Source organism: Gymnodraco acuticeps, unplaced genomic scaffold, assembly GCF_902827175.1.
Source record: "Gymnodraco acuticeps unplaced genomic scaffold, fGymAcu1.1, whole genome shotgun sequence".
Taxonomy (NCBI): domain Eukaryota; kingdom Metazoa; phylum Chordata; class Actinopteri; order Perciformes; family Bathydraconidae; genus Gymnodraco; species Gymnodraco acuticeps.
Window position 1 is genome coordinate 1 of NW_022990735.1, and position 72089 is coordinate 72089.

Below are 72089 nucleotides of genomic sequence, written 5' to 3' on the forward strand. Positions count from 1 at the left end.
TTGGCGAGGTAGACGTCCGTTTCCCTGGCAACATTGGCTTCTTTCAGCCCTTCCACCAGCCGCCTGTACTCCATGTTCAGTTTATTAGCGTCTGTCTCCTTTATACTGTCAGACAGAAAGGGGCAGGGTTCAAATGAAAGACATTTGTTTTACCTGTAGGTGTGATTACCAGGGGGAAAGTATACGTTCCTTATTTATCAGGAGGATATTGCCTTTTAGGACATTTCTATTTAAAACCTGCTTTATTGCTGGCATCACTTTCGGGAAGGCTCTGTGACACAAGAGTTTCTTCGGCATAACTACACTGCAGCTATGTTCGTACGACTAAATAAAGAACCTTGAACCTTTGTAATTATTTGTGTTTTTCAGTCATAAGGACACAACCATAGATAGAAATTATATTTTGAGGTGATACATATTCATACAATCATTCTGTGAGATAAAAGCCAACAAAGAGCTGTGAAAGTGGGCTGACGTCTCTCCACATGACAGTTGAGAAAGATGGTTGTTTCCTGAGGGGACTAGCAGACTCCGACATGAGGAAAGATGGCAGTAACAGGACGGTGGATGCCGCCCTCCATGAGGTCAGGGCGTCAGTGCACTGCCGACTGCATCAGGGTCTTACTTCTGGATGGTGTTCTGCAGAGTGTCCACATTGGCCTGGCAGCGGTCCAGAGTCCGTCTGGAGATGTTCACACTCATGGAGTCTATGCACACATTGTCTGAGGAGAAAGGAAAGAAGAATATTGTTATATTATCATGTTAACGATATCAAATCCCTATGATATTGCTAGATTCACACAAACAACTCAATATGGTATAATGTAAATATTTATCTATTTATTATTTTCTAGGATAATATTTTAGCTTTTTTTTTTTTAATTAGTAGTATAGTAGTATTCGTTTATTAGTCCCCAAGGGGAAAATGGGTTGCAGCACATCACAGAGGCATTTCAAAAAGTTAAGACAATACATCACTGACAACAACATAGACACAGATAAAAACAAACAGACATAAGAAAACCAGATATCGGCAGACATGACAAGGGGCCTATAGGCCCTCATTTGCGAAATAGGGGGGACAGGGCCAGACCAGCTGGGTAAACAGTGCGTCCTAGCCATCATTTGTTCAGGAGTTTGATGGCTTGTGGGACGAAAGACAGCCTAGATCTGTTCTTTTTGAAATAAGGGGCACGATATCTCCGCCCGGATGGCAACAATTCAAAGTAAGAGGCAAGAGGGTGCCTCAGGTCACTCACAATATTGTGTGCCAGTTTTAAAACTCTGTCCTTATATAAGCATTCTATATTAGCCAATGAGATTCCTGTCAATTTACTGGACAATGTTATGGCCCTCCTGACTGACTTTTTTTAATTAAGCACTATTTCCACCTCTATAGCATGATAACAAGCTCAAATGTTGTTTAAAATAACACATGTGAGAATATTCACGATTATAACGGAAATACACCAATCACCTTATTGTAAGTGTTTGTTTATAGCAATACAATTATATATTGTTCCAACACTACAGACAACACTAAGTATCATTAATAATCACATTACATATTTTTCTGGTGTAAGCCTTTTTCCTCCTAACGTTGTCTTTGGATGCTCTTAGACATTATTATAATTCTAGTCGCATGTACCTAACATTTTATCTGTACTCATTTGAGCCTTTATGATGCTACAACCCTCTTGTAATCAATAATGGCTTATCTTATTTCTTTAGTTGTTTACATGATTACAATAGATATCTTGAATTGATCCATCCATGTTCTCACATGTAATGGTTTAGGAGCCGAATACAGAATAAATGTATTGGATGGCTCGAAATGGGACTGTGACACTGACCTATGTTGTGAGCCTCATCAAACACCACCACAGAGTTCTTGGACAGCTCTTTGGACACCAGGTCAGCGATCTTTGGGTCCAGCAGGTAGTGGTAGCTGTACACCACGATGTTAGCGTGCAGGAGCTGAGAGGAGACACAGTCAGGGGAGGGTTACTTCAGTAAAGAGTAACTGTGACAGATTCTTTGCAGATAAGTGTGTCAACAGCAGCCAGCAAACATTGCTGGAGAGAAACATCTGTACACTTTATTTGTGCACAACAAGGGTTTTCAATAAAAGAAACATTCAATGAAAACTATTTGCTCGTTGGATAGTCGCTTTAAGCTTAGTCCCCTATCAAACCCATTAGTAATGGCTTTCCTTTTTCATACTACGATACATGTTTCCTGTTTTCAGAATTCTGAAGTGCAATATACCGAGTAGCGTGCCAGATAATAAGGACACCATCCTTTCCTCCTCCCAAAGTCCTTCAGGTCGTCCAGGTTGTAGATGCCTGCAGGAAGAGGCACCTGTCGGCCGACGGCATCAAAGTCCTGCACACAGCAGGAGGAGAGGGGTGTCATTTATGATTTTGTACACCAACATTAACCTGCCTCGTTTACTTCCACTTTAGTTCAAAAATACCAGCTGGTCTAAACTGGGTGGATCCGGTGAATGTTTACCTCGTAGAAGCGGCACACAGGCACGCTGGAGTCGCTGTGGCGTTGGGCACGGATGTACGAGGCTGTCAGGGTGTGGCACTTCCCATCAACCTCTTTGCCGAAGCGCAGAGCACTCACCTGGATAGAAGCAGACACGACAATTATTGGCATATGAGCTGAGGTCCAATCACTCAAATGATTCCCAGTAAAGGTCAAACCTCAAGAATGCATCTTGTAAGTAACCCTATACTGAACAACACGCATTTTGATATGATTCCAACAACATTGATTGTCCCTTGAAACACTGGGAAATGACTGGAAGATCAGTCGGAGCATACTGAATATAAGGCCTACATTTCAAGGGAGAAAAACTAGACCAAATCTTTAAAGAGTTTTGAACATGTCTTTGTGAGGGGAATGGCCCGTGTCGCCCTGCTGTGTCCGGAGCAGCAGCTGTTACCTCAGGGTGGATGCACAGGTTCTTTCTGGAGGAGAGGGCCAGAGCCAGGAAGTTGTTGCTTTCACCAGTTTGCTTGGAATAATACTCCATCAACTTCCGCAGCTCCTCCACGACCTGAAGATACAGCAGATCAAATATACAATACAAGTTCTGTTTTTAACATCTTGGAAATAGTGTTTTTCATGTTTGATTTCAAAGGGGTAGGACAAGACAAATTGTTGTTGCTGGGATTACACTTCAACATATCCTTGGAAATATCAATTTGACTTTCTGATGTGTGATTTTCTTTTGACATTGACTCACCTTTTCAATCTCTGGAACAGTCCTGGAGCAGTATATCAGCTTGGTCACTTCCAAAGGAAATGCCTGAGAGAGAGAAAGTAACATATGTCATTCTGTTCATGTGGCACTGGCTGCTGGGAAGCAAGAGTGGAGCACAGGAAGTCACTTGAACACAGCTAAACTCACCTTTTGGTAGGCAACAATGAGAGACAGCAGAGAGATAGTCTTCCCTGTCCCTGAAGGCATCTCCAGGACTCCATGACCCTGAACATAAAGAGCATGGGATGACAAACAAACAGACAAAGTGAACACTGTGTAGCTTTCCTCTGAATGATGTCGTAGAAAACAATCCCTGACAACTATTGTAACTCCACCCTTTACACAAGTTTCATCAATCGCTGAAAGACAAACTGTGTACCCCTTGTTTTGTTTTCCAAATGGCCTTGCAGATTTGATCTATAGTAGTTAGACAAGTGGTGCAAGATGTATTTAGATCATTTACGTGAGGAAGGTAATAATACAAGATTGTTAAAATACTTAATTACAAGTTAAAGTCCTCAATTCAAAACCTTACCAAGTATGCAGCTGTTATTAGCTAAATGTACTAAATGTGAGAGAAGAGAAAGTGTTTATTGTGTAGTAGAATGTTCTGCTTTACTTTGATGTTGATGCTTGATTACATTACATCACATGTCACTCGTTAGACGCTTTTATCCACAGCGACTTACAAACTCAATACTCTGGACAATCCCCACAGGAGCCATTTAGGGTGAAGTGTCTCAGGGACACAACAACATGCTGACTGCAGTGGGGTTTGAACCTGAGACCCCCTGATCCCAACACCAACGCACAATCCACTGTTAGTCAGTACTTGAATTGGGCCGGTACTCACCGGTACGCAGTACCGGGACTTCTGATTTTTACCCATCTGGTACCGTTACTTCTTACTGAGTACCGGCAGGTGCTGGTACGGCGGTACGCTGGTACTCAGTACTCAGTAGATGCCGACGCCGCTTTGCCCGCCTCGCCCCCGGAGCAGCAGTCTTCGTCGCCCCAAACACTGCCACCCCTCGGCGGCCCGCAAGTGCCAGAGGACCTCGGCAAAACAGAGCCTGCCCAGGTATATTTAAACAAGTACCCCAACTCGCCTGTACAGTGGGGTAAGGCGCTCATTTAGCAGCTCATGGTTTCAAAACAGAGATTGGCTGGAATCTCCTGTAAAAAAGATGCCATCTTCTGCTAGGCCTGTAGACATTTCGGTTCAAATACATCTAACTCAGATGCCTAACTCAAACGCTGTCTCCTGGTAGCTACTCATCTGAGTAAATCACTAAAAATGAAATACTATAGGACAGTAAAACAAGAATAGAGTTAAAAGGGGAGTGATTTGTAAAATATCCATAAAGAAAAAGAAAATCTGTTTACAGTTCTGTTTCATATGGGTGTTGAGAGATGTATCCATAGCTCTCTTAATGTTGCTCTCAAAGTGCACCAGATTGATGCTTTTAACTTCCATATTTAATTTCTTTTTTTAATTATTTAGCCTTTATTTATACAGATGTAAAATCTCATTGAGACACAAGGTCTCATTTTCAAGAGAGACCTGTTCAGTGGTAACACTACCACACAAAGTTACAGACAGACAGGACACTAAACACAGAGGCAACACTCAAATACAACATCGTAAAAAAAGTAGTCAAAAATAAATCTTGTGTTAGATCCACTTATAAAAATAGCACTTTATCCCTGCACCCCCTCTAATCTCAGATGCACCCTGAGTCACTTTGTTTAAGTACAGTGAGCCTTTCTAAAATATACAGTAAAGACACAAAGCCACCAGCATTATAGGATATACTATGACTTTGAGCCAAATGCTTGTTTTTGGGCTGTATAAATAAATTGACTTGAAACAGTTGCTGATTTAGAGTACTGGCACCTTTTTGATTCCAATTCAAGCACTGCTGTTGCGCAGTTTAACCTACAGTAATATATCATATTCTATCAAATCACTTTAGTTTCAAGTGTCGCTATTCTGTGAGAACCACGTATCTCTAAAAATAGTTTTTTAGAAAAACAGCTCTACAGTACATTTGAAAAGAGACTCAAAGCTGTCATATGTATTACAGTATTTCATTAAATGTATTATGTTGCAACACTGTGACATTAAAGATACTATTTGTGTCACAAGCTATATGTAAACTACATGCTATCATTGTTAGCTTGGCGATGTTTTCTCATATGTGTGTATATTGCACTTGCCCGCGCGCACAGCTACAATGTCAATTGTATTGAATGTACTGTAGATAGAATAACCCAACAGCAGCACCCACCTTAGCATCCAAAGTCCTCTTCAGCTCCAGCATGTAAGAGTACTGCTCAGGATATATGTAGTCATATGGAAAATACACCAACAGACCATCGATGTTGAGCCTGGAATCAAACAATAGAGAAGAACATGCTGCAGACTCAGAGCAGAGACACACACATCTGGATATGTAAAGCTCAGTAAAGCAGCTACAAGGGAATAACTAGATATGTGTATGAAGCTAAGCTAACATGGACGTTAGCTCTCAAATGTATTGCATATTACACAAACATACCAGGCCAACTTTGATGCGATAACCTGAAAACACTGCATCTGTGAGTGCCATGTGTTGTGTTCACTTAGCCAAATGATGTCAGACAATTTAGCTAGGTATAGTCTAACTTGATGCTATCAAGCTAGCCCGAACAGTCCTGCAGGAATGTGTTTCTTTTCAGTCCTAATAAACACTCACTTCATGTTTGTAAAGCGTGTATAAGCCTCTCCTCTTCAGTCTCTATGGCTGTTTTGAAATGATCATGTATAACTTGAAAAAACAACAAATGATGGCAGTGATGGGCCGAAGCAAACCGGAAGGAAACCGGAAGCAAACTATTCTTCTTCCGGTGTTCTTGTTCTTTCTGGCAGTTTTAATGGTTGACGGCCACTGGTTGCTGAATAAATGACTTTATTATTTGTGCAGTTAAACCTTTATCAGATCGTCTTCTTCGAGCATGACAAATAACTCCTCACCTGGACTCATTAATATTTTAACATGCTTTTACTTTATTGTTGTATTAGCATTTTCTTGCATTTTGCACTACTTGGCTTGTCAATATGTATAATTTTACATCACAAAAAATATTTTATTTTAATGTAAGTATTGAATATTTTTGATAAGTAATGTATCATTTATTTTTGCTCTGTATTAAGTAATGTGTTTGCTGTTAACCTCTTTTTGTTAATGTTCCTTGATAAGAGTAACATATCTAAACCTCATAGCAGCTGACCTGTATTGGACAACTAACACGATTATTTCATGTTTATTTCGTTCATTTCTAAACGTATGTGCGTCACTGTATTTTGAAAGGGTTCGCCGGAAGTGGCAGTCTATGGGTAGAAGCTGTTCTTATTATACATCCATGGTACGCTAGCTTTACTAATTTACCTGTGCAGTTTCACACTATCGCCACAGGGAGGCGCCGTCAGACCGAAATACGAAAGGTGATCATGAGTGGAGTGGAGGATAAACTTCCTCTAGAGGTCAAGGTCGAAAACGACATCTTATTAAATATAAAAGCATTGTCAGACATTAAAGTAAATTTAGCATTTGTTGTGGAATCAGACATCAAAATGGCTAGATCTCTACTTAGAACATACTACTACTGTTTTTAAATGCCTTTGTCTGAATGTCTTTCATTTTTGTAAAGCACCTTGAATTGCCTTGTGTTGAAAGGTGCTATATAAATAAACTTGCCTTGCCTTGCCTTGCCTTGCATTGCCTTACAGCGTCACATGTTTCTGTGGCAAAATAATGATACTGATATTTGTGTTATATTTGTTATTGGCAATTGCAGGCAGGGATGTTGCTGCATTCCATTTGCAAAAAAGCAGAAGAAATGATAAATGTTTCTAATACTTTTGGATAAAACACTTGGAATATCAAACGTTACTGTCAAGTGAGGATTGATAAAGTAGCATGTGGTGTTATCATTGGGACTTTTTTTAAACTAAAGCTAACCATTAACACCCATGCTGCGTCAGAATCTAGTTTTAATACTTTTAATTTTGAAGTGTGCATTTATTTTCACATAGTGCACATCACCACACTGATTTGTATTTATTCAGATCATTTGAAATGTATGCAGCAAACCTTTGGCAGGATCAATCCAGAACAGAAATACGTGTGATATCTCATGTCATTTTTTGTTGTCTTCATCCTTAATTGTGCATGACTTCAGACACACCCAATGACCTGCTATCATCTTCACATTCAGCCCAAAGTGCATGTTTGACCAAGGGGGTGTGGCTCACACTGACCCTGGTGCTTTGAAATAACGTCTTCATAACTATGACCACCTCTACAATCATTTAGAAGCTTAAAGTACTCAAATGTTGTACTTGTGCTGCAGTTTGAATGTTAGCGGTGATGCCCCTGTGGGTGCATCAGTAGAGAGGGTGTGGCTGTTCTGTCTGTGCTGCATTGGCTCCAGTGATTACCTTGATTGCAGTGACTCAGGGCACCTGGGTCTGGTGTCCTGCAGCTATTTAGAGCCTCTCTGCTCCTCTCTGTGCTCTCTCTCTGCTTTTCTCCTGCAGGCACCCGGCTCTGATGAGTATACACAGTATTTCATTTGACTTGTTTGTGCAAATAAACACCTTTTTCTACCCGTTGACATGTTGTGTCTCCTTTTTGTTGTGGCCTTCTGAGCCAGGTCGCAACATTAACTAAGTCGAAGTACAAAGGCATTTGGATGGAAATATAGCCTTAAGTACAATTACCTAAGAATTTCACAGTACTTGGTTACATTTCTCTAGTACACTTTACAAATATAGAATAAAGGGAGTGGCTGCCAACCATTGTTTTCACAATGAAGAAACAAAATACTGTTTTAAATTTAAATCAATTATCGATTATTATCAGGAGACAGAGAGAAGTACTCAGACCTTGTACTTAAGTACCAGAGTGTAGGAATTATGTTACAAGTAAAAGTACTGCATTCAAAATGTTCCTCAAGTGAAAGTAGAAAAGTATTATCATCAAATATAGTGAATTCAATTCAATTCAAAACTTTTATTTATCCAGGTAAAATCCCACTGAGATCAATGATCTCTTTTTCAAGGGAAAAAGTAGCGACAGTAAAAGTAGTCGTTGTTTGATTGGTCCATTTCAGAATAATATATATGATATGTTTTATAATGATTGATCATGAAAGTGTTCTCAAAGCTGGTGAAGGTGCAGCTAGTTAAGTAAATGTACTTACTTCCCACCTCTATCAAGCACAATAAGGTCTGTGTTTATGTTTGTGGTTGTGTGAAAATAATTGTCCATGAATCCTCAGTATATAACAATTTATTCTTACATTTACAGTCATATAGATATAAACAGCATAAATGACATGTGAGTGATACTGTGATATCCAGACGGTGGTGCTGGAGGCCGACAGGGAGCCACAACGTGGAGGAGGAGTGTTTTGAAAGACCAAGGTTTGAAAAGCTCTAATAACATTTGATGAGTTGAACTACAATAACACGCTCTGTCTGTTTCCCTCTGATCAAGAGAAAGAAAGAAATGTTAGCGCTGCTGTTCTCACATGTCACTTTAGAAACCATTTGAACTTGCATCTTCATCTTTTACAAGAGGAGAGGCAAATCAGGAGTTCTTCACATTTCTTCTGGCATTGAAGCGTTACAGTAAACCAGTAAAGATATCAATATGAATGATTCTGAAACAGGCAGCCAGGATGAATAAGGACAGAATATGGACAGAGCATAATGATGTTTGCACTTCAGCTTAGTATGACTTTAAATGTATTATTTGAGCATCTGTAGTTGTAAGACATTAGTGGCTGTGGATGAGTCCTGAGCTGCTGATTCGTCCCCACACATCTACACAGTCAGCAATTTGTTAACCATTACCAAGCAGAACATGCTCAGCATTAATCAGAGTGATAGACAATGCAATGTCGGTGGAGGCCAGTATTCCGTCCACAGAATGTGTTTGAGATGGAAGTGGACTATTATCTTCAAATGTGAATGGTTAGGAGTTTCAGCTTTGTTAAAGGCTCTTAAGGACCAGCCTTCTGCCTTGTCTGTTGTCCATCGGGCAGACACGTCCCAACACAACAAAGTCCACCTGCTTCTCACCTTTATCAAAGAGGTCATATGCTCACTTTCAGGTTCATACATTGGGTCTCTACTAAAACATATTTACAAGCTTTAATGTTCTCAAAACACATCATTGTTCTCATACTGCCTGTCTGAATAAACCTGTATTCACACTGTCTGAAACGCTCTGCTGTAGCGCTTTAGCCCCCCCTCCTGAGAAGTGCAGGGAGCCTGCATGTGACATGAGAAGAGGGGGACACATCTGAATAGCCTGTGTAATCCCATGTTTTCTGATGGACAACCCGTACAAAACACAGACCGGGTTTCAATACTTCAGTTTGTGGGATGGCAGGCACTCCATATACCCAGATACATGTTCAAAAGCACTGTGAAGCAGTCTTCTCTCAACCCTCCGTCCAGTCTCCTTTGTTAGCATCTGTATGAAGTCTTTCAGGATGTATGTATCTGTACACAGAGTGTTCACAGCTCACAGCGGTTGTCCTCAGTCTTGTAGCGGTCCATGATGCTCAGGACATCCTCCATGATAGAGGGGCCCAGATCCAGATTCAACCCCATCAGAGAGTCTGACCTGGACACCCCCCCTGAGACGGTGAGAGGGGCCGGGCGGCAGGGGGGACTGGGCGAGTCACTGCGCTCACTCCTCAGGTCCTCATTGCTCAGGCCGGCATCAAAGTCCAGGCTGAGGCCCCGGCGACTGTCCAGGGGCCCGCAGGTCTCTGACATGGAGTCCTCAGAGGAGCCCTCCGAGAAGGACCCGGAGGAGGGGACGAGCCGGCGGACGGCAGGGGGGAGGGAGACGTCTCTGCAGGGCTCTGACGCCAGGCGGCCCACCAACCCATTCTCAAACATCTGGCTGCGGCTGTCCGAGCGGCTGTGGCCGTTAGCCTGTCTGTGGCTGGAGTCTGTGGGGGTCTGGTGGGGGTGGAAGTGGTTCTGTTGGGAAGGAGGGGAGGGGTCGTCGAGGTGGAGGCGTGGGGGTTTGGGTGGGGCCTGCTCGTGGGCGATGAACACGGGCATGGAGATGGTGGTCTTCAGCAGGCCGCTGGAGGAGTGCTGGTAGTGGAAGCCGTTGTAGGCGTAGCTGTGGGGGTCCGGGCCGTGGTCCAGGCGCTGCTCCACGCTGTGGGACCGCCCGTCCGGCCCCCCGCTCAGCCCCGACAGCATGCCCATCTTCCCCTGCAGGAAGCCCACGTCTCCAAACATGTCGCCCTCACCTTCCGGCCCCACGTGTGCGCTGTGACGCACGTCGCCCAGCGGGGGGCTGATCATGTCCCCTGAGAGCACATCCCGGAGCCTCAGCCTCTTACCCTTCTTGGGAGTTGTAGTTTTTAAGTACATTGGTGTCTTTGCTGGCATTTTGGTCAATTTGAGGTGATTCAGGGAAAACGTCTCTTTGTCTGAGAGGAGGGGAACACTGTGTGTATGTGGGTAGAGAGGAGGGGGGGGGGGGGGGGTAAATGAACAGTTTACAAAGCAAACTCACTTTGAAGCTCCTCTGGCTCGTTCCCCTCCCAATGAGAGATCCTGTCTGTGTTGCTTTTCCAAGTGAGTATACAAATATTTCAGTCGGTAGCTATAGCAACCCCGGGTTGTGCCTCGCGCTGTCATGTGACTCCGGGGGGGAGGGGAGGAGACGGAAGGTCTTGACCTCAGATCTGGTCCCAGTGTCTTTCTCTCAAACACAGAAAAGCCATATCCAGCAAACACAGGGGCCACTTCACTTGAAAACACACACTCCTGTCTTTATCCCTCCTCAGACTGAAGGGTCCTGGTGGTCTGCTGTCGGCCCGTCTGCTGAGCTCTTCAGAAACTTCAGGAATGTGATATGAAAATGCTGGAAATCTGAGGAGAAACAAGAGAAAAATGTGTCAGAGTGATGAAGAGAGGGAGGAAAGGCGAAGGGGAGATGGATGGGACGAAGGGGAAGGGAGGAGCAGGGTCTGGGGAAGAGGAGGAATGAAGGCGGGGGCAGATTTACAACCTCCCTTTCAGTGAAGACATATGACGGAAAACCCTCCGGAGTGTTTGCTGAGAGGGCTCCACCGCCCCAGAGTGTGTGACTCCAGGCCTACAGTGAGTCAGACCAGGCAGAACATCGGTCACGCATTCCCAGAGGAGCCCTCCGCTCAGTTAGTGGAAACGCAAATGACTGCATGGAAATGGTTGCTTTTAAAAGGTTTGGGCCTCTGCAACAACTCGCCTGTTATCAGTGAAACATCTCAAAGTCTCTTTCCTGAGACAAACACCGTGAATTATGGGATGCCATGGGTCAGGTCTCGCCTGGGGCTCTGTGATCTTATGATCCCATCACCATCCCAAACATTCCTTTGGTGTTTAACCCTTCAGACAAAAACAAGTGCTGGTGTTCAGAGGTTTGACATTTGAAATGTGCAGTGCTTTCCTTCACAACAAGAGAGCTAGATGTTTGATGATGATGATGATGATGATGATGATGATGATGATGATGATGATGATGATGATGATGATGATGATGATGATGATGATGATGGGGAAAAAACCGTTTAAAACACTTTTCCTGAGGTCTGGGTGGGAGGTGTTTGGTGTGTGTCTCTGTACTCATCATGTTTCCCCAAATACAATATTACTAAAAAAGTACAATGTCTTTCTTTTTGTAGCCTGAGGAAGCATTTTGTCTTGAGGAATGTTTGAACTACATTTCATAAAATAATTGTATGTATTTGTATTCTGACACAATGGTTGCTAGAATGAAGTGTGAATGCATTATCATGTGTTACTTGATGAATGCTCACCATTGTTTGAAAATGAAAGTTATATATCAGAGTGTTGTGACTGGGTTCACGGCCTCTCAGTTTATTGAGGAGATGATTATATGCACTGAGGAGTGTGTGGACTGTTTGTTAATAACAGTGTGGACCCTCACACCGTCAAACTACCACACACAGTGTCCTGTTTGTCTCTGGCAGCCTGTCTTATCTAAAAACAAAACAAAAAGTAACTTTTCAAACTGATACAACTTAGACTGCGGCAAAATGTCCTTGTTTCCATAGCGTTATCGTGTCAGTGGCATCTGAAGAGCTGCTGTGAAGTGCACGCAGATAAAGAACAACCTACTCACATCTGTTACTTAGGCACACCACTGAGAAATACTTCATTGTAAGTCAAAGTCCTGCAGTCAATATGTTTACTTGTAAAAATACAAAGGTTTTTTTTTTTTAGCATCCAAATAGTTTTCACACATCAACGGTAATATAACTCACGATGCAAAAGGGCTCATTTGAGAACATTTGACTAATATCGGATTATATTTACGGATGCTTTCATTTGTTCCTCAATGTAATGTTGCAGCGTGTAAAGGTGGGGCTTAAATCAATGTGTCCTGCTACTCTCTTTTATCTTATAATAATGCATAATCATTTATTTGTTTATATTTGGTGAATCTGCAAAGTAACTTCTGTAATCTAACACATGTAGCGAGTCAAAAAGGACAGTAGTAGTGTTGTAGTATAAAAGTACCGCCAAGTTGTGTTTTTTAAAGCACAAGGGAATGAAGTGTGAGATCATAACAGGGAACATGTCATCTTCTTCTCATTTCAAAACGTGTTTCAGACAGACGAAGGGAATTTGAGGTTGAGTCTCTAGAAGGACGACGAGGCTGTCTTCAGATGCTGCTATGTAGGGACACACTGCCTCCAGGACAACGTGGAATGATATAGTTCAGTCCAGGTGTTCATGCTGCTAAGCTTTTGCTTGCAATGGGACGGATTGAACATTAGTCTAATTTGCATGGGAAACACAAAAGTGTTCCTTAAGAAGACCACAAAAGTGAGCAGCACAGATTGCATCACAGCAGAGGATGATATTACACATACGTCGATACATCATTTCAAAGAAGACATGAAGGGAAGAGAAAAGAAAGATGGCCATGAAGTGTGGATTTACATTTCAGGTCCTTCTGATGCTTTTAAAGAAACAGACTTCACAGTAAAGGGGAACAATCGATCTGCTATTTACACAAAAGGTCAAACTACATTTGACCAAATGACTGCCAGAGACACACGTAAAGTCCTGAGGGTGTTCTGCAGCATTCAGGTGCTAAGTAACATTCCCAGCAGGAGGTCATTAGATGAGGCTCCGTGGGGGTGGCCATGGGGGGGAGCTCCTTTCACCTCCATCCTAGGATGCCTTGTATTCACTTAAACCTCAATTTTGGTTCATGGCAAAATATCTGCAAACGTTGAAGTCCCCAGCATCCTCAATGTTAGCTGCTGACACGCCTTACTATTGGTTAACATTGTAACTGCTTAGCCTCAGCATGTTAGCATAGTTACTCTCAGTGCAAGTTACCATGCTAGTGTTAGCATTTAGCTCAAAGAATCTCTAGCATGGTTGTAGACACTTCATCTTTTCCTTCAGATGGTCGAAGCTCACTGCAGCTGATTGATGATCATATGTTTAAGATGTGACATCTTAACATGCAAAGTAAACATTAACTCTAATTGTCTGAAAAAGAATAAAGAGTCACTATGAATTTCCCCCACTGAGCATAACATTCAAATGTTTGTGTTTTGGTATTAGCTTTTACATGCTTGAGACAGGGTGACATGTAGAACATGTTTTGGTGAAGATTATAAATGGATTGTATTAGGGGCTAAAACAGAAAAGCAGAAGGTAAAACTGGAAGAGACTCGTATCTGGTTGTATCCATTAAAAACCCACTGACACTGATGTGTAGTAAGGTTCATCTCTGGAACTCACAGAACATCACAGTCAATGGGTTTGAAATGTGAAAGAACTTGAATCATAATGAGTCTTTCCTCTCGCCTCTCCCTCCAACCCCATGATCCAAAGACATCCATCAAAACATCCCCTGACCTCAGAAACATCAGAGAAGATGGTTATTAACTTGTCTGCTCTATTTTTAGAGTTAACATGTATGGAAGCAAAGGAGTGGAACAAACGGTCAAACATCTGTTAACAAACTGTCTAATGAAGGGAGGACGTAGACAGTCGGCTGCAACAAAGTCCACAAAAACAACGTCCCAAAAATGTACCACAACAATGCGAATGCTCGTACAAATACCACCAGTGTAGATTTGAACCAGTCAGAACTGGTTCAGAGGGTGGTCATATTCTGTTGAACTGATGAAGTTACAGGTTATGGGTAACTTCCTGAGGTAAATGGCTGTTTGACTCAGAAGGATGATGGGATGTGGGCGACCTTCCTTTGTAATGCTTCTGAGGAATAATTCATCCAAATAAGGACAGCTGAGTCATACATCTGTCGGCTGAAGTCATGACGACGAACCCCTTTGATCACCCCTCAAAATATATGGAGGACTTAAGTATAAATAAATAAATGTATGAAGAAATACAGGAATAAATAAATAAATACGTAAATAAATAAATAAATACAGGAATAAATAAATGACGAAATAAATACAGAAATAAATAAATGTTGAAATGAATACACAAATAAATAAATAAAAGAATAAATGCATAAATAAATGCATAAATAAATATGGAAATAAATACATCAATGTATATAAATAAATAAAAGTCGAAAATAAAACAGAACACACGTTATTATATATCTTTCATTTATTTCTACATTTACGCGACATACATTTATTTATTTATGTATTTATGTGTCCGTATGCTAATGAGGTGGGCGGTCCTAACCTCAGTCTGAAGCAGGATTCGCCAATTGTTGGAGCCAGGCAGAAGCAATAGATTTGTGGCAAGTCACATCATATCGAGCTGAGCCAAGTCCTCTATACATCGTTCCACACGAAACTGGACATAGTCTTTTGGTTCTCCGTTCTCTAAATGGTCCGCTAATGATCGTAAATGATCTCCAATGGCTCTTAAATCAATATCCATAAATACACCTTACAACTGTGGATAAACCATGGATGTATAAAGATAAGGGCTAAACAGTAAAGCTCCTGCATTCGAATCAGCGCGGTTATCCAGGCGTTAGTAGTAGAGCCCTCTGCCAGAAATGATCACACACTCCTGTAACCAATCCTGCTTCAGACTGAGGTTAGGACCGCCCACCTCATTAGCATACGGACACATAAATACATAAATAAATAAATGTATGTCGCGTAAATGTAGAAATAAATGAAAGATATATAATAACGTGTGTTCTGTTTTATTTTCGACTTTTATTTATTTATTTATACATTGATGTATTTATTTCCATATTTATTTATGCATTTATTCTTTTATTTATTTATTTGTGTATTCATTTCAACATTTATTTATTTCTGTATTTATTTCGTCATTTATTTATTCCTGTATTTATTTATTCCTGTATTTATTTATTTATTTACGTATTTATTTATTTATTCCTGTATTTCTTCATACATTTATTTATTTATACTTAAGTCATGTTCCGTCCTCCATAAAAATATAGACGAGATTTCTTTGCATACAATATTTAAAAATAGTTAAGCCATGAATCAAGAATCACATTTTGCTTATTGAGAAGCCAAAGATGTTGGAATTGTATTTTCAGCATTCAGGAGGAAAAAATATGGAATGAGTTTTGCAACTTGGGATCTATTTAATTTGACATTGTACTGTACAAACAAAGCTAAAAAAAAGGTAGTCGTTGTTCTAGTGTAGTCATGTCGTAATCGTTGAATTGATTTATTGATTGATATAAAAAATAATCAACGATTTGGAGGACTTAATGTTTCATTTATCAAGATAAAATGGTGAAAAATGCCAAACAGTGTTTCGTCTCAGCTTCTCAAATGTCTCAGATTTTCTGCATTTCTTTATATCATTTAAACAAAATGTCTTTGGATTGTTGACAACACAAGACATTTGAAGACGTCAATTTGAGAAGCTGTCATTAGCTATTTTGAATTGTTTGATCATTTATAGACAATACTACGAACCGACTATTTGAAAAAAGAATTAAAAAAGCTGTTTGTTTCAGCCATGGTAAAAAGTATGGGTAACACTTTATATTAAGGTACACAAACTCACCATCAACTAGTTGTTAATTAACATGCATATTAGCAGTATATTGGCTCTTTATTAGTCATTATAAAACACTTATTAATACCTTATTCTACATGACCATATTCTACAAGTAATAAGCCATTAGTTGAGAGTTTTTCCTCAATAACCCTCTAATTAGTGCTGATTTGTTGCAAGTAAGGAAGTTGTTGTACGTGAGTTTTGGTCTTAATATGCTCTGCTCAATATGGGCCCAATAAGGCAGTAGTACCACAAGAATAGTAATTCTCCCACAATAACACTTAACAAATATGATCTATTCTTACGTAACAAGACATGAAACTATAAGTGTTAATTGAGTCTAAATAACTCAAAATGTGTGTTCTCTTAGCTTCACTTTTCTTTACTGGCACGCTGCTGATGGTGCAATGTGCCTCAGAGGAGACTCACTGACCCACATCTGTTTCTGCTCTCAGCTCCATTGGTGCTACATGTGTCCTCTAGGTAAGACAGACAGTGAGCCCTGTCATCTTCCAGGACAGACACTAGACGGAGCATGCCGCTCCTCTCATTGTTGTGATCCTCTCCTGCGTCATGCGTAATTACGCACAGCAGGAGACTGTTGACAACACGCCTTTTGCTTGTCTGCTAATCCGTTTGTTTTTACCAAAAAAAAGTTAAGCTGATTTCATCTTCCATCAAACTCATCAAGATTTGGTTTGATCTATATATTATTCAAATAAAAACAGTTAAAAACTGCACAATATCTGAGAATAAGTTGATGTTCATGTAGAACACTGGTGAGGAAATGTATGATTGAGTCATCATCAGAAGCTCTGATTCATCTCTCGGCGTTAAAAAAAGGGTTACTTTGTAAACAGGTTTGAGATCAAATCTCTCCCCCTGTCTCTGTTCCTCTCCAAGCTTCATTAGAATAGTTTAACTAGTAATCTAAAACATTAAAAAAGGTGTAGCCACTACAGAAACGCACAGATGAGAAATAAAACATGTTTGAATTGTCTTTCCCTCGGTTATGTAACGCAGCTGAGATCAGCCCTCTGTCCTGGAGACTCCCTCTCCGGGTGAGTGATCGGTGCGAGTGGAACAAATCTGTCTCTTTCTAGTCTAATCCAGAAAAAGCAAAGCCACTTCCACTCAGGATAATAAAATGCCTTTTCTGACAGGCTTTAATCAATGTGACTCCCACAAACTTCTGTCCGCTAATAACCATGATACACCTGGAGCTGTGGATCTGTCCTCCTTCAGATCAAACTGTCCTAGTGTGCAGCTGGACCTCTCTGTGTCTCTCTGTGTCTCTCTCCCTGTCAGACAGCAGGACTCTGGCGGCCTGCCCGCTGCTGTGACCTGCTCTGGGTTTAGCCCCAGGATGAGTTTATTCCTGGAGATCTGCAGGTAGTGTGAGTCACTGAGTGCGTTTCCAAAACGTGTATTATTTCCTTCATCACTGATTCGATTTTTTGGACTGCACCTGTTAAACTCTCATGAGAATGTAGATCATTTAGTGATGTTGACCCTTTCAAGGCTCATCGGATGGCTGAATGAATCCTACACTGTCCCACAGCACCAAGAGAAAAATCATGATCCTGCTACCTAGTGCTTCACCAGATCATACTATTTGGCTAAAACCCAGCTGGTGGTGACGTCTGTAGAAGGTGTGTAGTGAGCATGTTTGGATGTTTCTCTCCACATGTTGAAACCAAAGGGAGTGTCACGCGCAGTGGAGCCATTATGTTTACAGATAAAAAGTTAGACTGGTCAGTTTTCCCTCTTTTTGTTTTTCACATAATAGAAAGCATTAGGTCTATTCAACAGGTAGGCAGCTGCCAGCGACCGACCCCTCACCACGTTTAAACCCAGGGAGAAAATACCACAAAAAGCCCGAAGAATAACCTGATATTCATATTTACCTTAAGAGGGAAGCGTCGCTCCGTCTTTCCTGCGGGAATAAAAATCCCCGGAGTTCAGTTTTACAATCAACCGACACAGCGCTCAGCCGGGCGGATAAACCCCTTACCGCCGGGTATTACTGCTCTGGTGCTCTGCACGGAGAAAGTTCAACAGGGATCCGCTACTCACTCACAGGAGAGTAGCCAATCAGATACTATGAGCACGGTCAACATCCGGTTAGGAGTTTCAAAATAAGATGCTGTGGCTTGTTATGAGTTCTCAGTCATCTAACAGTAACAAACAATCCCAAGAAATGGAAATAAAGAATAAAACATAAATTCATTGGTGTCTTAAATACATTGTTGGAAGAAGTCATAATTTACTTATCAAATGTTTATACAACAGTGTATAACAATGTCATTAGCCTACAAGTGCACATCCTACACTACTAATAGCTTTAGTACCACAAACGTAATCTAGTGTAAAACTGTAGGCTACTTGAAGATTTAAAAACTACCCATAATGCAAACACTCTAACACTTTATCGCAAATGAATAGGCTACATGTTCGAGCATTTTAATCTTGCTGTTCCTCAGGCTGCCGCATACACTGCCCTACTATTGAGTAGATTAGTAGTACAGGACTGCATCATATCACATTAACAATATTACATGTTTTTTTACTGATGTAAAAGTGAATATGTAACAAAGGCTATCTGATCAATATCTTCAAGTAGATAGCACAATAGATCAAATTGAGATGATGTAGAAGAGTAGAAGTATAAAATAGCAGAGAATAGAAGTGTACAAATAAATGAAAAACAAGTGTGGCAACATGGTAATTAAGTTCAGCACTCGAATACATGCAAAAGTAACATTCCACAACTGCATAAATGAAAAAAAAACACATTCATGATTTTTCAAATATTAACAAGATGTGTTTTGCTATATTTTGAAAGAAAGAAATGCCAAGCTTCCTGTATCACTTTGGGTCAACACTTCGGACTTTACAGGCAGAGCTCCTGATAAATGAGGCTTCAGACTGATGTACACTCAGAGGTGTAAGAAGTACTCACATATTTTACTTCATTACAAATAATATTGTATTGTAAAAAATACTTTGTTGCAATTAAATTCGTATTTATTCAAAAAAGTACAAAATTATTGACATCAAAATGTACAAAAGTAACAAAAGTGAAAGTACTTTCAGAATCATATAAATGAAAATAGTGGATTATGATTATGAATGCATGAATGTGTTTATGACAGCTGATAAAGGTGGCATCAGTCATTTAAATAACTTTGAATACTACTGCTGGATATCTTAACCAATAATATAATGTTTATTTATTTATATTTTCTATTAGTTACAAATCTCAACCTGTAAAGAAACTAAAGCTGTAAAATAAATGTAGTGTAGTAAAAAGGCGTTATATACCAGACAATACAATATTGGCTGGAATAGGATAAAGTAGAATACATTGAAAAAACTTAGATAAAGTCAAAGTTACTTAAAGATTGTAAAGTACTTGAGTAAAACAGTAAACCTGTTTAAGTTCAATGCTCTGCAAGTGGTTGTCTGTCCATATGCACCTCATGGAGCCAATAGGAGAGCTGTTGGCCTCCTGCTGGGAGAGGGTGTGCAGATGATGAAGACTTTAATCGGATCAGCAGCAGGCAGACAGTAACCACAGTCTAACGGCGACACCAGTGATCCGGCACGGGTCTCCCAGCAGGCTCTGTTTATTGTTCATATGGACAACCATTTGTTCAAAGAATCATCAATCATGCAGATTACTTAGAATAAATACATAATTGTCAGGCTGTATTGGAAACGGCAGCTTTGCAGGGTTATTTTAATGCTTTGTATAGCTGCTTTATGAGGCTGAAACAAAAAGTGCAACAGAGCAGAGCATCAACACTCTCTCCAAATTAAAGAATCTTTATTGGTCCTCCAACATAAAACTCTGCCAAGCAGAAAGTGTAGGGTCAGGAAATATTTCAGGCTTACAGTAAAGATATATAAAAACAGTTGAAACCTGTCCTGTCTTTTTCGTTCCTTAGGTTGTTATAAATTGAATAATATTTCAATATAAAATGTTGAGTTGGCAACTGCAGCTTTCAACACCTAATTACGGCTAATATCAGGATCTAAATTAAATAAAAAGTTATTGCACTAACCTCACCACTACACCAAAGTCTATAAGAATATGTTTGAAATTAACTAGTTAAATCTTTTGTATTGATTTTATTCCTTAAATATGTGTTTATTTAATATGTATATGTAGCATGAAGGGGCTAAAACATTGCACTGGTTTGAATCACCAATAAAGGAACTATGTAGCCTGGTTGCTACAGCAGCAGTATCTGGGTCAATGAAACACATCTTGTTTTCTCCACAGAGTCATAAAGTCTCTGCATTATGGGGAATAATCAGATACTTAAATGGGCCTTACAATTCCTACTGCTGGCTCAGTGGAGACCTGCTGGAGCAGAAGGTACAGGGGCTCTCTCCTCAGGGTTGGCACTGAGCTTAATTGCAGCGAGTAATGAGGATTGAACAAATGGAGAGTGCAGACGCATCTTGTTTACGGCTCCTGCAGGACAAGGCAAATTAAAGCCAGTCCCTCTTCTCTCATTCACTGGTGAGTGCTTTCTGCCCGTCAGCAAAGAAACACAGGCGTCTTTTCCGCTGAAGCAGCATCTTACAATAACACTGCAACATGTGAAAAAACATGAGATGTTACTTTTAGGGTTTAGGGTTTCTGGCTCCACTTCACTCCCAAAATGCTTGAAGAAGGGAAAGAGTTAGAAGAGGTCAAACTGCAGCAACACTTTGGTTTCAAGAGCAACTTTATTTATTGTAAGAGCAACACAGTTTATGGTCTTTATCAGGAACAGACAGTACACCTTGTCAGTCATGTGTGATGGAATGTAACCAAGTAGCCCACATTTACTCAGGACGGACACATTTGGGGATCTTGTAGGGGAAGAGTTTTTTCATTTCATGTAACTTTATTCCTCCAAGCCTGAAAACGTCAAAACTCTTGTGTATGACAAACAACTTTATTGTGAGAGCAACACACACACACACACACACACACACACACACACACACACACACACACACACACACACACACACACACACGCACACGCACACACACACACACACACACACACACACACACACACACACACACACACACACACACACAGCTGTGGTAGGAGAATCATTCTGATCTTTTACTACTACTACGGAAGACTTTTTTGAAAACGCATACAGTGCGTAAACGCAAACACACTATTTCTCTCTCTAGCTCACAGTACCACTCTCAATCTGTAAATGTTTGAAACAGAATGGAATGTAAACCAGATAAGAAGAGAAGTTCATAGAGTCACTGAAAGATGAGGTTATATCAGACAGCAGGGACTGAAGTGTACTACACACACACACACACACATACCATGTATACATCACTTCAGGGGACATTACATTGACTTACATGCATTTCCTGGAGACTTATCCTAACCTTAACCATAACCAACACATGCCTAACCCTAACCCTAACCTTAACATTACTCTAATCCTAACCCTAATCCTAAACCTAACCAAGTCTTCACCCTAAAATTAATGATTAAGGGAGACGAGTCCCCACACGTGACTGTGTAAACAGATTTAGGTCCCCACAAGTATAGTAATGCTAGGCCACACACACACACACACACACACACACACACACACACACACACACACACACACACACACACACACACACACACACACACACACACACACACACACACACACACACACACACACACACACACACACACACATACACACACACACACACACACACACACACACACACACACACACACACACACAGATATGACATCACCTAAGTAAATCAAGATGTAATCAGTGCAGCACAGGGTGGGTCCACATGAGGGAAGGATCTCTCTCTCCAGGCCCCATGGCAGAGCTCCAGCCCCCCAGGTGTCCCCCCCCTGCTGAGACCCCCAGAGCGGTTGGCGTTTGTCCAGCCCTGAGGGACAACGTTGGGGAGGTGGAGGCTTGTGTGTATTCTCTGACAGAGTTTAACCCCAAGAAGGTTGTGTAAGAAGCGAAAGTAGAAAGGGGGGGGACAGCATCTTCTTTCAGTTTGGCTATTTGCATCATCTATCGGATGTATTTACAGAAAGAAGGGAAGAGATCATTTGTGCGCTCTTTGTAACATGGCACCATGTCGGTCCTGCAAACCGACCCTGGCAGACAGAGCCAGTGTGTCCCTTGTCATTGTGAGTCATTATGCAACAGGCTCCCTCAGCCAGGTGGAATTCATTAGTCCTGAATGTAGTCTCACAGATTTCACAATAGTGAGTCAACATTGAGCAACACTCTGATGACTCACTTCCAATCTGCTTCACAGAAAGTTGACTTACTTAATAAAACTTAAAACGTAATAAAACACTTTATTAACAAACACACTGTACTTCACTGAAGCTATACATAATTTAAAATGTCACATTTTATATAACAACGTGTTAGTACATTTTTAATTCCCATATTTACCTTATCAGAGTTTAACTCGTGTTGTTTTTGTCGTTCATACTGTTAATACAATAGTTATAGTTAATTCTATAGCACCTGAAATAAAGGTTCATCTTATCTCATCTTATTTCAGACCTAATTTCACGCATCAACATTTAGATCTTGATTATAAAATAACAAAGATCTCAAAATGTGAACAGTGTTAGTCAAGACAAACCCTGGCTGTAATGATGGACCCACGGAAGGTACGATTTTTAGAATTTCTTGCCAGATTGAAATACAGTATATTCTGTGGTGCAACATGGGGATGGCCCTTGGAAGGATGATGATATCATACTGTCTGCAGCCTGGTTGGTCCTGACCCACATCCAGCCCACAGGTTCCTGCTGAGCGCGGGGTCGGATTTCCATTTCCGAGCAGTGAAAGTCATGAGCACAACTGAGACACTGAGTGACCTCACAGCCAGGAATTCTGGGAATCTGTGAGTAAATTAGATTTCAAGTGTTTCCATTTAGTTTGCTGTGATTGAAGAAAACTGCAGAGCCTCAGGGGGGACGGCTGAGGGGGGAGAGAGGAAGGAGGAAAATAAAGTGCAGAAAGAGGGACGATAGGGAAAAAAGAAAGGTCAATAAAAGGAGCAGTGTACAAGTTGTTTTAAAAAGCCGTATCCTTGTATTTACAGTTTTTATTTGGGCATAGATATACACAAAGAACATCCAGAGAAAGAAAAGTGCAGAAAGAGGAAAAAGGTCACTGACTAGAGAGATGAGCTCAGAGTCGTTTCCAGCTGTTACCCTGCATCAGAGCAGCACTGTAACCTGACTCATTCACAAACATGGAGCGTCCATCTGTTGACTTTTGAAGATTAATCATTTCCTTATTTATGAAATGATCATTTTCTAATGAGTGAAGAGCTGTATTTTAAAGTGAGAGGTCAACTATTTCACTAAGTGAAATTGAAAATTTGAGAAAGAATAATGTTTATATCAGCTTTAATAAATATGTTGTAGTCTCGACACTGTCATTTGTCATGCTATAAGAACTGTGGATACATCTTCTGATGTATGAAGTTAGAAACAACAGAAGAACAATTATTTTTTGAGAAAACATCTTGAGCCATTTAAAATATTAACAGTACATTTTTCAAGTTCAAGATCAAATAAAGCATTTGCTAAATAGTGTCCATTAGTAACCTTTCAAGAAAATAATACTCAGCTTCACAGCTTTTAATGTTGACCCCAGGGGAATATTAAGTGGCTTATCTGCTGCTGCTGGGACTGTAAATGCAGAGGACCTCTTACATTTTCCAGCGGTGTTTCCCGGATTGAGCCGTTGGTGGAAAACAAAACAGTGAATGATGTAAGAGGGCCGGGGGCAAAATAACACAGGACACCGTAAATGTGTCAGGCCAGCCTTAAAATACTTGCTTTTAACATAAACACTGCAAAGAGAATAACACAAACAGCACCGAATCACTTCCCCTGCTGCCTTTATGGAAGGCCATCAAATGAAAGAATGCAACGGTTTAGCCATACACCAACAGAGTCATAGATGCACAATATCAATATGTTGACCCATTCCCACCTCCCCCCTCCTCGTCCTCCTCGTCCAGGGCTGATCCTCCCACCTCTCTAGCCTCCTTCCGTTCCCACAATCTCCCCCTCCTCTCTTCTGGCCTCCCTGTCTCTCTCTCTCTTTCCTCTTCCTTGCCTCCCCCCCTCCTCTCTGTCAAGGCTCAGGGGTCCTCCAGAGGGTCAGGGCCCTGCTTGGAACAAACACACAGAAATAGACAAAGGCAAAGAAAGAGAGGAAGGGACGTGGCCGGATGATCACCTCTCTACTTATCACCGAGCCTGAATCAAGCAGGGACACAGAATATATCTGCAGAACAGAAGATGGTTTGGAACGTAGCAACTAGTAGGATTTTGTCTTTACATAACAGTTTTATGGTTAAAGTAATGGTACAACACTTTGGGGGACAGTAAATCATAAGATTCATAACCCTCTCATATCTGTCTGGTAGGCTAAATGTTAGCAAACACCAGAAGCTAATTTAGCCTAGCTTAAAGACTGATAAGAGGGGAACAGCTAGCCTGACGCTATTTGACGGAACAAAATCCATTCGTAGTACCTTTAAAAATAATAAATTAACATATATTTTAAATAGTTTATTTTAAAAGTAAGAAAATATACATTTACAGGGGATTTACTGCCCCGCAACCAGCGGACACTGCACAAATTACTGGTCCAGACCAAAACATTGTCTGACAGAATTGTTTCTAAGCTTCATTTATTTTGTACAAATTCAGCAGGATAGGAGATAATTACGGAGCTTTGCAGGGGATAGTAGTCAGCTCAGTTATTATCCCATGTTTCCAGTCTTTATGCTAAGCTAAATTAGCCAACGACAGCTGGCGGTAGCTGCATATATCAGTAGTTATCACCAGTTGTACCACTTGTATGGTAACTGTATATCTAGTGGTATCAGTCTTCTCATATAATTCAAGAAAGTGAACATGTGTATTTCCCATAATGTTGAACTTTTCCTTTAAGATTTGGTTCAAGGGTTAAGGTCACTTAGTTAATGTGGGGGGGAGTCTGTACAAACACATGTGTTTATGTGCGAGTGATTGACAGACAGATTAGACCTGGGAACCTTAACGGCCAAACTGCAGGACAAACAAACATCCAACTCATGCCTCGTTGATGCTGGAAAACGTCCAAAAGGGATAAGGTGTGTGTGTGTGTGTGTGTGTGTGCAACCCAGTCTCACGGCATTTCGTGTTGTAGTCACAACATGTAATATATTGATTCGTGTTCACCAACACGATTTTCCCCTTTTTTTCGTGTCACACAGAACGATTTCAAAAGCAATGTATTTCTATTGGTAGTATGTCTCGTGCCTGCAACACGTATTTATGTCCGGTCGGGTCTTGGAAGACCGGAAGCTGTGTGCTATGTTCTTAATATATCCTCCATGGGACCGAGGAAAAAAAGTGTCTTCCAATTTCCTTTTTTTTGTGATTTCCTACCTATTTAGGGTTAAAAAAACATCTTGCAATTTAGACTTTTTTTATTCTATTTTATTTTTAAATTGTTACAGTATGTCCACTGTAGAGGACGTCGGGACCATATTAGTTTGAAAAGACAGCCAAAATTAACAGATAGACTATGTAACGTATTATGGTTATAGAGTGATATTAATACAATAATACATTCACCTTTATTTAAAACATAAATAAGTAATTGATTTGAACATTGCTGTTTATTTGGTCAATAAAAAACTAGTTTGGTTTTTGGTGAATCTTTCCAGATCTTCAAAGACTTTGTAGTCAATGTAGTGGGAAAAGTACCTCATTGACTCCAGTCGGCACAGGCTGTAGGGTCATCTTGACTAGTTTTATGGATGTGGTCTCCATTTGACCATGCTCACATAGAAACAAAGCTTGCATTCCTGAGGTAATTCTCATTTTTCATGGCTCCACTTAAAATAAAAACAACAATAAGACATACGTGCTACTCTTGGCCCACAGGGGGCCATGTCTTTCCAGCTCATCCCTATCTGTCTCTATGTATGTATCTGTGCGCTCATGGAGCCTCCTGCATCTTTCCCCCCCTTCTTCTTGACCCTCTTCTATCCAAGGTGTGAAATCCTCATCTCTCTCATCATCTGAGAGCTCAACATCTGAATCTCCCTGAACTATCTGGTACAGAAAATGTCTGCTTCAGTTCCATCTCCTGCAACAATATTGAGTCATAAAGTCCATGAAGACGGTCCTGACGTCCACTAGCATGGACATTTATAAAAGGGCTGTTATTTGAAAACTTGAATTATTTAATTGCTTTCAGAACTAATTATATAGTTCCTCACATGTTAATAAACAAGAACATATATGATTTTGCAATGTCAACTATGTTGAAGCACTTATTTTAACTGATATTATACATATGAATTATACACTTATGTATGTAGATAGTATAAGAAATGTGCAGAATTTACGAATATGACAATTTAATGGTGGAGGTATACACACATATTGATAGATGTCTTGTAATGCACTGTTGAGGAACCTGTGACCCAAGTTTTTCATTCATTGCATAACTACATCGTAGTTGTATGATATTTATTTATTTAATCGTTTATTTGGCACGGACAATGCCCATCTATCCATGGGACCTTATTTCGGAAAAATTATGTATTGAAGTCAATGGAGAGGGACAATTTATCTTTCAATCCCGTTTGAATTGTGCCATGAATTACACATATGATGTTGTTAAAAAATCAGTTCCATGTAAAAAAGTCACAGTTTGTCGTAAAACTGTTGAAATACAAGACTATGAAAAATACGCAACTAGAAAGACTACAAATCCCAGAGTCCCGTAAGCGATGTCATAACTGATGTCACAATTGTTTTCCTCCACTAAAATAGAGATAGCTAAGATAAGATAACTTTGACAAGGTGCCTGTGTGTGCTTAGTACCAGGTTGTTATCATACCAGCAATGGGTCTTGCTCGTTCTTTCGCTTCCCGTCTGATGAAAGAACCAGGAGTGGCTGGATCAAGTTAGCTACCTAGCTAGTAGCAAGCACGTTAGTTAGCATTACAGCCGGCTTAGCCTTGTCATTTTTATTAGCCTTAACATGAAGTAACATTAAGTAACCCAAAATGTTAAACAGTAAGAGTAGTAGTCATATTTTGTGAACCCTTTGAAGAGTACTACACCGGTGATCATTCTATAATACCAACCCAGTCTCACGGCATTTCGTGTTCACCAACACGATTTTTAATCTATTGATTCGTGTTCCCCAACACGATTTGCCCCTTTTTTTCGTGTTGCACAGCACGATTTTTTTTCGTGTTGCACAGCACGATTTTAAAAGCAATGTATTTCTATTGCCTGCAGCACGTCTTTTTCTCCGGTCGGGTCGAGGAAGACCTGAAGCTGTGTGGTTCATAAAAACATGTTCTTACTCAATATCAAGCCACAATTATTGCTTTTATTTTAAATCGTATAATTTCGGACTTCTGTTGCCGTCTGTGAGGAAAATAAATGGGGCTCAGAGCCTCAGGATACTGAAATCTGTATTTTTTAAATATTTTTTTCCTTCTAATTTGTTATTCTTTTCAAAATAACACACTGTTATTTACTCACCAATAACACACAATTATCCTTGCTTTTATTCCATAATCTCGGGCTTTTTTGGCGTCCGTCAGGGACTGAATTTCAAAATAAAATATCCGGAAACAGACGTAGGCCTATAAGGGACATTTCGAGCGTCATTGCGATTGTCAACCTTTCTGAGTTTAGGATGGCCGAAGACACTACACTACCCATAATCCCCAGCTATCGTTTAGGACTACAGTCCCCCGTAAGGTTACGCAGAGCGTCAAACAGCTGTGTGAAATGGAACGAAACCACGCCAGACTATCCAAAACTGGAATCGAACGCCCCCCCCCCCCCCCCAGAACTACACATGCTGGATGCTGGCTATTGTGTTTCGCCAAATGTTCTATGGGACGTCTCTACTGAACGTTTTCGTTTTTCCCACAATTAGAAGTTGCCAGTATTAAACACATTGGCGTTATCAAATGTAAAACTATTATATATTATTTATTATAATTAATAAATGGGTGAAAATCGCTATATATACCCACATGACAGCTCATTGTTACTTTGTAATTCTACTCCACTACAATTCAGAGGTTAACCTGGTATTTGTACTCCACTGCATTTATTTGAGTTACTTTGCAGATTCTGATTAATTATGTGAAATATAAACAACCCTTAAATCAGACTTTAGTTACACCTGAGTAAAATTCAGGTAAGGTGATTGTTAAGTGCCAACAATCAGGAGAGATATTTGATAGTTGGTGCTTGAGAAGACTAAACATGTATCTGCAATTGACATGAATGGAAACGAGTAATAAAGTATATTCATTACTCGTTATTCTCTACTAATAGTTAATTAAAGACTGTATATTATGGCTATTTTGCACATCCCTTTCAAGATTTTCAAAGGTTTATTGACATATCATATACACAACTACGGTGTAGTTATGCAATGAATGAAACACTTGGGTCACAGGTTCCTCAACAGTGCATTACAAGACATCTATCAATATGTGTGAACCTCCACCATTAAACTGTCATATTCTGCACATTTCTTATTCTATCTACATACATACGAGTATAATTCATATGCATAATATCAGTTAAAATAAGTGCTTCAACATAGTTAACATTGCAGGAAAGCAATATATTAGACGTTAAGTAAGGCTTAATATTTATCTGTAGATAGATACCCCCAACGTTTTTTTCTTATTTAAAAGAAGACCTTAATCTGTTATTTAATGTTTAAATAAAGGTTAATTCGTTTTTCTGTTTTGCACCTCCTCCTATTAATATCTTTGTACATGCTGCACTAAACTGTTTTATTGTAGAGATCACTTTATAGTATCTTCTTGATTTTTTATATTCTATATTTCTATATTTATACTTTCCCCCTATGAAAGTATGTACTCTTAATATTTTTTTAATCAAACACAATAATTCAATAACGTGCTTTAACCACTAGATGCACACAAGGTACACACATTTTTTTAATATGATTTCATATCATATAAACACCAAATCCCAGCATGCATTGCGGCTAAAACATCCAATAAACGAGCTTAAAACCATAGCTGAGGATCTTGGGTAATGCCTATGTCCGGTTATTTTTATTTTGAAATTCAGTCCCTGACGGAGGCCAAAAAAGCCCGAGATTATGGAATTAAACCAATAAATAAAATCAAGGATAATTGTGTATTATTGGTGAGTAAATTACACTGTGTTATTTTGAAAAGAATAACAAATTAGAAGGAAAAACATATTTAAAAAATACAGATTTCAGTATTCTGAGGCTCTGAGCCCCATTTATTTTCCTCACAGACGGCAACAAAAGTCCGAAATTATACGATTTAAAATAAAAGCAATAACTGTGGCTTGATATTGAGTAAGAACATGTTTTTATGAACCACACAGCTTCAGGTCTTCCTCGATCCGACCGGAGAAAAAGACGTGCTGCAAGCAGTAGAAATACATTGCTTTTAAAATCGTGCTGTGCAACACGAAAATAAATCGTGCTGTGCAACACGAAAAAAAAGGGGCAAATCGTGTTGGGGAACACGAATCAATAGATTAACGTGTTGGTGAACACGAAATGCCGTGAGACTGGGTTGATAATACACCATTTAAGCCCGGGGGAGAAATGCTAACGCTACATTAGCATCGGCGATCTTTTCTACTTCATGCTATCTGCACAAATGGTTGACATTAAACATTAAAAAGATCAGGCAGTTCAGAGAGAATCAAAGGAAGGAAGGCAGGCAGCTTTGCATGACATTCTCCTGGACGTGTTTCATTGTGGTGATAGTGAGGGTAGTCAATCCCTTGTTTAGCATTAGCAAGACAGTAATGACGGCCATCTTGGTGACGTGTGTTGTTGTGCTAGACCAGAGATGTAGTTCATTGACCGTTTCACACAAAAAAATGTGTTACTTCACAGTTTTACGACACATTTTTTATTTTATTTTTACTGGCAAAATTATCTTTTAAATTGACAAACATCATATGTGTAATTCGTGGGCGTGGCACAATTCAAACAGGATCAATTGACTTCAATGCATACTTTTTCCGAAATAAGGTCCCATGGAGGTCCACCGGAAGGGGAGGGACTTCGCCACTCTACAGGCCTACGTCTGTTTCTGGTTATTTTATTTTGAAATTCAGTTCCTGACAGACGCCAAAAAAGCCCGAGATTATAGAATCAAACAAATACATAAAAACAAGGATAATTGTGTGTTATTGTTGAGTAAATAACAGTGTGTTATTTAGAAAAGAATAACAAATTAGAAGGAAAGCTCTGAGCCCCATATATTTTCCTTGCGGACGGCAAAAAAAGTCCGACATTTAACGATTTAAATTAAAAACAATAATCGTGGCTTGATATTGAGTAAGAACATGTTTTTATGAACCCCACAGCTTCCGGTCTTCCAGACCCGACCGGACAAAAAGACGTGGTGCAGGCACGAAACATACTACCAAATACATTGCTTTTAAAATCGTTCTGTGTGACACGAAAAAAAGGGGAAAATCGTGATGGTGAACACGCATCAATAGATTAAATGTTGTGACTATAACACGAAATGCCGTGAGACTGGGTATGTGTGTGTATGTGTTTGTGTGTGTATGTGTACACGTCGGCCCCTGCTCTGTGTACTAAAAGTGGGTGTAGGTGTGTGTTGATTATAGGGAGGATAGAAAGTGTGCATGCCTATTCTTAAATAACACCTGAGGAAGGTAAGTATACTAAATAGTTTGTTTTCATTTTTTTTAAGCATGCATGCGTTTGAGAACATGGCAGCTTTAAATTCGTCCCATGGATTGGTTCAGTCCGCTTCACAACAGGAAGTCAAGATGTTGATGTTGGGAGTCTCTGGGAACGGAGGACGACCACAGGCCTGGCACACCACAAGTTGCATCAACGTCACCGAAAATTGTTCCCCTGAGTTTCTCTAAACTGAGTCCATCAGTGGGTAAACTTAATCTCTGTTTGAGAAACACTAGTAAAAGTAGCAGCCTAATACTACAGTGTAGGAATGCAAGATGACACATTTCAGAGAGGGGGAATAATTGTTCTATATTTACACATCTTTATTATTATTCTTGCTTTACTCGTACTTATTGTTGACTCATTCTGGAAAAATATAATTCCCTTAATTCTCTAGAAATTAGAGTAGTTTTTAGCATGCTCTGTAGACTGTTACTGTGTAGATGTCACAATTCTTATGTCATGTCACGGTTTTAGTTTTGTGTGTCTGGTAATGGGTTTTGTTTTGCTGTTCATTCCTCCCTGTCGTTAGTTTCCCTGGTGTGTCTAATTGTCTGATTGTGTTCACCTGTGGCCCTTGTGTTTCTCCTCCCCTGCCCGGCTGTGTCTCGTCTCGTGATTACCCCTCTCTGTATTTAGTCTTGTCTCTTCCAGTGTTCGGTGTTGGTTCATTGTTCGTCTTTCATGTCTCCCTTCATCTTGGTCACAGTCACCTTTTGTTTAGATGCTACCTCGTGCTACAGTACCTGTTCATGGATTCATGTTTTTCAGCTTTTGTAAATAAAGCTCGCCTTTGTTTCATTTTGAAACCCGCTTCCCTCCTCAATCTGCATTTGGGTCCTATTTTTCCCCAACCCTGACAGTAGATAAACATTAAGGAAATAGCATGAACACCAGCGGAGCCACAATCTAATAAATCCTCTCATATTACACTCACCAGATGTTTAATAAACTGACTTCATCTAACCAAAGAACAACATCAGAATGAAAACAAGTTACGCAAGATGAATTTTTACTGACCCATCAAAACCAAGTGGTGCAAGAGCAGCAGCAGAAACAGAGAGCAGTGTGTCATGCTGATGTGTCTGAACATATTCTGCAGGATTCCCCAGTTAAGGACACTGAAAAACACTCAACACTGGAATGAGGACATTAACTTTCAATTCACAGATGATTGTAGATATACATATATATATATAAGGGAAGAAGGATATGTTTCTCTTCATACTAACAGAGTATAATGTTCCTTTTGCATTTTGACTGGAGAGCACAGCATTCTTTAGTTTGTTGGCAAAGTGATCCATCAAGGAGGAGAAATGGGATCATCCCACTCTGACCAGCTCAGAGCATAAAGAGGAAAGCAGGAGGAGATATGGAAAGAATTTGTTTTGATGAAAGCCTGGAGTGGGAGCATTGGACCTGAACTAAAGTAACCTCAGTACAAAGAGAAAGAAAGGAAAGGAGGGAGAGGAAAAGGACAGGACAGGGAAGGGATTATAAAGAAAGGAAAGGAAAGGAGGAGTCTTCTCAGGATGAGAGCAGTGATGGCTGAAATTCTTTCAGCAGGGACAGGAAGCAGGGTGTGGGGGGGGGCTTGAAGTGTGTTTATCTCGAGTCCATGGGAACTTGACTTTCTTTTGGCCAAAGTGAGCATGCTGTTAAATTCACAAAGCTAAATCACATTTTGCTCTTCGAAACACAACACGTTTTTCTCCTCAGCCGAGATAAGAAACATGCTTATTTAAAGAATATTCTGCATTTCTACTGAGGTGTTGTAAATGCAAACTGGAAAGCACATTGGGAATGCAAACACGTTTTATGTCAACCCAGTAAATATAGCCTCTGTGAAATATTTCCTCTTTTAATTTGTGTTTGGTGTCCATCAACTGCTGAAGGGAATACATACTGTGGATGTCTGCTCGTCTCTGCTGATCCAGAAGCATAAAGCGGATTCATCGAGTTTTTGGCTGGAAACGCAGGCGAAGAAGACCATGATGAGAGTTGCAGAAGTGAACCAAAACAGTATCTTAACATTGAGCTAAAAGCTGCTATAAAATCTTGGCAGTGTGATTGTGTGTCATTTCATCACTACAAGAGATTATTTAAAAAAAGAAGAAGCTGTGTTTACATTGTTATTATACAAATATTGATCAAAGCTGCTTTTCTTCCAGCTTCATTCCCTGATTTTGATTGATACAGAAACGTTAATGCATAATTTCCCACTGTTTACAACCTGTTCACATGTCAGGATTTATATACAGTGGTGTAAAGAAACTAATTAGATTTACTCAAGAACTGTACTTAATTACAATTCTGAGGTACTTGTACTTTACTTAAGTATTTTGTTTTTTTGTACTTCTACTCGTCTACAATTCAGAGGTAAATGGTGTACGTTTCCTCCACTACATGTATCTAATACCTTTAGTTACTTCACAGATGTGGATGAATGATGTGAAATATAATCAAGTGTTAAATCAGACTTTAGTTCCACCTGGAGTAAATCCACCAGCTACCCTGCAGTATACAAAGTCATTCAAACTAGCTGCACCTTTACCAGCTTTGAGAACACTTTCATGATCAATCATTATAAAACATATCATATATATTATTCTGAAATGGACCAATCTGCACAAGGACTACTTTTACTTTTGATGCTAATACTTTTCTACTTTTACTTGAGTAACATTTTGAATGCAGGACCTTTACTTGTAACAGAATATTCCTACAGTCTGGTAATTCTACTTTTACTCAAGTACAAGATCTGAGTACTTTTTCCACCACTGTATAAATGACTTACTATTGTTAGTTCCTTTGTTTTGGACTTCACGGTGTGTCCATCCCCTCAATGGTAAACCTTGTTTAAACAGCTTTTGGTCAGTGGCATGAATTCAAGGTTTGCTCCGACTTGCTCCAGAAGTTAACATTGCAGAAACCAGCAAGAGTAAACTACATTTTACCAAAACACTCCCCAACTTTTCCAACTCTTTTCCAATGAAAATAGCTATCAGCATCTGATTCAAATATTCGCTAAAAGTCATAATGTTGCCACAACTCCCCCAAAGTTATTGTTATGAACGTGAGTGCAGGTGGACAGTAATGGACGGACTTACAGTCCCACCTTCTTTCATTGATTGCTGTTAGGAACTTAAAAGCCTTTCAACATATATAACAACATGTTTAATTCTCATCAAATATTTATCTGGTGTAAAATGACATGTTAATGTTGCTTTGATAGGAAAAGATTGAGGTGTTTTCTGTAAAATGGCATGAGGGAAAACAGCCACACATGTAGTCAGACAACAGGCACAAACACTGAATTGTGTGAGCTTCAGCACAACAGCACAGAATTATAGGAATACATCATGTACACACACACACACACACACACACACACACACACACACACACACACACACACACACACACACACACACACACACCACACACACACACACACACACACACACACACACACACACACACACACCACACACACACACACACACACACACACACACACACAGGCACTGCAAGCATGTGGCTGCCACAAAGGGCCCTGTCACATGTGGAGCAGATACATACCAACACAGTGATGTCAGTTTGTTCATCTTAACCTCAGACTGCCGATCTATTCATCAGAGCTGCAGCTGAAGGCCACGCTGAACACTGACCAGAGGCTTTCTCTATTCCAGATCCTCAGGGTCAGTCAACTCCCATTTATGCGTCTCAGGCAGCAAACAATCATTTGTTCTCTGGATCAGGATGACGTGGGAGGTTCTGTAAAACTGCATCAACCCCAAGCTCACCAAATACTTACAATTAGGAACCATTGGAACACTCAAAATGCAAATAATACAACATCAAAAGTTATTCTATCCATGTGCACCATGTTCTCTGGTCCCCTCCCCAATCTGATCAATGATGACATGTATAGCCGCATGTCATCATTTCAGCGCTGGTTGTCTTGGTGGTGCCCAGCAAACAATGTGGGCTTCGTAAATCATTGGACAGCCTTCTGGGGAAAACCTGGTCTGATTAAGAGAGACGGCATTCATCCTACTCTGGAAGGTGCAGATCTCATTTCGGCAAACATTTCAGGGCTTTGTGGACTTAATCTATGACAAACTGGAGTTGAGACCAGGAGGCGGAGTCGCAGTCTTACACGCTTCTCTGCGCTCTCTATAGGCAGTCATCCATAGGAATCCCGAACCCAATAAAATACCCAATATTAGCGGTGTGTGTGTCTGCCCAAGGACAAGTTAAGGTAAAACCTAATAGAGGTGTCATACATAATAACCTAATAAAAGTAAATGTAACAACTACTACAGTGCAACAAAACAGGAAGATTAAAAGTGGTCTCTTAAACATAAGATCTCTAGCATCTAAAGCAATATGGTAAATGATTTAATATCAGATTATAATATTGATATATGCTGTCTCACTGAAACTTGGTTGAGACATGAAGAATATGTCAGCATAAATGAGGCCACTCCACCCAGCCATATCAATACTCATATTGCCCGAGGCACGGGCCGAGGAGGTGGAGTTGCAGCCATCTTTGACTCAAGTTTACTTATCAATACTAAACCAAAATTAAATTATACCTCCTTTGAAAGCCTCGTTTTTAGTCTTACGCATCCGACCTGGAAAACTTTGCAGCCAATCTTATTTGTTACAGTGTACCGTGCACCAGGTCCTTATTCAGAATTCTTATCAGAATTCTCTGAGTTTTTATCAACTTTGGTACTTAAAACAGATAAAGTAATTATCGTAGGTGACTTTAATATTCATGTTGACGATGATAAAAATAGCCTTACTGTTGCATTTAACTCTATATTAGATTATATTGGTTTCCGTCAGAGTGTAAATAAACCAACCCACTGCTATAATCACACTCTCGACCTTGTTCTGACTTATGGTATTGAAATTGAGCAACTATTAGTCGAACCGCATAATCCTGCTTTATCCGACCATTTCTTAGTAACTTTGAAGTACTGTTACGAGACTACAAAGCATTAGTCAAAAGCTCCTGCAGCAGAAACCTATCTGTTAGTGCTATAGCCAAATGTAAGGAAGAGATTCCACCAATACTTAACTCGATAGCATGTCTGCATGTAAGGGAGGAAACGTATACAAAATGTACACCACCCCAAATTGATCATGTTGTTGATAGTGCTACAGATGCGCTGCGAATAAAATTAGACTCTGTTGCTCCTTTGAAAAAGAAGAAAATAAAACAACATAGATTAGCTCCATGGCATAATGCCGAAACCCGCAAAATAAAGCAAAAGTCGAGAGAACTTGAAAGGATATGGCGTTCCACTAAACTTGAAGAATCTCGTTTAATTTGGCATATTACTCTCAATGAATATAAGAAAGCACTGCGTAAAGCGAGAGCTGCCTACTACTCTTCATTAATAGATGAGAATAAGAATAATGCAAGATTTCTTTTCAGCACTGTAGCCAGGCTGACAGAAAGCCACAGCTCGATTGAGCCTTCTATTCCCATAGCACTCAGTAGTAATGATTTTATGTGCTTTTTTAACGATAAAATTGTTACTCTTAGAAACAAAATGAATGACCTCTTGCCTTTGACCAGTATAGTGTTATCAACAGCTCCCGGAAACGTAAGTTCTAATATTACTTTAGATAGTAAACTAGAATGCTTTTCAGCCATTAACCTTGAACAATTAAATTAAATGATTCTCTCTTCTAAACCATCAACGTGCATCTTAGACCCAATTCCAACTAAGCTGTTGAAGGAAGTTTTTCCATTAATTAGCACTTCTTTATTAAATATTATGAATATGTCTTTATTATCAGGCTATGTTCCACAATCATTCAAAGTAGCAGTGATAAAACCGCTTCTTAAAAGCACAACCTCGATCCAGATGTTTTAGCCAACTATAGACCTATTTCTAATCTTCCGTTCCTCTCAAAAATTCTTGAGAAAGCAGTCGCAAAACAGCTGTGTGATTACTTAAAAAACAATGATTTATTTGAAGATTTTCAGTCTGGCTTTAGAACACATCATAGCACAGAGACAGCTCTGGTTAAAGTCACAAATGACATTCTAATAGCCTCAGACAAGGGACTTGTCTCTATTCTTGTTTTGCTCGATCTCAGTGCTGCATTTGATACTATCGACCATGATATCCTATTGCAAAGACTAGAGCACTTAGTTGGCATACAGGGAACTGCTTTAGGCTGGTTTAGGTCCTATCTATCTGGACGCTCTCAGTTTGTACGTGGTAACGATGAATCTTCCACGCAAACCAAAGTTAGCCATGGAGTGCCACAGGGCTCAGTGCTTGGACCTATTTTGTTCACATTATATATGCTTCCGTTAGGCAATATTATAAGGAATCATTCTGTAAACTTTCATTGTTATGCAGATGATACTCAACTATATTTATCAATCAAGCCTGATGAAATTAATCATCTAAATAAAATTCAAGACTGCCTCGTGGATGACCTTACATTTTTTCATGTTAAACACGACCAAAACTGAAGTTATTGTACTCGGCCGAAGAATCTACGAAACAAATTATCTAAAGATATACTAACTATGGATGGCATTAATTTGGCCTCCAGTGAGACTGTAAGGAATCTTGGTGTTATATTTGATCAGGATTTATCCTTTAACGCCCACATAAAATCAATTTCAAGGACCGCCTACTTCCATCTACGTAACATTGCAAAAATCAGGCATATCTTGCCTCAAAACGATGCAGAGAAACTAGCATTTGTTACTTCAAGGCTGGATTATTGTAACTCTTTATTATCAGGGAGTACCAAGAAGTCAGTCAAGTCGCTTCAGCTGATTCAAAATGCTGCAGCTCGTGTACTAACTAGAGTTAGGAAAAGGGACCACATTACTCCTGTTCTGGCTGCCTTACACTGGCTCCCTATAGAACACAGGATAGAATTTAAAATTCTTCTTCTCGCCTACAAAGCCCTTAATGGGCAGGCGCCATCTTACCTTAAAGAACTCATTATACCCTACTGTCCTACTAGGGCATTGCGTTCCAAGAATGCAGGGTTGTTGGTTGTTCCTAGAGTCTCTAAAAGTACAATGGGAGCCAGAGCCTTTTCTTATCAAGCTCCACATTTGTGGAATCAGCTTCCAGTTTGTGTTCGGGGGGCAGACATCCTATCCGTTTTTAAGAGTGCGCTTAAGACCTTCCTTTTTGATAAAGCTTATAGTTAGGGCTGATTAGATTCAGCCCCTAGTTTTGCTGATATAGGCTTAGTTTGTCGGGGGACATCTTACTTCTTCCTTCTCTCTGTCTATACCTGTGTACTCTCATGTTCCGATTAACCCAGCTTCCCCACATTTCTTTCTTTTTGGTGTCTATATACGCCGGGATCCGGAGTCATGGATGATCCTGCGGTCCTGTGTCCTGGATCGCGAGCCCTGGATCTTGAGTCGAGGCTGTGGTCCTGGATCATAGGTCCTGGATGGATATTGTTAGAGATATGTATTATCTTTTCAATTTACACACGGCATCTATTGCACGTCTGTCCGTCCTGGGAGAGGGATCCCTCCTCTGTTGCTCTCCCTGAGGTTTCTCCCATTTTTCCCTTTAAACTGTGGGTTTTCTCTGGAAGTTTTTCCTTGTACGGTGTGAGGGTCTAAGGACAGAGGGTCTAAGGACAGAGGGTCTAAGGACAGAGGGTGTCGTATTGTCATACTGATATTCTGTACACACTGTGAAGTCCACTGAGACAAATGTAACATTTGTGATATTGGGCTATATAAATAAACATTGATTGATTGATTGATTGATGTGCATACACTTTAAATGTACTGTTTACAATGATCTTAGAATATAGAACCTTTTTTTTCTTTCTTTGCCAATAATCAGAATCAGAAACAGGTTTATTGCCAAGTAGGTTAACACATACGAGGAATTTGTCTTTGTGTTTTTGTTGAATACATAAACTATACTAATACAGTTTTAAGAAAACTATATAAATATATATATAATATTAAAATATAGCAATATTTGCATTGAATATGGATTAAGTATAGGTATACCTGTAAAAATAAAATATGTGCAGTGCAGTAACAATGTGCAGAATTTGGAGGGCTGTGCAGGACTGACAGTATTAGGATGAACAAGATATTGTTTGCATAGTGTGCATTAATGTAGTGTATAGAGTCTATGATGTGGTTGGTTTTTGTTGTAAACACCTCTCAGTGTAGTTTGAAGCACTGGTTCAAGTTGATACAGTAAAAGAAGACAATGAAACAAGAAGGAGAGGATTGGGAGTTTATTTGACTAACGTGGGCTTGCCTCTTCTTAATATGTTACTCTACTCATTTTATATAGCATTTTTTTATCTGCACTGTCCCCTTTGCTAGTACACTGTTAATATCCCCACTGTGGGACAGATGATCGATTTCTGATTCTGAATCTGTGGACCTGCACGTTATGGACAAACTATGATCAGGTGATCAGAGGATAATCTTCTGAGAAGTCAGGAAATAACTTTTAAAAACTGAGATCCATTTCAAAGTCAAACTGTTTTCACAGTTTGCAGGAATCATCTTAACATGGTCCTTGGTTGATAAGGTTCTTAAGACTTTCACATCTGAAAACGTGCCTTGTAAAACAAGAATTGATCATAATGGGATTGATTTGATATAGAGTGTGGATGCTTGCATGGTAACAGTAAACTGTGTATCTTTCCCCGAAGATAACAGCTGACCCTGAAGTGTTGTGCAGACAGGCTGTGCTGAGGTCATCACTTTGTTTTCACTGATGCTTGATTATTGCAGACAAAGGGATATAAAAACAAGCTGATGTTTCTAAATCTGATAAGATAAGAGTATGTAACAGTTGAAAGCACAACCTAAATCAGAGCAGAATCCAAAATATGGGCCTACTGAAACACATCTTATTAATGAACAACTTCAACCACAAAATATTGCCCTGATGGATACAACTGTAACAACCTGGCGTGCATACATGAGATTATTTGAGTAAATTATAAACATTTTTAAGAGTTTTACCTCCTCAAAGCAAATGGATCTGGTCCATTCAAACTATACAATGAAATGTAAGTTAGTCAGACTGCTTCGCCAAAAGATGTAATTGGTCCGGTGAACATTTCTGAATGAGTAAAGGTTATATTGCCATTCAAAAAAGTAATCAGGTTACATGACACAGCAAAACAGCTGACATTTGAGGTCATCTCCAGCTACACGCACTGATATAACTTCTACCAAGGCATAACACAGTGATGTGTGTGCTGCCTAATCTGCTGGGACGTCAGCTCCAGCACACACAGTTCAGAACAGAATGATAAAGAATCCTAAATATGAGTTGATATTGTACAGGAACAAAGCAGTGTGAGATATATTTCAGCAAACCGATGATGCAGTTTCACTGGATTTGAAGGTCAGTCTGGCAGTTATGTTGAAGTGAAGTCTCAGCTTGTCTGTAATAAGACAAAGACGGGAATCAACAGTTGTACATTTTTCAGACGCTCTTATCTGGAGCAGTTTACATGAAGTAACTCTCAGTCAGACAGACAGACTCCCAGTCCGGACAGCGTGGGCGCCAGGGAGAAAAAAAAACTATGACAGGAAACACTGTGGGCTTTACTTTTATTTTCTGTTTGACGCAGATGAGATGAGCGGCTGTTAAATGCTGTTTAATTGTTTACGAGCAAAGACGGCCTATAGTAATAATTTCCAGTCCTCAGGGTGGAATAAATCTCCATTATATCCTTAAACCCGTCATTTGTTAAGCAATGATTCCCAGCGAGATGAGTCAGACAGACACATCATTTAAATAGAGGCTAAATCCCATTCATTAACATTGGTATTCTCACATGACTTCCCCACAAACGCAGCCGACAATCTCCAAATCCCAGCTGAAGTCTTCCTCTAAGAGGATCACTTCTTCTAAATATACCCTCAGCACAGGTAGCCTCCCGGACAGGAGCTAAGCAGATTATGATGCCGTGAACACCCTGGACTCCAGGGAACACTGGGAGTGAAACAGGGAAATCAAGCAATGTTTCACATCATTGCTTAACATTGCCCAGCAAGCACACGTTTCCCAATGTTACATGTATTGGCATGCTTTAATTGTTATCTACAACTGAGTCTACAATGTAATGTATTTTACTGGAGAAACTAAAGTATAACATACAGTGTATTAAAAGTACAACAATAAACTGAACATTTATTTTTTAAGTTAATCGTTTGGCTATAGTTATCTGGGGGGGGACACTTGGGAGATGACAGGAAGTGACGGGAAAGACGTCTGTTTGTTTTCAAATGTGACAAGAATATGAAATAAAAAATAAAAAAATAAATACAGCTATCGGATGGCCAGAAGTTGTCCTATTTGTTGAGAGTAATCATACTAATGTGTCGGAATTAAAATGATAATTATTAAATATACAGTGGGGTGGTTTACATAATAAACCTCAGCACTTGGACACACTTTGATCTTCACTATAGTTTCTGAACGTTCCTGTCCCATTGTGCTGTGCTCCTTTTTATTGCTTTGTTTTAATATACTGTTTTTATGTTCTATTGTCTATTTTATTCGGGGTTTTTTATTGTGTTGTTTTAGCTCTCTGTTTTCATGTATTGCAGTAGCCTCCCACGGGCACTATCTTTTTTGTTCCTGTCTTTTGCAAAGCCTCCATGGAGGAGAATGACAATAAACATTACCTGTTCAAATGTCCTGACTCATACGTTAATAAAAGAGCATGTTGTTCCTGATGATTTAGTAAAAATTAAAAAAAGACTCTTGGTGCTAAAAGTGATTGAAGTAAACCATTAGAACATGATGATGAACCCGCCCAGAGCTCCAGTCAAAACACGGTAAAGTTTGAGTCAAAGAAACTATTACTCATATGACATGTTCACCGATGTTCTGATGGTTGCACAGTACAGGAATCCACCGACTGCAGGTATATTACAGATGTCTGTGGGAAAGGAAGTGATTCATTCAGGTACAGTATCAGTGCTGGAGGGTAACTATTACCAGAGGTGGGAAGAGCTAAGTACATTTACTCAAGTACTGTACTTAAGTACAATTTGGAGATACTTGTACTTTACTTGAGTATTTTCATTTTATGCTACTTTGTACTTCTACTCCAATTCAATTCAAAATTTATTTATACAGATAAAACCCATTGAGATCATAGACCTCTTTTACAATGGTGACCTGCTTCAATTAGTTCCAAACATTAATACAAACATGACAGAAAACAAAGGACATTATATGATACTACAGTTTGTATACTAGTAGCATTTACAGACACCAATATTTTCTGATTGTATAGCGTCTATCCTAGCTTTAAAAACATGAAATGGAATCAAACTGCTTAGCTTCCATTCCTTTTGTAGACTGTTCCATGCTAGCGGCGCTGCGCATCTAAAAGCTGTATTTCCTAATACAGTCCTAGCAGTTGGCACATGTAATACAACCACAGCTTTAGATCTCAGGCAGTAGCCATTTACAATACGCTGTGAGATCAGGGAACAGATGCCACTACACTACTCCACTACAATTCAGAGGCAAATTGTGTACTTCTACTCCACTACATGTATCTAATACCTTTAGTTACTTCACAGATGTGGATGAATGATGTGAAATATAATCAAGTGTTAAATCAGACTTTAGTTCCACCTGGAGTAAATCCACCAGCTACCCTGCAGTCTACAAAGTCATTCAAACTAGCTGCACCTTTACCAGCTTTGAGAACACTTTCATGATCAATCATTATAAAACATATCATATATATTATTCTGAAATGGACCAATCTGCACAATGACTACTTTTACTGTCGCTACTTTCACTATATTTTGATGAGAATACTTTTCTACTTTCACTTGAGGAACATTTTGAATGCAGGACTTTTACTGTAACACTTCTACTTTTACTCAAGTATATGATCTGAGTACTCCTCCCACCTATGCTAATAACATTAACTCATGAACTGTATTAAAGTAAAAATGTGAGGTTCTTTACTAGAGTATTTACATGTTTTGCTATTTTATACTTCTACTCTTCAAAAAGTCATAGGTAATTATTGTACCGTATTGTATTCAACTACATTCTTAAGACAGCTTCACAGTTACTTTTCAGATGAATATGTTTTTACAAAGAACAATGCATGGCTTAACGAAGTTCATGTTGACAGTGGATACTTCCTTTCCTATGCAGGCTCGATTGGACTCCTTTGTTTACTTCAATAACATAGTGACAACGCTATGTAACACTCATTGGTAAGCCCTCCAACAAAATTGTACCGATAGGGTTTGACATCTCTAACAGAGCCGGCCAGCTAACCAATCAGAGCAGACTGGGCTCTGGTTTCAGACAGAGGGTGAAAAGAGGTGCTACAGCACAGGCAGTATGAGAAAAATAAAGAGCTTTTTGAACCTTAAAGCACGGAGACATGTCCCAGTAGAGACACTACATACTGATATACACCTGAACATCAGCAGGAGTGGACTCTTTAAAGTAGAGACACTACATACTGATATACACCTGAACATCAGCAGGAGAGGACTCTTTAAAGTAGAGACACTACATACTGATATACACCTGAACATCAGCAGGAGAGGACTCTTTAAAGTAGAGACACTACATACTGATATACACCTGAACATCAGCAGCAGAGGACTCTTTAAAGTAGACACACTACATACTGATATACACCTGAACATCAGCAGGAGAGGACTCTTTAAAGTAGAGACACTACATACTGATATACACCTGAACATCAGCAGGAGAGGACTCTTTAAAGTAGAGACACTACATACTGATATACACCTGAACATCAGCCGGAGAGGACTCTTTAAAGTAGAGACACTACATACTGATATACACCTGAACATCAGCAGGAGAGGACTCTTTAAAGTAGTGACACTACATACTGATATACACCTGAACATCAGCAGGAGAGGACTCTTTAAAGTAGAGACACTACATACTGATATACACCTGAACATCAGCAGGAGAGGACTCTTTAAAGTAGAGACACTACATACTGACATACACCTGAACATCAGCAGCAGAGGACTCTTTAAAGTAGAGACACTACATACTGATATACACCTGAACATCAACAGGAGAGGACTCTTTAAAGTGGAGACACTACATACTGATATACACCTGAACATCAACAGGAGAGGACTCTTTAAAGTGGAGACACTACATACTGATATACACCTGAACACCAGCCGGAGAGGACTCTTTAAAGTAGAGACACTACATACTGATATACACCTGAACATCAGCAGGAGAGGACTCTTTAAAGTAGAGACACTACATACTGATATACACCTGAACATCAGCCAGAGAGGACTCTTTAAAGTAGAGACACTACATACTGATATACACCTGAACATCAGCAGGAGAGGACTCTTTAAAGTAGAGACACTACATACTGATATACACCTGAACATCAGCAGGAGAGGACTCTTTAAAGTAGAGACACTACATACTGATATACACCTGAACATCTGCAGGAGAGGACTCTTTAAAGTAGAGACACTACATACTGATATACACCTGAACATCAGCAGGAGAGGACTCTTTAAAGTAGAGACACTACATACTGATATACACCTGAACATCAGCAGGAGGACTCTTTAAAGTAGAGACACTACATACTGATATACACCTGAACATCAGCAGGACAGGACTCTTTAAAGTAGAGACATTACATACTGATATACACCTGAACATCAGTAGGAGAGGACTCTTTAAAGTAGAGACGCTGCATACTGATATACACCTGAACATCAGCAGGAGAGAACTCTTTAAAGTAGAGACACTACATACTGATATACACCTGAACATCAGCAGGAGAGGACTCTTTAAAGTAGAGACACTACATACTGATATACACCTGAACATCAGCAGGAGAGGACTCTTTAAAGTAGAGACACTACACACTGATATACACCTGAACATCAGCAGGAGAGGACTCTTTAAAGTAGAGACACTACATACTGATATACACCTGAACATCAGCAGGAGAGGACTCTTTAAAGTAGAGACACTACATACTGATATACACCTGAACATCAGCAGGAGAGGACTCTTTAAAGTAGAGACACTACATACTGATATACACCTGAACATCAGCAGGAGAGGACTCTTTAAAGTAGAGACACTACATACTGATATACACCTGAACATCAGCAGGAGAGAACTCTTTAAAGTAGAGACACTACATACTGATATACACCTGAACATCAGCAGGAGAGGACTCTTTAAAGTAGAGACACTACATACTGATATACATCTGAACATCAGCAGGAGAGGACTCTTTAAAGTAGAGACACTACACACTGATATACACCTGAACATCAGCAGGAGAGGACTCTTTAAAGTAGAGACACTACATACTGATATACACCTGAACATCAGCAGGAGAGGACTCTTTAAAGTAGAGACACTACATACTGATATACACCTGAACATCAGCAGGAGAGGACTCTTTAAAGTAGAGACACTACATACTGATATACACCTGCAAATTAGCAGAATAGGGCCCCTTTAAGCATATTTATATCTTTGATTTGGAAGATGTTGTTGCAGAAATTGAATTTCTTTCTCATTAAATAGTCATGCTAAACAATATTTTGCAGAATCCACGAGGAGTACCAGTTTTTCTGAACGTCAGCAGAGGGGCAACATGTAGCTAGATGAGCTGGCAGCTCAGAGCGTGTGTGTGTGTATGATAGGAAACCTTTGAGGTACTGGATGAATAGTTTGTCTTCCTGGAGCCAGTGTTGCAGGATGGGAGGGGAACAGGAAGTGAGTCACTAAAGGATCGGAGCTCACCAGGAAACAGGCTGCGTGCTGCTGGGGGGCCGATCTAAGAGCCCCTGGAGCCTAAAGATAGAAAGGAACATTATCAGGAAAAGTGACAGCAACACAGTTAGTGATAAATGATGGGATTTAGGATTTTGGGTCAAAGGCGTTTCTCGATTAATATTTCCAGAACAGGGGAAGAACATGTAAATAGTCAAAGGAAGGAAAGGTCAGTTCACTGCCCACGCGTCAAACCCCCCAATGCTCCTGATTTGCTAATCTCCACTCGTCTGCTTCTTTTAGTAACTTAAAATAACCATTTATGGTGGACAAATAAATGTTAAACAATACCATTCAAACTGGATCTTTTAAATGACATGGGAACAAAGTAAATCAGAAGGGTCTTTTTTTTACCCTCTTATGCTGAAAGACATGGAAACTTCTGCATATTTAGCCCCGTCTGCTGTCAACACCCTAGAGAAATAACAGAATTAGAAGTGTATAGACACATCAGCGTCCATGTGGCTTTGTGATGAGTTGTATGGATGGAGAAAAAAAGGCAATCTTTATTTGGATTTAAGTAGCAAAACGGCTCTTTAAATATTTAAACACAAAAAATAAATACACAGAACAGAGTTTTTAGTGGTCGATCATGTATCAACTTTATTTAAATACTTTAACAACCTCACCTACAGTGTACAGTTAGAAAAGGCCACTCCTTCAAAGAGAGGGTACTGGTCAATGTACATAGCAAGGAAGAAAGAAAACAAACAAACAACAAAGCTGTTAAAGGAAAGAACAAATCAACAGTAACTTCCACGCTCGTATATCTGTAACTCTTCCTCTTTACACAAAGGGAGACAAAGTGAATCTTTACACACAAAACCAAATAAAAAAATACATTTCCCCTCTCTTCATACGGTGACAGGGTGTCACACTGAGGGGAGCGGCAATCACAGACTCCGAACATATAAAATGATTCAGTTATAAATGTCAAGTGAGGAAGTAAATGTATCTAAGTATAAAAAAATAAATTAAAATGATCAACATTTATACATAAGACGGTTAATCCTGGCACCTTGTGGAAGTCAGAAAACACTTCTAAAGGCTCCTCTAGTGACCCCCCCCAATTCATACACTGCACCTGACGTCACTGTGTTTATGGTGAAAGGAAACTGTAAAAGGGGAGACATTTTTAACACTCATCCAGACTGTGAATCCATCCCTCCTGAACATTTCCCCCATGAAGTGTGCACCTCTTCATCTGCAGCCTGACAGAGCCATGTCGTAACAGGCTGAGTTAAGGTCTGCTGTGTGTTTAGGCAGAGCCCGTACACAGATCAATGCAACATCCATGCATTCATAACATGTAGGTCCAAGTCCAGTTTCTGATTGTCACACTGTCAGCAGACACTAAAGCTAAACACTTACAAAGTGATGCTGCAAGGGTGCAAATCATTCTATTCCAATAAGCACTCAGAAATCTGCAGCTGTGTCCTGTGTGCTTCTCTCCATTCCAAACAAATACAACCAAAAGCTAAAGGCTAGAAGGTGAATCACAGAGGCTGACAAATGATGGGTTGAACCTTTGGAAACCCCTTTTGGGCACCATCATGCTGCTCTACTGATGCAATGGCTATGATGATGATGAGGATGATGATGATGATCTTATCCGTCTCTTCTACCTTAAAGCTACAGAATCTCTTCTCACCCTGGAGCAAAGGACTGATCAAAGTCAAACTCAGAGAAAGGAACGACAGTAGTGGTTATAGAGGCGCTCACTTCATGTACCCGCAGTTACCTATTTCAGGTCAAAGCTAAACACCTGAAAATGAACAGAATATGAGCGGCTAGAGGAGCTACAGACATTTAAAAACATGAATAACAGCCCTCAGAGGACACAGACTGACAGTGCAAAGAAGTAGAAAAATAAATACTAAAAAAAACTGAATATAGATTTAGGTATTTGCAAATGTTTCTGTGACATGGTGGGTCAGACGGAAACATGAAAGCAGGGAGAAGGGTGCAAAGGCAGGGAAATACAGGGTCACTGGTTTGTTATGGGGACAGGGATGGAGTCGCCTCAGTGCCATTCATTTAGTTACAAAAACACCACAAATGAGCAATTTGTTGAAACTAATTCAGAAGTATCCTTTTTTTCTTCTGTTGCCAAAAGCATTGTCAACATTGACTGTTCACAAACATGTCAACCAGTTTAAAGGTGAGGAGGAAGGAGGAAGGAAAACAGACGTGAAGCTAAAACCTTCATTAATATAAATGTGTGTTTGCTGCCTTAAATAACTGTTTTGATAAAGCATTGAGAAGAAGAGAATACATTTATTTATACATCAATACGTTTGTTTAAAATAGAGCTTTAGAGATTTAAATTTAAACCTTTTCCATAACGCAGGAGTCTTTTTATAGAATATGAATCTGCAACACTGTGGTTAAATGTGCACGTGTGTGTCTGAGAGTGTGAGTGTGCATGAAACACACCATGTGACATCAGTTTGTTCACAGTCTTACAGGCAGCTGCCTCAGTGCGCTTCTCTTTCTCTTTACAGTTCAGTGTTCAGAAATGTTAAAACAAGCCATCCGCCCTCATCATGATGGGGTTAGGGTTCAGCGGGGGGGGGGGGTCACTGGCAGAAGGGCGAGGCAGTGGGGTCGAAGCCCTTGAACACGTCCTTCAGCGAGGCCTTGTCCTGCTCCGCGGTGCTCTGCTCCACCTGCACCGGGCTGCTCCCCCCGAACGGGCTCCCTGTCCCGCCGGGTTTGGCCGCCTGCTTCACCGCGCCAAATAAAGTGGACACTGGGAGGTTGTGGACCCCCGCGGGCCCCTGATCCCCAGAAGCTCCTGGAGGCCCCTGCCCTGCTGCGGCTGCAGGACCCCCCTGTGCTGTGGAGTTGGGCGAGGGTGCGGGTTTGGGCCGGGGCCGGTTGTAGCTGTTGTATCGGTCGGTTCCTTGCTCGACACTTTTTTCCGGCTCTGGTTGGTCCAGAGCTGACTTCCGGACAAACAGGGGCTCCTTGGACTTGGGTTTAGCCGCGGGGGGGGTCGCTGGGTTTGGACTCCACGCTGGCTGAGTTAGGGGAGTTGTTGGAGCCGCTGCCGGCTCCGGGGCTACCTGGTTTGTTAGTCCTTGGGTCATACAGACTGATGTTGCTCAGCACGCTGGCTCCCCCTGCTGGCCCGGCCCCCACACCGCGGCCTGCCCCACCTGAGGAGAACATCCTGGGGTCATAGGGGGCGATGGGAGGGGTGGAGGAGCTGGATGGTGGTGCTGGAGAGGCAGAGGGTACAGGGGGGGGCAGGGGCTCAGAGGGTTGCTTCAGAGCCGACTTCTGAGGCTGAAGGCGGGGGTCCGAGGGGCCTTTTCGGGACATACGGGGGTCGACTGGCTTTTCTACGGGTGGGGGAGGCATGGATGGAGGTGGCCCCAGGAGCGACATAGGGGGAATAGGGGGGGGTAGGAGAGGAGGGGAAGGAGTTTGGGATGGGCTGGAGTTGACAGTCTTCAGGATACGAGACAACAGCTCAAAGTCTGGGAGGGTGGAGGAGGAGGAGGGGGCAGGGGGGTCCAGGGAGGAGGGAGGGGGGTGCGGGTGAAGGGGAGGAGGATGTGAGTGAGAGAGCGACGGTTGGAGCGGTGGCTGAGAGCGGGTCGGACGTGGTTCTATGGAGGAGACGGGAGGGATACCGGGGGGGAGTGGGAGGAGGTCCTGCTTTGGGGCCGGGAGGGGAAGGAGGTCCTCCGGAGACCAGGTGATGGTCTTGATGAAGGCTGGCATGTGGAGCACAATGTCCTTCTTGATGTGGCTGAACTGCTGCAGCTGTGAGCGGGGGTCTCTGAGAGCCATGCCCATGAGGGGGTCCAGAGGGATGGGGACCGGCTTGTCTCGTAGGACCCGCTCTGTCTCCTCCTCCTCTGCCGCTGCCGGGGTTGTGAGGGGCGGGGGCTTGTAGACCAGAGGAAGCTCCGGTTTGGTTGCAGGGGGCACGTGGGGGGGTCCTGTTGACACAGTAGCAGCTAGACGGGCTAACCTGGGGTCTGCTGGGGGTCCAGAGGAGGCTATAGTGGGCATGGGGAGGGTGGAGTCAGCCGAGTCTGCACCACGGGCCAGGCGAGGGTCCCGAGCCATGCGGGGGTCTGCGGGCCGGGGAGGAGGGTTGGCAGGAGAGGCCTTCAGGAGGCGAGGGTCGCTCCGGGGGCCGTCAGATTTAGGGGGGGCCTGGGTCTGCTGACGGAGTGTCTTCAAGATGGACGTCACACTGCTCCCTCCGTCCTCATCCTCACTAGAGTACCAGTTCCCAGAGTCACCTGAGAGACAAGACACAGATGTGTTTACTTCTGGAACAGTCTGTTAGGAAACACTGAAACTACAGCGGACACAATCAGCGCTCTGACCCTGACAGCCATTATGTCTTAGTTCATTTAGGTTCAAATGCAGTAAATACTTCTTAAAAGAGAAATCAATTATTTTAAATCAGTGACAAGGGCAAAAAGACTAAAGAGAAGATTTGTTATTTAGTAGAAAATATTTAAAAAAAATCTAATATAGAAACAGCTTGAATGCAGCATTCTTTTCTTTATGCAATGCGGAGCTATTGTCAATCCTATATGTTGGATTGGTAACTTAAATGTTATGAAGGCTGCACTTCACTGCGTTATCAATGATGTATAGGATAAATTAACTCCAGTATACTTAACTGAACCGTTAAAGGCACTATCTACCTTCCTTCACTATCATTTTGAGTGTAAATAATTGCCACACTGAACAATGTCAAGTGACGATTTTGACTGAAAGCATTACCTCCCCACCCACAACATTTTCTGTAGATATCCTCCAAATATCATTATCGTAAATTGTTTGTGTGACGTTAATCGTGTAGGGAATATTTGATATCATGACAGCCCTCAGTGAAACATTTATTTAGCTGCTGATCAATGGCAGCCACATCTGCACATCATTCCTATGAAGCAGAACCATGGAATGATCTAAAGTCGACCATCACCGTTAACATGTAATATGAAAGTTGGTCAGTAACACATAATGTGTTCAACATCAATCTACAGTCCTTTCCTTTTTTTACGACTTTCCTGAATCTCCCTCTGAATATATAGTGCTGTAGGAGGATATATATACAAAAGTGGAAATGTAAAATAAGTGACAGAGAGATAATGCAAAGGAGCACTACATCTCACAGGAATCATTTATACACCAGCCGCTCCCCTACCTTCAGCCTCTCGACTCTTCTCTGCCCCCCCCTCGGCCATCCTGCGAGCTCTCTCCTCTTCCTCTTGCTGCTTCTGCTGGATCCTCATGAACAGCACGCGCTGCGCTGGAGGCAGGAAGTCAGGCACAGAGATCCCTCCCTGATTGGCTGATGCTCCATTAGCAAAGCCTTCCTGGCCACCGGACTGATGACCAACGTTCCCTGCTCCTCCTCTCTCGTCCATGCCAGAGAAACCCTGGTAGTTGTCACCTGAGAGGGAACAAGCGTCAGTGAACAGTTTTATGAGCCACCACCAGATAAAACCTGCTGCTTATTCTCTCAGCCTCTGATGATGTAGTTGAATGATTAGAGCTGACTCACCTTCTTGCACCACTCCCTCCATCATTGAGTCCTGCGGGTGGAAGAAGTTATTGAAGAAGTTTCCTCCTCCTGGAGGAGGCCCTTGGGGTAGGGCTCCTCCATGAGGAGGGCCGTCACCAGACGAAAATCCTCCCATCATGGGAGGGGGGCCCATGTTGGGGGGACCCTGGTTCATCCCGTGGTTGGGGCCCATGTTCTGCATGTCAGGGGGCATCATGCCTGGGGGAGGAGGAAAGCAGGGTGGAGGGGCCCCAGGGGGCCCTTGGGGTCCCGGTGCTGCAGTCTGACCCTGGTTGCTACTGGGAGTCTGGCCCCTGAGAGAGGAAGAGAACAGGAGTGAGGATTCACAGAGTGGATTTCAAAGATCTATAAAAGTTAAAAAGTAACCCAACAATAAATGACTACTTGTAGAATCTGCTCATGTAGAATAAGGCATTAATAAGTGTTTTATAATGACTAATAAAGAGCCAATATACTGCTAATATGCATGTTAATTAACAACTAGTTGCTGGTGAGTTTGTGTACCTTAATATAAAGTGTTACCAAGTATTCTTTTAATGAACTAAATCAGACAATCTTTTCAGCTTTGTGATAAAATCACCAGCTGCAGTTTCCCCTGATGAGAATCATAACATTATTCTTTTATTTCTAAAGTTTGGTTTTAGATTTCTTACCTTACAGCCAGTTTGTGAGCCAGCTGTCCTGTGGGCTGGACTTTGATCTCGAACAGGGAGGGGATCTTCTTCCCGGGGCCACCACCTCCTCCACCACATGGAGGTGGGGGGCCCATGTGGGGAGGAGGGCCACTGGGATTTGGGGGCCCACCTTGGAAGAGATTTACATCAGGGCCATGGACAGGGGGAGGAACACAGGGGTTGGATCCAGGACCAGGCCCAGGCCCTGGGGGGGGACCTTTGTTGGCATTGGGCCCCTGGTTAGGTGGAGGACCCCCGAAGTCACCTGACGGGGGCCCGCCAAAATCTCCGCCCCCTGTGTTGTTGTCTACAGGAAGGAGCCGGGGAGGGGTGGGGAGGAGGCCGACTCCAGGAGGGGGTTTGGGGAGGGGGTTGATGCCTTGCTTCTTCAGCTCCTCCACCTCCTTCTCATCCTCCGCTCCCGCCTCCGCATCCTCCGCCAGCATCTGAAAAACAAACATGTCCACACATAAGTTCATCGGAAATATTTACTCAAGGCAATAATTTGAACAAACGATTGGATGTTTATTTATTATTTATAAAATGTGTTGTTGGCATGCATGTTTTCTTTTTTGTTTTGTTGTTGCCCTGTGCGGCATGCTTTGACAGTGCTATGTTTTAAGTGGTCATGCCAATAAAGCTCCTTTGTATTGTTTAAGTTAAAGAGCTTCACTGCATTTTGGATTTTTATAGAACCTGGACATTCATTTAATACTAATAAAACATTCATAAGAGTTCACAGAAAGTAGGCGAGGCCCACCTTGTCGAGCAGGTCCTGGGTGTCTTCATTCAGGGCGTCATGGGAGAACATGCACTCGTCTCCGTTTACACAGTTCCCCGTGGTGTGGAACAGCTTACAGGGGAACTCGCGTAGCATGGGAGTCAAGGAAGAACACTCACAAAAAGAATTGACAGAAAACTCAAATTGACCCTTTTTACATGAGGTCATGATTTGAATTTGAGATTAAAGCAAACCTATATTTTAAATTAAGAGGAATCTAAATGATGTAACTTCATACTGGTAAAAACGTCAGCTTTGCTGTTGAAGGATCTCTATTTAAGGACACAACTTTAATTTGACTCTAAAAACAGTTACTCATCAATATATGCCCCTGAAAAAGAGTCTCTCTGCTGGGTTCACTAGTGAAGGATATCATGCATGTAAGGACAGTGGTCAGCCCGGGCACAGAACCCAGTGATGTAGAACTTGCACAGCTCCTTCTTCTTGGGCAGCTCAATGTCGTGGCTGAAGTTGCAGTGGTCCCCCTGTTGATTGAAAAACATCATGATGTAATTATTAAATGTAGGATGGTGTGTACAGGGAGATTTTTCATCAGCCAAAACACATTCATATATCTATAGATCACTGGTGCCAGATATACAAATCTAAATTGAGCATAATTTAACAGCAACCATATATGTGTAGCTGTTTTAATATGATAATTGCCAGAGTTGTGCTTCCATATATGCTGCGTGCGTAATATGTAGTATTAACAATAAAGAACCTTGAATGTTGGTATGGTGTGTTGTTATTTGGACAGTAAACACTGCCTGGGGAACAGAAATGGAAGCTGGGCCCAGATATCGACTGGCTGAACCAAATCATCGTCTTCACAGTAACAGATGATGTGTTCCTCGACTGACCAAACTGTGATACAGGTAAATGTGTGCAACCTTACCCAGGTACAGCGCCCCTCGATGTAGTACTTGCAGATGGCCTTTCCTTTCTTATCCTGGTGCTTCTCATTGGGATTCCTCCTCATTGGTCCTGGTCCATCACCTCCTCCACCGCCGTCCTAAACCACAAACGAAGGAGGGTGTCATTAAGAGAAGATTTGTGTACATTTTATTGCTCACGTTTAATGAATAATTCTTACCCCGTTGTCCATGTCCCCGTTGTTGTTGTTGTTGTTGTCGTCATCGTTGCCCATGTCGCCTCTTCCTCTCCCCCGGTTTCGACCTCTTCCTCCTCTGAGCATACCGCGCCCTCCTTTACCTCTCCCTCTCCCGCGGAGACCTTTACCCCCTTGGGAAGACATTTAACACAGAGTGGGAGATTGAATTTGGGCGACTTAGTTCATCAACCGCGTCAGAAAGTGACTTTGAGTCTTTGAGTTGAGAACATGAAGAAGCCCCTCGGGTCCAGACTCACCTCGGCCTCTGTCTTTGGACTTTTTGTACTGATTTGAGTACTCATCGTAGTCCTCCTCACCCATGTTGTCATAGTCATCATCTCCATACTGTGCGAACAGATTTCACACATTATTGAATACGGAAGCTGCCAAGGAAATTCAAATCGGTGCATCTCTAGTCCCAGTTGGTTGTAGAACATTCATCCCATTTTCTTTAGCTGAGGTTATATTAAAAGCAGTACACAGTAAATGCAATCAACCATGATAATACAAATTCAGAAATGGTGATGCAAGGACTTTGAATATGTGTTCATTGATTATTCTTCTTTCAGATTATTATTCTAACAAGTTTGATTTCTCAATGATAGACAGAAAAAGGTTATTATCAACCACTGAAGATGTTGCATGCAGGTCCAACACAGAAAAAAGTACCCTCAAGTAAAGATTAAGAATAATAATTACATCTTCAATATTTTTTTGTTTACTGTGAATGTGAGTATATTTCAAAATATGCAAAATACACAAAATTAGCCGAGAGAATAGCAACTCTTTCCCTGGAGTTTGCCGAATCAAGAAGACTTTGCTTCTTCATTCTAAACCTCACCTCCATCTCTTCTCCATAGCCGTCTCCATCGTCATTTTCTCCTCCCATCTTTTCTCCTCCCATCTTTCCTCCTCCTCCTCCGCCGCCTCCTCCGCCGCCTCCTCCTCCGCCTCCTCCTCCTCCGCCTCCTCCGCCTCCTCCACCGATACTTCCCCCTCGACCTCCTCTTCCTCTGCTCCCTCCTCTTCCTCTCCTCCCTCCCCTCATCAGTCCGCGGCCTCTCTGGGTTTTCATGCGACCTCTTCCCCCTGCAGAGACAGAGACATCACATGAGTGAGGAAAAGAGCCGAGTCAGTGCCTTAATAAGGAACTTTTGGAAAATATGTTCATTTGTATGTCTGTAAACTTATGAAGAATCTGCTACAAAGCTTTTTTCACGCAGCCACAGATTATTTTAAAAGTCTGTGCTCCTAAAGGCCAGTGAAATGTATATGGAACATACTTAACAGCACCTGGCCTTATATGCAATCTGCCTCTTAGCATTTCCTAGTTGTTGCACGTACTGCGCTGTGTTTAGTCTCACAGACAACTGGATTACATCTCAGCTGGGTGAAGATTTATTGTGCAGCAGAATATGTAACACACACCAAGTTTAATTCTTTAATCAAAGCTTTAACCCACCTCGTCCCCCACGTGGGCCTCCACCCTCCTTCGCCTTGCGGTACTGGTTCAGCTCCTTGTTGAAGTCGTCGTAGTCTTCATCAGCAATTTCCTCCTCTTCCTCTCCCTCAAAGTTCTCCTCTTCAAAGTCTTCGTAGCCTCCATAGCTCTGCTTGTCCATCTTCATGTAGCTGCCTTTCTTTGAGCCGCTGTAGCCCCCATGAGTCTAGAGCGGGGTAAACATATCAGGTTATTTCACTTTACACAAAACATTATGAACAGAGACTTAGGGGAATAAAGACTTACAGGAGGGGGGGGGTACTGTGGACTGTACTCTCTGTACTTCCTCTTCTCACTGGGACTGTAGTCAGAGTCGTCGCTGAGCTCTGAGTGGTCGTCATCAGATGACGCATGGCGCTGAGGGAGAGGAAGAAGACTTTTAGAGAGACTCACATCAGGACCAAAACCCCTCACCAGCTGAACACTTTCTTCCCCTCTGCAACCGGCCTCATCAACAAAGACCCCCCCACTGACACTTTCTCTCAGCCACTCCATAGACTTTATGCATTACATTAATGCACACTAAGCAAACAGTATCTTGTTTTGATTTATTAACAACATTTCCAGTTCTGCACAACCCTACGAATATCTTGCATATTTGTACACAAGATACCTCTCTTAGTATCTGAACAGCTTTTTTACTTTCCATTGTCCACTTCCCGAGTACTATGTCATAGAAAACTATACGTCGCAATCATTTTCTATATCTTAACATATAACAGTTTTTTATAGTTTCTTACAATAGTTTTTATTTGTTGGGTTTTACTTAGTTTTGATCTTCTTTAACTGTGTTTATTTATGCACCATGTACACCAAGGTAAATGCCTGGTATGTGAACCTACCTGGCCATAAACCTGACTCTGGATATTTTTTAAGATTAAGACTGAGGGTGAAATACAACAGGGTGGGTCTGTTCTCATCAGTCTTACTTTGTGTTTGGATTTGCGTTTCTTCTTGGCCCTCCTCTTCTCCCTCTCTCGCTCTCTCTCTTTCTTCCTCTTCCTCTTGCGGCGGTGGGACCTCTCCTCGTCTGAGTTGCTGCTGGCGTGGCCCTCCTTACTCCTCCGAGGCCTGTCCGCGGCCCCTTCCCCTACCGCTTCACCTCCACCTGCTTCTTCTACGCCATCTCCACCTCCTTCTACTGCGACTGCAGACACACCTCCACCAACCTCCTTCTCCTCCACCTCTCCCCCATCATCTTCCAGCTCGCCCTCCTCCAGCTCCCCATCCTCTGGCCTGTATATGTGAACAAAAAACAAATGGGGAGGTTAATAATGTTATGCTTTTATGGGATGTAGCCGAGCCGGCCCCTTCAGAAAGTGTTGGTATAAACATTTGAAAATGATCACTTTATTGTCAAACGACAATTAATTAAAACTAAAAATGTATATGTAATAATTTGTTTTGAATGGTCGCAGATGAAAACGAGTACAGAGGCATCGGACGTTGACTTCTAATCTATAGTTCAACTCCTCTTTATTTACCTGGCGCTCCTCTTGAAAGGCATTATTTCCATTTGTGTGAGTCAGGGTGTGCGAAACTTATTTTCAAAAGAATCAAGAAGGATCAAAAATGTTTTTTAACATTCACAACCTGAATTAGACCCTGGTGCATCATTTAGGCTCAAACTCAACAGTCGGGGTGACACAGTTCATTAGAAAAAATTACTTTTAACTGTTTTGGAAAGGGCCTTCTCTAAATTATTTGAATGTTTTCCTTATAGCACATTTTGCTTTTAAGTGTGAAGATCTGTTAGACTAAACAGCAGCACATTGGGACACTGTGAACTACGATTGGTGATTTATTTCTGGAGGGCATAAAATGCAAGATTTTTTTTTTTAGCGCATGTGACTACCAGGTGTATTGACACAGCGCTTCTATTACTCACAGATGTTTGCCTGTTTAAACGACTGATACAATTGCTTGCACAGAAGCCACAAACCATATGAAACCACTTCATACAATCAATGCTTCATAAAGTATATATGTAACTAATAAAAAAAGAGCTTAAGGAACAATTACAGAAATCCTTTGCGGTGTGGTTATCATGTAAACCTTCAGTTTGGCCTACACTCCTGCTTGTCAACGCCATCAGCTCAACAAGCTGCCACATGATAATAATACAATAACTTAAAATACAAATATGCATGCATGCCACTGATTCACATTCATCTAATGTAGAAAAAAAACCACAGCAAATGTGTTAAAGAGAAAAACAGCTTGCGGGCAGTCTAAACCAGATTCCTAATAGAATTCAAACCATATAGTATAAAAAAAACCTTGGATATTAATTGAATTGCTACGCAAGCCATCACATCAGGTCATTTGTATTAAATAGTGTGAGCAGGCCTTCTGACAGAGGCTTTTGAAGCACACTCATGCAAAAGGTCAGACCCCAGAAATGTCTGAGGCTGAAGGGGTCCCAATTTCACTGCAGTATTTACGGGACGGGACATACAAGAAATGACACATGCGATGTTACTGTGGTCAACTGCCAGACTCAGACCATGAGACCCTAATTGACCCTGATCACATGCAGGCCTTTTGCAGTGACTGGTGGCTATGGGCTAGTTGAAGAAAGGGGGGGGGGACATGCTAAAGAGACAACAGTGTATTAATACAGAAAGGCAACATGCTTAATTTAAGCTACACAATGGGAAAGTATTCAATTTAGACTAACGCTTTGCACTGCTTTTAATCCAACATCAAATAGAAGTGATGGTTTGACATACAAATCTTCAGCATTATGGTTCCAGGACTTTTTCTTCCGTACCAAGAGGCTACCCTTTTCTAAGAAAATATGCCATACACTTGATCACAACCAACCATTAACTGTAAAGGTTATTGACATGGTTATATGGGTTACCGTTTTGTCTGCTGTGTTTAATCCCTCGGATGTTATATGATTAATGACACAAGCTAGGGGTACATTATACTAACAAAGAGACAAATTGTTTGACACTCCCTATTGAGCAATTATGATCGGGCTGTCCCACACATACTAACACCCAAGGTACGCTGATAACTGCTGTGTGCATAAGGCTGGGAGAGAGGCCTGAGTGATTCCAACAAGTGTTGTTAGTATGCAATATTTGAATACTCAAAGACTGGTTCTGTCCTATAAGGAGCATAGTGGATGAGACAAGCGGGCTGTGGGTTTAGCTTTGAGTCAAATGTCAGCTAGTGTGTACGATGCTCCGCACCACATCCTCAGCGTGCCAGCTTCCTCTGAGGGAGGAGATATCAATAATCAGACTTAATATCTGTGATTCATTTCCTTCACAAACAAATTGTTCATCTGCCAGAGCAATACGGCCATGCCCATACAGCCATACACAAACTTGTATCCAACTACCAATGAATGCTATTAAGTCCTAGGAACTACCCAACACGTATTTGAAGTGAGCAACATTCTGTCAGAAAATACAGACTTTGTAAAAATCAATAGTTTAACATGTTTTCGTTAGCCCTATCAGAGGTCCGCTTGTAAAAGTATTTTGAGACTAATCCAGAGAGAATTAAACGTGCTGCTCCACAAGGCACATTTACCAAATTCTATGATAGACTTAAAACATTATCTTCTTTCAGATTTAAGGTAGTTGGGGTTGTAAACAGCAACGGAATCCAGATTGTTTAGTTAAACTGTTATTATTAGCACACAGCAAAAATTGGATTTGCTCCATGAACATAATAATGTGATCAGCTCTATGTTATATCTATGTCTAATATAATCTAGGACATTTTTGGGCACATTGGAGGTCAATACAAAAGTTTAGTCTCAGATTGTGTATTTGATCATCGCAGCAGCTGGTTAACTTTTGATCTTCCCACCTTAAACACCACAAACCCATGAGTATCATCTCAAGAGCCAAGTAACTCCTCTACCTCACTACTGACATGCTATGAAGCCGGCTCATTAACCACAACCTGTTGGAGTCTGACACAGACCTGTCACAATGGACACCGGATTATGCTGTATTACTGAAGCAGGTTTTATGAACAGGGAGGGGCTAGGATTATCTACAGGCAGAAACTGGTGGCCTCTCTGGCCTGATGTGATACTATACACACATTACCTGCTGCCAACAACGACCAGAAAAACGTACAATGCAAACAAGGTCAATCCACATTTCTCTGTGCTCAGCCACGAAACTAGCACGTCCAGCCAGTAGACTTTAAGAGTTAATATCTACCAACAAAACATGTTTAACAGAGCAGAAAGAAACACGTGGCTTTAACTGATGTTAACTTTAAACCTAAACAAGTATATGACAACTAAGTACATTTAATTCCAGATCTGTTATCCACATAGTCTATACCAAACTAAATTCCATGTATATCCATTAACACTAGATCAAACAAATGGTAACATTTCTGAACCTTCACTACCAGAAGACAACTGTTAGAAGTTCTGAAAATGTCGAGAACAGGATTAATACCATCTATTAAGGATGATTCAATCAAAAATGCTTAACCATGCATTATGGTACATTATTAGCTCTGTGTATGAGATTGTAATTTATCTCTATAAGCAAAGGGCCATGATTAAAATGGGGAATACTTACTGTGAACGGGTTCCTTCACATTTTGCGCACAAAACCATTGAAAAACTTTTCCCTAACCTTTTAGGGACACTATTGGGGTCTGTGGGACTGGTAAATGGGGCCAACTGATTACCATACTGTACTTTTGCCAACTGGGGAGGTGGAAAAAGGGAACTTTGTGTTTGACTTTAAACACTTCTGGGATGCTTTGCATACGTTTTACACACTTTTGGGGACTTTTGTGGATTTTTGGGACGAGTCAGTGTGGGCACGACTGTGAATAAAACTGATGTTAAACAAATATCAATGACAGCACATACGCGTTTCAAAGGCTACACAAATTACTTTGACATTTGAAGATAAGTAACAATTAATACGTGGGGAAAGACACACTCGTCTAAGGGGAACTGAGGGCTAAAATAAGCTTCTTATGTTACAAGTGTTAAAAGACGACGACTCGATATGGCTATTTTTAAGTGCGCAACGTTAGGGCTAATTACGGGACATGCTTCGTAATATTGTAACGTTTAAGTTACGCGAAATGAACGAATTAGTTAACGTTATGTTTCATTCGAAGATGTAGATATTTGAAAACGTCAATGTGTAAGAACCACGAATAACAAAACATTAGCCATTAGCTTAGCATTTCGTTCCAACGGTAGTTGGTCACATTAGCCAAAAAGCTAATGTTGCTAAGTTAGCCACAAAATAGGCCCAACGTTGGCGGAAGACAATCGCATGGATTGTTTGGCATCTGCAGCAATAGTTATCACCACACACAGTTTTACAATTTAATTAAAAGCTAAATAAGCTGTCTGTTCTTAAAATGGGGCTAGTAACTAAGCGATGTTTTATAACCGTTGAATTGGCTAGAATGACGGTGAACGTTGGGTTAATCAGCTGTTTCGACCTCCTTTTTTTATCTTCTGACCAGTTGGTCGAGTCGAATGATCGTTGATTGTGAAAACGTAATAAAATAGAGGGAACAATAACGTAATCCCAGGTGCTATTTGGCCTCCCAGTTGGCGGTGTCGTGTCAACATGGCGTTCTTTACCTCTGTACTCGTTTTCCAGAAAAGGCGAGTTTAATCCCTTTGACAGAAAAAGAAAAAGAAACCCCGGGCTTTTTGTGTAAAAGCACAGGACAAATAAATAAATTCATTTAAATATGATTGTAGAATTACTCGACCTTTCGTCAGTCAGGAGACTGTTGTGTTCGTGGTTGGTAGTTGGGGAGTTTGGATGGACAGTCATGCTTTCCACAGCCATTTCCTCTAGCTACATTGAGGTGCAAAAAATTACAACTCGACACTGGAATCTACTAGCTTATGCGTCACTTCACTATGATCTGCTTGATTTGGTTTTAGGAAGAGTTTTAGTTCATAGTAGACAATGCTCCACTACAGTTGTAAGAGAAATATGATGAAATTGAGTCCTGACGTTCTCCGTCCTACAGTTGCGATGTGAAATGACGACTGATGAACTTAAAATGGCCGACAGTCTTCTCCTAAGAGAAGAGAGGCGGGTTTCTCCGAGGATGACGTAACGACGAAGGACGTTCTTGTTCGCGTCTCACGGAAATTACCGAGTAAAGATACTCACAGGGTAAAATGAGCCCCCGGGTTTGACTCGAAAGTGCAGCTGTAGCGCAAGTAGTGGTTAGGCGTATGATATTTAAAGAATCACAGTTTACTAAGACATTTAAGTGTAAATTGTCTTTAACATTTGAATTGTAACTTTAACTTCGTTTACCTTTACTAACTGTTTTATTAACTATATGTACATGTTTTTTGTATTACATGTATATATTTTCACTTCTGTACTTTTTTACTATTTCAATTCAGGTTTTTTGATGGGAAGATGGGAAACTGTTTGTGCTGCTTCCATACTCCAACATTCACTGCTGTTTTGGTTGAAGAAATGTTGTCTACATAAAGCCACAAACGTTTTATAATGTTCGAAAATGGCTGTATAGTTTCAAAGACTGTACCAAAGAAGAATGTACCTATATGTCAGCCTTGCCAGTCTATTGGACATTGGCTTGTTGGATATAGTATTCCTTTCTTGTAATCAATGTCACATCAGAAACTCACTTATTTCATTAACATCAATGCCTATTAGACATGGACAGACTGAGCTCTTGATGGTAGCATTTGGAATACTGTACAAAAAAAGTGAATTAAACTCGTATTACACAATAAATTATATTATTTGTATGGGTAATGGAAGACAAATGTTCCTGTTTTTTGTAATACAGTGCACATGCTATATAATAGTGTAAACATTACTTACGGTGCTTTGGACTTTTAGTTGGATCTTACATTTTTTTTGGGAAACGTAACTTGATAAATACGATTTGTTATTAATGTTAAACAAATCTTAATCTCCTCAGTCCACTGCTTAATGTGCTCATTGTTTAAGCGACAATTTACATGAATACAATACTTTTTGAAAAAAACATAATTTTAACAAACAGAACCAGACCTACATATTTAAACATTACTTAATTTTTGCTCCCTTAATATTATATTGGATTAAGTTTCCCCCCTCTTTCAGAGGGTTTATATGTAATATATATTTATATATTTCTTTGGGTATTTATCTAATTTCCTTTATGCATAATTCTGTCATGGAATTAAATAACCTTTATTGTTTCTTTGTTTTTAACTTTTGCCCTTTGTCATCACTTAGGACTTATTTTTTACAATATTTGTTGTTCAAAATGGTCTAATATTTAACATACCTTACACTCATGCTTAAATGTAGATTGTATTGTTGCAGTGGCCGATGCATTAATTACAAACCAGCAACATCGAAATAAGTTCCTTGGTGTTTCTCGGACTGTAAACAACTTTACAAATAAATATAAACCATTTAAAAAAAACACTAATGTCTGATATAAAATTCGGGGGAACGTATGACACAAACAAATCGAGGACCTCGATAAACTGAAAATCCATGAAATAAAATTCGAGAAAACACATCTTTTGTTTTGTTTTACTGACGTCATCATCCAGCGCCCATTCAGCGGGACTGTCGCGACATTTAAACATCCTTATTCCTAACTGCATTGAGCAAAGCTCATTTACGCCGTAACCCGTAACCCCCGTATACTCAGTGACCAAATATGATCGATATGATCGAGAAGGAGGACCCGGTCATCAGCGAGGAGGAGGCGGCGCAGTACGACCGGCAGATCCGCCTGTGGGGGCTGGATGCCCAGAAGAGGTCAGTTAGCTCCGTTAGCATGTCAGGCTAATCTCTGCAGCCGAAGGTTTCAGTTGATACACTTTTGCTCCTTTGTCCAAAGCGTTGACCTTACAAAAAAGTGGGGCCCATTGGGATTTTTCCTCATTGGAGTAGCCACTGTTTGGAGTACTCTTTTAGAATATCTATAGGTCGGGATCTTTGCATTGTCTATCAGTGGTGACACCATCAGATCTGTAAAATGTTACTTATTGACGTCAGACGTAAGCTACTAATATCACACTGTATAAATACTTCACTACAAAAAGAAGTCTTCCATTTAAATGTGAGATTATAATGTGAAAGTATATCCTGGGAACCGAGGAAAAAAAGTATCTTCCACTGTTCTTTGCTTGTGATTTCCTACCTAGGCTATTTCGTGTTAAAAGAACATCTTGCAATTTATACTTTTTTAACTGCACTGTTTTGACCCTACTTTAAGTAAAAGTCCTGCATTGAAAATGTTACATCAAGATAAAAGTACCAATGCAACACTGTATCAATGCTGGAAGTAACTAAGTAAAATTACTCAAGTACTGTACTTTTGGAGGTACTTGTACTTTACTTGAGTATTTCCATTTGTTGCTACTTGGTACTTCTACCACACTACAATTCAGAGGTAAATGATGTACTTTTAATCACTACATGTATTTAATACTTTAGTTACTTCACAGATGTGGATTAATGATGAAATCTAATCAAGTGTTAAATCAGACTTTAGTTCCACCTGGAGTAAATCCACCAGCTACCCTGCAGTATACAAAGCCATTCAAACTAGCTGCACCTTTACCAGCTTTGAGAACACTTTCATGATCAATCATTATAAAACATATCATATATATTATTCTGAAATGGACCAATCTGTACAACGACTACTTTTACTTTTGGTACTTTGAGTATATTTTGATGCTAATACTTTTTTAATTTGACTGGAGTAACATTTTGAATGCAGGACTTTTATTGTATCACAGTATTCTTATACTCTGGTACTTCTATCTCTACTTAAGTACACTTCCACCTCTGCACTGTATAAATACCCCAATTCAAGAAAAAGTCCTGCATTTGAAAGGCTAGTTTTCGGTAAAAGTACTGATAGCGCGTTGTAAAGAGGCTCCAATACAGTCATCTGATTCCAGTCAGAGATGGTTCAATGGTATAAGTGCTTGTAACTGTAGTTTTCTTTGATTGACCTCTTATGGATCTGAACTTGTCTCTCCACATTTATATGAGCAACTCTATTGCACAGTTTATTTTTCTTAAATGAGACCTGCACTTCAAAAAGAGTTGAAAGAATTGATTCATAACACACAGCACAACCCATACAGCAGTGCACAACATCACATCTGATTTGATCAGCACGATATTCAGTTTGTTTGCTTCTTACAGACTGCGTGGGTCCCGTGTGCTCCTGGCAGGATTAGGTGGTCTGGGGGCCGAAGTGGCCAAGAATTTAATCCTGGCTGGAGTTAAAGGACTCACTTTGCTGGACCATGAACAGGTACAGATGCTCATAAAGTAAACTCATAAAATCATGCTCAGGTGTTTGCCCTGTGCTCAGTACAGCTCACTAAACAGAGCCTAAGGGGGCATGGCCTTCAGACCAAATGTAAACATGTTTATATTCAGGTATCAGTTCAAAACCTGTGTTATAAAGTATATCTATAACTCATAGAAATATTGGAATAGTAAATGGGCCTTATGTGGCCCCTTCAGTCTTTGTAGTACTGTATGTCCACTAGATGGGGCAAAGTAATGATTTGAACTTTTAGTAAGAAAGCAAAACGGCTATTTTAAATAATTTTTACAGTGATGATATTTCAATAACGGCTTCGTTCTGGCTGCGTTTCACAGTTTGAATCGATAACAGCCTAGTACTTGATCACTATTTAAGACTGTATTTTGTAAAAGAACGTGTGTGTGTGTGTGTCCGTGTGTGTGTGTGCCCGCCCGCGCGCGTGCGTCCACCAGGTGTCAGAGGAGTCATGTCGAGCTCAGTTCCTAGTCCCGGTGACGGCTCAGGGTCAGAACCGGGCCCAGGCCTCTCTGGAGCGGGGGCAGAACCTCAACCCAATGGTACAGGTCCACGCAGACCAAGACAGGATTCAAGACAAACCAGATGACTTCTTCCTGCAGTTCGATGCGGTGAGTGGAAACTACACTTTAAGTCATTCAAATATTGACTGGTTATCTTAAACGCGCTTTATGGAAATGTTAAAGTGTCAGCAAATGAATCGGACATTACAGGGCTAAGCTGTATGATTTGACTTTAGAATATACATTACACGCCACAATGACCATTTGTATATCAATTGCTCACCTTGTGTAAGCTTGAATTCTTGAAGAACACTTTTTTTGCATGCCACGATGATGAACGAAGAATTAAAACACTGCAGTGTTTCCCCTATATACAAATAAATATGCATAAATAAATAAATGTTAACTAGGTCAAATAAGATATGAATGAACAACAAAACTAAAATAAGCTACATGTATTTGTTATTGGCTATGGTAGGTTATTGGTTATGTTCATACTTATTTGATTATTAAAATGTAAACCGATCTTTTTCATATGGGTGTTTTAGAGTTGTACCCCCTAGATCAGGTCTCTAGTAATGGTGTGCTCAAAGTGCACCAGATTGAAGCATTTTACTTTAAAATGTAAAAAAAAAATACAAATACAATAATGAATACATTTGATGCCATTTTGACGTATATTACCTATGTCAATACGTTTCTGTTTTTGTAGTGTATTTGTCTTTTGTAGAGATTTTTCATTTATTCTTTATATATAAAATCTCGCCTAGGGCAAGGCAAGGCAAGTTTATTTATATAGCACTTTTCAACACAAGGCAATTCAAAGTGCTTTACAAAAAATGAAAGACATTCAGAAAATGGCGTTTAAAATCAGTCATTAAAAAGAAAAGCTAATAAAATAAACATTAAAAGAAAAAATACATGGATAAAAGTTACAGTGCAGTCAATTAAACATTAAAAGAAAAAGTACATGAATAAAAGTTACAGTGCAGTCTAAGATATGAATAGTTCAATTAAAAGCAGCGACAAAAAGAAAAGTCTTCAGCCTGGATTTAAAAGTAGTCAGAGTTGCAGCGGACCTGCAGGTTTCAGGGAGTTTGTTCCAGATATTTGGAGCAAAATAACTGAACGCTGCTTTACCGTGTTTAGTTCTGACTCTGGGGACAGAAAGCTGACCAGTCCCTGAAGACCTGAGAGATCTGGATGGTTCATCATTTAGCAGGAGGTCAGAAATGTATTTTGGGCCTAAACCATTCAAAGCTTTATAAACCAGCAGCAGTATTTATAAATCTATTCTTTGACACACAGGAAGCCAGTGTAAAGACTTCAGAACTGGAGTGATGTGATCCACTTTCTTAGTGTCAGTGAGGACTCGAGCAGCAGCGTTCTGAATCAGCTGCAGTTTCCTAATAGATTTTTTAGTGAGACCTGTGAAGACACCATTGCAGTAGTCGAGTCTACTGAAGATAAAAGCATGGACACGTTTTTCCAAATCCTGCTGTGACATTAGTCTTTTAATCCTAGATATATTCTTTAGGTGATAGTAGGCTGATTTAGTAACAGTTTTAATGTGACTGTTGAAACTCAGGTCAGAGTCCATGACTACACCTAGATTTCTGGCTTTATCTGTTGTTTTGAACATTGCACACTGAAGCTCAGCGCTAACTTTTATACGTTCTGCCTTGGCTCCAAAGACCATTACCTCAGTTTTATCTTTGTTTAATTGGAGAAAGTTCTGACAGGGCAGCAAATTGTCTAGAACCGGCCCTGGTACTAGGCCCCAAGAGCCTTTCTTGTGCTGGCAGACACATAGAAACAAATTGGCGGGGCGCACTTCGCACTCACATTATGCTGGGCCCACGTGCCTTAGCACCGCTGCTATGACTCCATCCTAGGGGAAACACTGCACTGACAATTCTTAATACTTACTCACTGCATGCATGTTTGCGAAAAACTTTATTCAACATGAAAGTTCACATGTGCACAGGATTGCTACCCGTAAAGATCTCCTTTCAAAATAAACGCCTTTCTGGATTTTCTTGAAATCAGACAGATTTCACTTTCATTTAGCTTTCATACAAAAAAACAATAAGTGCAATCAACCATTTAGGATACAAATTCAGAGCAGTAATGATCCTGCAGGTACATTAGCTTTTAAAAAGCCAAATAATTTGTAATACTGTTGCTTTTAAAAACATCTTAAAGTATGTTTGCTGAAGATTGACCTCCTCTTGGGATATTGTATATTAGCACCCAGATTTGTATCCCTCTCCTCTGCCACTAGATGTCTCCTGTAGCCCACATCATACATGAAGCTCTCCCTGTTCTTCTGTCAGGCTCCAGGAGCAAAACACCTGGAGACTTCTATAGGAGCTGCATTATCAGTCGCTCTAAGCAGACTAACTGTACATGGAAGATTTACATTTTTAAGTCAAGTCAACTTCATTGACAATCTCAAAATATCTTTGTACACACAGAAAGATCTAAATACTGTTTCCCACAATCCCGAGGCATAAAATAACACATTAAAATACAAAAACACTCAATAATAATTACAGTAAAAAACACAAAATAACCGTTTACTTCAAGTTAGCTGAAGGTCAGTGTAGTTCTCTAACATGCTTGTAAACTGCAGTAACGCCAGCCGCGCCTGGTTTGCTTCTAAAGTAGTGTCATGATAACAAGGCTTCTGCGCTAGGGAAAGTCAAATCAGTGTAAAGTGAGTCCTTATCGTATCTGGGCTGTGGAGAACACTCCCCATTTTGAAATATATTCATTTTTTCTTTAACACCACCTTACATTGGGCGAGGATTTATAACGCAAGGATAGAAATGGCTGACGAGAATACAAAATATCTCAAACTCTGGCTGCAGGACATACTTGGATTCTGTGATTGATTTGCCTGACGCAGATGAAATAAGAAAAGGGCAAAAGGATTTATGTTACATATCTGATGCTGTGTGAATCCAGGATGATGGGTTACATTCCCTGTAGTAGGACTTTAATTCCTACATGTTATATCCATGGTAAAACATGACTAAACCAAATGAAGATAAGCTTTAACAAACAGTAAGATTATATTTGAGTTGTTAAACCAGCTGGTTTAACAACTCAAATATAATCTTACTGTTTGTTAAAGTTTATTGTCATTTATTGTTAATTTCTCAGTCTAAACTTTAGACTGAGAAATGAAGGGTTGTCATTTGCATAGATTTCCACAGGCAGCTATACACACATCTCAAGTTGTGTCGCTACTGAATGTATTTGAACACCATCAGAGGAATGACAGACATCTTTCGTCCTCCCTTTCTGTCTGAATTATCAGCAGTCTGCTCCCTCTGGGGGAGTCAGGGGAGGGTCAGCAGGAGGGGGGAGGCGGAGGACAGTGAAGGGAGCGCGGGATGAGAGGGATGTTAGTAGGACACAGGGAGGGAGGATGAGAGGCTTGGAGAATAGAAAGAAGGACAATTAAAAAAGCTTGGGATAAAATAAGAAACGGGAAACAGAGGGGGGTCTCTCTCGCTATCATCTCGCCATCTCGTCTCTATCTCTCTCTCTCTATCTCTCTCTCTCTCTCTCTCTCTCTCTCTCTCTCTCTCTCTCTCTCTCTCCTCTCTCTCTCTCTCTCTCCTCTCTCTCTCTCTCTCTCTCTCTCTCTCTCTCTCTCTCTCTGCTGTAGACCAGGCATCACTTTAATCTACTTCCAGGGATGTGTCTGTGAGCGGCTCAGAGGAAGATGGAAGGAGAATAAAGTGGAGCGGTACAAGAGTGTTCATATGGGAGGCCTAATTACTGAGCAGTGACAAACAACACTTAAACACATACTGTCTCTCTGGGTATGGCTGACCTGCTCCTGATACTTTTTAAAGTTGAATTATAATTTCTTTCTGCTGTGGTTCATTTTTGTTTCTTCTTGCAAGAAGGAGCTTGTGGGAGAGAGACTCACAGGGATTTGAGCCATTGCAGACCATTTACATGCACACAAACCTTTATAACACACTACAGGAAAGGGAAAATACCCAAAGCGTAATATGGCCTATTTAACCCGCTCTACAGACCTTTAAACTAGTTATTTTTCTAACCGATCCTCCTTAAAAAGTTAATATTTGTGGATATATAAGCATTTCAATATTTCATTTGAAATAACCTTATTGTTAGATCTTATTTGATACTGTATATCAGTGTCTCCATGGGACTGCATGGCTCATAGTAAGACTCATCAACAAAAGGTTCTCTTAGCCTTTAATGCCATTTAAAAGAAGAAAAAAAAGGGAGGGACTTGTTTTTCTGATGCTCTTATCACATGCTCGCTCTGTGTCTTAATAATGTTCATACATCCTTTGTAAAGAGGACAGAGCTGGAGGGTTAGGGTTCGGGGTGTAAATCACAAGCTTCATCATGATATGATTTTATATTGATTCTTTGGACACCACTACAATGTATCACAAAGTATGCCCTGATACCATTTGGATTTCATTCCCCTCGTTGGGCCTACGATCAATATTTGCAACCCTAAACTGTATGACAAATTAACATCATCGTTTACACAATTATATCAACTCACAAAAAGCAACTACTTTATTATTTGACAACGAATTACTGGGCTCCTCAATTTTGTTTTAAACGGTTTAAAGTATACAAATAGACCTGTAGCTCACTATAACGTGTCACATACAGTGTCTCGTGTTAAGCACTGGAAGGAGGTGCGCTTGGGTAGACCGTGCCGTGGGAACTTGAACATAAAGGAGTAACTTTAGCATGTTTTCACTCTGTCGATCATATTGGATCATTGAATTGAAACCCCCACTGATGTGCATCACGCAGGATATACAAATAAGGATTTTTGCAGTTTGTATGAAAGATAAAATTAGGACGTTTTATTTGACCTGACTTAGTGACAGACTGAGAATTGTTCTCAGCCTTTCTAAATACTCCAGATGGTGAGGTCTTACTCTGAATACTCCTTGGGAACCCTGGACCCTGGTCTGGTCTGCTCAAAATCAAGACAGTGTAGCAGAAATATCATTTGTTTTGATATTTTGCGTTATTGCTAGCAGTCTCAGTGTTATGTTAATGAGGATGGAAATGAGCACATTACCATCAAGGCAAGGCGTGGCGTGGCGTGGCGTGGCGTGGCGTGGCGTGGCGTGGCGTGGCGTGGCGTGGCGTGGCGTGGCGTGCTGAACTCAATTGGGAGAACAAACTAAGTGAAGTCAAAGAACAAGTTAAACACTGGGAGAATAAAAATACAAATTATAAATCAAGAATAAACATAATAAAATCATTCATACTCAGCAAGATCCTTTTTCTAGCAAACATCTTCCCCCCACCAGCCCAAATAATTATGCAATTAAACAAACAGTGTTTCAATTTGGTGTGGGGTACAACAAGGGAGGTTGCTAAACGTAATGTGTTATTTAAGAGTAGGGAATATGGAGGCCTGGGAGCCATAGACCTGGGCATTCAACTAAACATTACCTTTGTAAAAAACATCTCGGCTGCAATCGATAGGAAAGCACCTTGGGTTGAGGATGGAGGAATGGGATGGAAGAAAAGAAGAGGCAGAGCTAGAAATGGACCATATTACAAGTTACTTTATGGTGACTTCACAACTGAAGTTCAGCATTTAGGGATTGATTGGAATAGAGTAATTTTTAAAATGATAAACGATTTCAAATATGGAGGTGTTATAGCATACAAAAACCTAACACCTGACGAAGGTAATGAAGTCTTAAAATTAGTAAAAAGTAAACAGTTATCGGAGAGCATGAGAGACGTGAGGTGGCTGATATCAGTCAACAGACTTGCGGTCAGAGCTGTGGTGAAAACTAGAACATGCCCCATGATTAACTGTGAGGAGGACGAGACTTTACAGCACCTCCTCCTGGACTGCTACAGAGCCCAGGAGGTTTGGTCGCTCCTACGCGACATCGGGTTAGACTTCAATGTAGAATATGTCTCAATCATGTATTGTATTCTGGATGAGGGGATGGACAATAAACACAGGGACCTTTTTCAGCTGGTAATTTGTATCACATGTATGAAAATCTGGAAGACAAGGTGCAAAATGGTACTAAATCAGACGGTCATAAACAGTGGCACCATCGTGAAACAAATACTTACTGAACTAAGGAGAAGAAAAACCCTGGACAAATCCCAGACTCAGCCATGGGGCGTTTTGAGTCTGTGACCGAGCTGAGTCTCATTGGAATATAAACGTGCTCTCTTTATGTTATTTATATATTTATTCATTGTGTTTTATGTGTATTATTAATGTAACTTGTGTATATCATGTACTGCCCAAATAATATAAAATAAAGTTTTCCAAAAAAAAAAGCAAGTTTATTTATATAGCCCCTTTCAACACAAGGCAATTCAAAGTGCTTTACAAAAAACGAAAGAGATTAAGAAAAAGGCATTTAAAATCAGTCATTAAAAAGAAAAGATAATAAAAGAAACATTAAAAGAAAAAATACATGGATAAAAGTTACAGTGCAGTTTTAAGAGAGTAAAGGTGCTGAAAGGTAAAGCTCAAAACCAATGTATATAAACAGTACTTATCAGATTACAATTACGTTTTTTCCCATTCTCGTAAGG

The 72089-nt window shown here is 40.6% G+C and overlaps 4 protein-coding genes across 4 annotated transcripts in view; 1 reads left to right on the forward strand and 3 right to left on the reverse strand.

The window, feature by feature from the left end:
* Nucleotides 1-4: 4 nt before the first annotated feature.
* Nucleotides 5-6153, reverse strand: ercc2 (excision repair cross-complementation group 2; the record flags this gene model as incomplete). Its single annotated transcript, XM_034231868.1, has 10 exons — nt 6013-6153; nt 5566-5665; nt 3422-3499; nt 3257-3319; nt 2954-3067; nt 2515-2631; nt 2269-2385; nt 1854-1977; nt 626-722; nt 5-105 (listed from the first exon to the last, which is right to left on the reverse strand). Coding segments are annotated over exons 1-10 (916 nt in total), but the record flags the coding sequence as incomplete, so codon positions are not given.
* A 2441-nt stretch (nt 6154-8594) lies between these two features.
* On the reverse strand, nt 8595-18408 carry zgc:154093 (uncharacterized protein LOC777623 homolog). The gene is made up of 2 exons (XM_034231858.1): nt 18269-18408; nt 8595-11228 (listed from the first exon to the last, which is right to left on the reverse strand). The coding sequence occupies exon 2, from the start codon at nt 10740-10742 to the stop codon at nt 9846-9848; it is 897 nt and encodes a 298-aa protein (XP_034087749.1). The 5' UTR covers nt 10743-11228; nt 18269-18408; the 3' UTR covers nt 8595-9845.
* A 28206-nt stretch (nt 18409-46614) lies between these two features.
* On the reverse strand, nt 46615-61708 carry zc3h4 (zinc finger CCCH-type containing 4). Its single transcript, XM_034231867.1, is given in 15 exon segments — nt 46615-49064; nt 49066-50300; nt 51218-51466; nt 51578-51891; nt 52252-52718; nt 53033-53142; nt 53427-53538; nt 53952-54068; nt 54150-54298; nt 54425-54512; nt 55009-55256; nt 55630-55834; nt 55915-56025; nt 56598-56904; nt 61402-61708. Coding segments are annotated over 15 exon segments (4239 nt in total). The 5' UTR covers nt 61482-61708; the 3' UTR covers nt 46615-48617.
* A 1514-nt stretch (nt 61709-63222) lies between these two features.
* sae1 (SUMO1 activating enzyme subunit 1) overlaps nt 63223-72089 on the forward strand; it is a 22462-nt gene continuing 13595 nt past the window's right edge. The window contains exons 1-3 of the mRNA XM_034231870.1: nt 63223-63440; nt 64845-64956; nt 65427-65600. Of these exons, the coding sequence (XP_034087761.1) occupies nt 63340-63440; nt 64845-64956; nt 65427-65600 (387 nt within the window). The 5' untranslated portion in view covers nt 63223-63339. The remainder of the gene's footprint in view (nt 63441-64844; nt 64957-65426; nt 65601-72089) is intronic.

What these genes read in the sequence shown, in the direction of transcription:
- zgc:154093 (XM_034231858.1), bottom strand. Translation starts at nt 10,742, where the DNA reads ATGCCAGCAAAGACACCAATGTACTTAAAAACTACAACTCCCAAGAAG.